The sequence below is a fragment of the Carassius auratus genome, unplaced genomic scaffold, assembly GCF_003368295.1.
Source record: "Carassius auratus strain Wakin unplaced genomic scaffold, ASM336829v1 scaf_tig00214400, whole genome shotgun sequence".
Lineage (NCBI taxonomy): Eukaryota > Metazoa > Chordata > Actinopteri > Cypriniformes > Cyprinidae > Carassius > Carassius auratus.
In genome coordinates this window covers 839,706-911,794 of record NW_020527643.1, presented here as the reverse complement: position 1 = coordinate 911,794, position 72,089 = coordinate 839,706, and the positions used below count along the sequence as shown (strand labels likewise).

Here is a 72,089-nt window from a genome sequence, read left to right as displayed (position 1 = left end):
TTACTGTACTTAAGTACATTTTTCAACGTACTGAGTCTTTTCAAAATAAACTTTTAAATCGGATCGCAAATCACACCAAACGATTTGTTTACGAAATAGAATTATCCGATTGCAGCTGTTCTGGAGTCGACCACTCACTGACGTTTAGTGCGAGTATACAGAAGTGAGAACCGGGAGATCTTGTGAGTGCGCGTGCGTCTGATTTTGCTAAAAGTTGTTAATGTCGAAATTTAGGATTAATTATTGTAACTGAAAATCATATTTAGGTCATATTGTCAGTTGTTTGAGAACTAAATCCGCTCTAGAACTAAGCTCACTGAAATGCTCGAGTGCGGACGATGCAGACACATCAATCAGCGTATCTGTGTTTTAGGTAAAAAAAAAAAAAAAATTAACCATTAAACTAACACAGATTAAATAAAATAACTCATGCATGTTCAAATTCCCCACTGCTGTAATATTAACAGTTTTATTAAAATGCTACCATGTCCTAGGTGACGTCTGTTTTTATATTGTTTATCAACAGTAACGTTATATTCTTTGGATTAACTAGACGAGTAGAAAGACATGAATGTTTATTCATAACCGTACTGAAAATAAGTAAATATTGTTAGTTGATGCTGTCTAGCTAACAAGCTTGCTATATATATATATATATATATATATATATATATATATATATATACAGTTTTGTTCAAAATAATAGCAGTACAATGTGACTAACCAGAATAATCAAGGTTTTTAGTATATTCTTTATTGCTACGTGGCAGACAAGTTACCAGTAGGTTCAGTAGATTGTCAGAAAACAAACAAGACCCAGCATTCATGATATGCACGCTCTTAAGGCTGTGCAATTGGGCAATTAGTTGAAAGGGGTGTGTTCAAAAAAATAGCAGTGTCTACCTTTGACTGTACAAACTCAAAACTATTTTGTACAAACATTTTTTTTTCTGGAATTTAGCAATCCTGTGAATCACTAAACTAATATTTAGTTGTATGACCACAGTTTTTTAAAACTGCTTGACATCTGTGTGGCATGGAGTCAACCAACTTGTGGCACCTCTCAGCTGTTATTCCACTCCATGATTCTTTAACAACATTCCACAATTCATTCACATTTCTTGGTTTTGCTTCAGAAACAGCATTTTTGATATCACCCCACAAGTTCTCAATTGGATTAAGGTCTGGAGATTGGGCTGGCCACTCCATAACATTAATTTTGTTTGTTTGGAACCAAGACTTTGCCCGTTTACTAGTGTGTTTTGGGTCATTGTCTTGTTGAAACAACCATTTCAAGGGCATGTCCTCTTCAGCATAGGGCAACATGACCTCTTCAAGTATTTTAACATATGCAAACTGATCCATGATCCCTGGTATGCGATAAATAGGCCCAACACCATAGTAGGAGAAACATGCCCATATCATGATGCTTGCACCTCCATGCTTCACTGTCTTCACTGTGTACTGTGGCTTGAATTCAGAGTTTGGGGGTCGTCTCACAAACTGCCTGTGGCCCTTGGACCCAAAAAGAACAATTTTACTCTCATCAGTCCACAAAATGTTCCTCCATTTCTCTTTAGGCCAGTTGATGTGTTCTTTGGCAAATTGTAACCTCTTCTGCACATGCCTTTTTTTTAACAGAGGGACTTTGAAAATAGATTAGCTTCACACAGACGTCTTCTAACTGTCACAGTACTTACAGGTAACTCCAGACTGTCTTTGATCATCCTGGAGGTGATCATTGGCTGAGCCTTTGCCATTCTGGTTATTCTTCTATCCATTTTGATGGTTGTCTTCCGTTTTCTTCCACGTCTCTCTGGTTTTGCTCTCCATTTTAAGGCATTGGAGATCATTTTAGCTGAACAGCCTATCATTTTTTGCACCTCTTTATAGGTTTTCCCCTCTCTAATCAACTTTTTAATCAAAGTACGCTGTTCTTCTGAACAATGTCTTGAACGACCCATTTTCCTCAGCTTTCAAATGCATGTTCAACAAGTGTTGGCTTCATCCTTAAATAGGGGCCACCTGATTCACACCTGTTTCTTCACAAAATTGATGACCTCAGTGATTGAATGCCACACTGCTATTTTTTTGGACACACCCCTTTCAACTAATTCAACTAATTGCCCAATTGCACAGCCTTAAGAGCGTGCATATCATGAATGCTGGGTCTCATTTGTTTTCTGAGAATCTACTGAACCTACTGGTAACTTGTTTGCCATGTAGCAATAAAAAAATATACGAAAAACCTTGATTATTCTGGTTAGTCACATTGTACTGCTATTATTTTGAACAATACTGTATATATATATTACATCTGGGGATAAAAGAAAGGATGTGTTCAGAACATGGTAACTACAGTAATTATCAAAGTGGGAAGAGATGCACCCCGTTTGGCCAGGGGTGTTTTTCCACCACAGACAAAGTTTGAGAAGGAAAAAATCATTAGGAAAATATATATAATTATAATTTCCTTAAAATGATCTTCAGGCCTTATTATCATGTCATATATAACTGTGAAGTTCTGTAAAACTTTTTTATTACTGGTGACAATAAATTGGTCAACTTTGCTTTCTCTCAGGTACATCATAGTGTAAACTTCACAGTGAACATTACTCTCATCAATGTAGGCCGTATCAACAACAAAAATATACCTTTCTCCATATAGTGGTTATTTTGGAAAAGATCCCAGGTATTTTGAGCAGTAGGATTATAAAAAAATATGTGCTAATAAATAAAATAATATTATTATTGCTATAAAATTTCATTAAGAAGCCTATATAAAATTGCAAACATCTTTCAGTACATAAAAAATTGAGTACTTTTGTACTTTCACTTGAGTAAAATTGAAAAAGAAGTACTTTTACTTTTACTGGAGTAATATTTTATTATACGTATCTGTACTTTTACTCAAGTACTTGATTTGTGTACTTCGTCCACCACTGGTTTCTAGCTGCGTGTTCAATATTTGGCGGATGCCTATTGGTTCTCTTGTTGACCTACGTTAGCCTTGGCTGGGTAGGATACCAGGGTGAGAGTCAGAAAATTTTGAAATGAAGTGTTCAAGTTTCACAATTTTTTTTATTAAATGCTTCTAAATGTCTCTGCTTTTATGATTCTCACAGGTACAACCCAAAAATGGCAACAGTAGTCAAATCAGAAGAGGACAGCTGAGGGAGAGAAGATAATTTTTGCTCCCAATGTTTAGGAAAGATGACAAGGTGGTGGCGCTGTTGAGTCAATACACCTAGAGGTTGGTTTTACTGCGTTAGCAGGGATAACACTAACTAACCCAAGTATTGAGGAAAATTCAAATTTTCCTTTTGGGGTTTTGCCACTAACAGACTTAAGCCAAATGGGAAAATCTATGAAAATTTTATATAAAAATTGAACAACTTGAGAGAGGGAAAAGAAGGCCTAGCAGGTCAGTGCTTTAAGTGGGCCGGTACGCACCGGTACTCAGTACCGCCACTTCCAGATATAGCTCTTGAGCGTACCGCCACCTCTCCGTGCGCTACACAATTATATATATATAAAAACACTATATATATATATATATATATATATATATATATATATATATATATATATATATTAGGGGTGTAACGATACGCGTATTCGTATTGAACCGTTCGGTACGAGGCTTTCGGTTCGGTACGCGGTACGCATTATGTACCGAACGGTTTGTTGGACTAATTAATTATATTTGCAAAATAAATAAAAAATTGTGAAATATAATGATATGCGTTCAACAAGGTAGCTCAATAACCCAAACGACGTAACAGGCAACGCCCCTGACAACCCCGAAGAAAAAAAAACACCAACTTTATATGTTATATAAGCTACTCAGTCAGGCGCTCGCTCACTCAGTACGCGCTGAAGGCTCGTTGCAAAATGGCCAATGCATTTAACAGACCAGAAATATAAGATCCTCCAATAACCAACAGGTGTGGTGTTTGGGTGCACTTTACCAATCGATCGGGGCATCCGAGCAAGCACGGAAATCAAAATGGACTAGTACTGTACTGTATCGGAATTTCCTGAGCAGTACGATACAATTAACAGGCCTGCACGTTATTAGATAGAAGAACTGTTATAAATAGAACGTATGCACGGGCAGTTTTGAAAACTCCACCTACTTTGCTCTTGGTATAGTGCAGCACAAATCGCGTTGTATCTGAAGGGCAATGCTGAGCCCAGGGTCCAGCGCCGCGCGTACTGAGTGAGCGAGCGCGCTCTGTAGTGGAAAACGCAGGTTTTAAGAATATGCTTAATGTAATTGAGCCCCGTTACAATATTCCTTCACGAGCTCATTTCAGCCAGACCGTAATTCCTGCTTTGAGCCAAAAAACAAAAGCCCTATAGAGAACCAATTGAGTAAAAACACACTCAATATAAAGAGTTATAGAGTTCCATATAAAAAGTTACATCTTTGTATTTGTTCATAACTACTACAACAATAATATAAAATTTTCATTTTTTTTTTATAAGGAGCTGTTTTTGTTTTATACAGTATGTTACTAAGAAAACACCATAGAAGATGGGTAAAGAATAGCTCCATCATTGTTCAATGTAAAAAAACATACTTTGTTAGTTTTAATAAATATATATTTTTTTAAATCAAGGAAATGTATCTGCCAATTTTTTCTTTTTGCTGTATCTAAAACGTACCGAACCGTACCGAACCGAACCGAGACACCAGTGAATCGTATCGAACCGAACCGTGAATTTTGTGAACCGTTACACCCCTAATATATATATATATATACAGTATTGTTCAAAATAATAGCAGTACAATGTGACTAACCAGAATAATCAAGGTTTTTCGTATATTTTTTTATTGCTACGTGGCAAACAAGTTACCAGTAGGTTCAGTAGATTCTCAGAAAACAAATGAGACCCAGCATTCATGATATGCACGCTCTTAAGGCTGTGCAATTGGGCAATTAGTTGAATTAGTTGAAAGGGGTGTGTTCAAAAAAATAGCAGTGTGGCATTCAATCACTGAGGTCATCAATTTTGTGAAGAAACAGGTGTGAATCAGGTGGCCCCTATTTAAGGATGAAGCCAACACTTGTTGAACATGCATTTGAAAGCTGAGGAAAATGGGTCGTTCAAGACATTGTTCAGAAGAACAGCATACTTTGATTAAAAAGTTGATTAGAGAGGGGAAAACCTATAAAGAGGTGCAAAAAATGATAGGCTGTTCAGCTAAAATGATCTCCAATGCCTTAAAATGGAGAGCAAAACCAGAGAGACGTGGAAGAAAACGGAAGACAACCATCAAAATGGATAGAAGAATAACCAGAATGGCAAAGTCTCAGCCAATGATCACCTCCAGGATGATCAAAGACAGTCTGGAGTTACCTGTAAGTACTGTGACAGTTAGAAGACGTCTGTGTGAAGCTAATCTATTTTCAAGAATCCCCCGCAAAGTCCCTCTGTTAAAAAAAAGGCATGTGCAGAAGAGGTTACAATTTGCCAAAGAACACATCAACTGGCCTAAAGAGAAATGGAGGAACATTTTGTGGACTGATGAGAGTAAAATTGTTCTTTTTGGGTCCAAGGGCCACAGGCAGTTTGTGAGACGACCCCCAAACTCTGAATTCAAGCCACAGTACACAGTGAAGATGGAGGTGCAAGCATCATGATATGGGCATGTTTCTCCTACTATGGAGTTGGGCCTATTTATCGCATACCAGGGATCATGGATCAGTTTGCATATGTTAAAATACTTGAAGAGGTCATGTTGCCCTATGCTGAAGAGGACATGCCCTAGAAATGGTTGTTTCAACAAGACAATGACCCAAAACACACTAGTAAACGGGCAAAGTCTTGGTTCCAAACCAACAAAATTAATGTTATGGAGTGGCCAGCCCAATCTCCAGACCTTAATCCAATTGAGAACTTGTGGGGTGATATCAAAAATGCTGTTTCTGAAGCAAAACCAAGAAATGTGAATGAATTGTGGAATGTTGTTAAAGAATCATGGAGTGGAATAACAGCTGAGAGGTGCCACAAGTTGGTTGACTCCATGCCACACAGATGTCAAGCAGTTTTAAAAAACTGTGGTCGTACAACTAAATATTAGTTTAGTGATTCACAGGATTGCTAAATCCCAGAAAAAAAAAATGTTTGTACAAAATAGTTTTGAGTTTGTACAGTCAAAGGTAGACACTGCTATTTTTTTGAACACACCCCTTTCAACTAATTGCCCAATTGCACAGCCTTAAGAGCGTGCATATCATGAATGCTGGGTCTCATTTGTTTTCTGAGAATCTACTGAACCTACTGGTAACTTGTTTGCCACGTAGCAATAAAAAATATACTAAAAACCTTGATTATTCTGGTTAGTCACATTGTACTGCTATTATTTTGAACAAAACTATATATATATATATATATATATATATATATGTATATGTATGTATATATATATATATATATATATATATATATATATATATATTTATATGTATATATATATATATATATATATATATATATATATATATATATATGTATATGTATATATATATATATATATATATATATATATATGTATATATATATATATGTATATATGTATGTATATATATATGTACATATATATACATATACATATATATATATACATATACATATATATATATACATATATATATATATATATATATATATATATATATATATATATGCTATAATAGAGTACCGGCACCTCTTTTGGGCCACTTAAAGCACTGTAGCAGGTAGACCCAAAACTTAATTGCAAATTAAATTCAAATTTCAAATTAGAAAAGGTATTTCCTGATTAACAATTAATTAATAAAATTTTAAAAACTGCTAAGAGCAATTCAAATTAAATTAATAAATAAGTATCTTGAAACAGGGTAGCCCAAACCTTATTAAATAAAAAAAAAAAAATCCAGATCTGTAATTAAATATGAAATAAAATCAAAATTTCAAAACCATAATTGCTTCATTTAATAATATCTGTTGATGTCATTAAAATAATAAATGTTATAGCTGAATTAATCACAATGCATCATTAAAATAATGAGGATGAGAACCATCATTAATTATTAATAAACAACAGCGTTTCAATTGATAAGAGTAAACAAACTAGCATTTATTAATTTTGTATCTGTCAAAGTTCTTAACAATGGGAGGAGAGGAGAAAACAAGGGAGATTAATGAAGGTAAAAGAGAAAGAATGAGGTGAAAATGAGTTAAGGTTCAGATGTAAAGTCACTTCAAACACTGCGAAACACTGCATTTAAACCCACAAAAATGCTATGTGCTAACTGCTAGCCTTCAAGGCTATTTACGATTGCATATGCTTCAATGCAGAGGCTTTAGCTTCAGATAGCTTAGCTCATGCTAGGCTATTTGTTTACAAATAGCGCAAACTGCCCCGGTAAAGGTTTCTTAGAACTTCCGGGTTACGGCTGTTACTATGGCAATGTATACCGAACCATCTCAGCTCGTTAGAGTGAGGTAAACTAATCTACAGATTTACTGTAATTAATAAAATACATTATTGAGATCTCGGCGGGTCTCAGCACTTGTTAAGTCTACAGACAAAAACACCATGGATTTAACCACAATTTTTACTTGATCAAGATTTCATAATTCTCCCATAACATAACGTTTGGACACTCTCTCGGAGCACCGCGTTCCAAAGTTCACTAGTTTTAGTGAATTAACTGGCAAGAGAACATTAATTAGCTAGGTTAATGTCTCAAACAGGGGAGATGCAGCATAGACTAATTTGATGTGGAACACGCACAAACAAATCGAACTATGGAGGCCTTTTTAAAAGAAAGGAAAATGAGGAACACTCTCGCTTCTTTCTTATGCGCTTTAGGGTGACTTATTTTGTCTCTGAGGACAATTAAATGCTTTACTGCAGTTCAGCTTTAAACAACAACTCATGTCATTCATTCACACACTGGCATGCCATAATAAAGTACCTATAATAGCACAACAACCTGTTTCTCTGTCTTTGATCTTTTCTTGCGAATAAAATAGAAAAAATACAATGTAACATGTTCTGGTATTATGTATTTTTTGTATTTTTTTAGTATGTATTATGTCAAATTTGCCCACTTCTCCACCATATGTAAGGAAATATTAGCTCATTTATTTTGAGAAGAATCAAATCTAAAGATTCAAATTGCTTTAATTGAACTTGAGTCCCAATTGATTTAGTTTATACTTCATCAACGGTTCATCCACCGAACCTAAAATTAAGTATATCCTCAAAATTCTGCTTAGATTACTTCATGAACAAGATAATAGAAACAGAATGATAATTTATACGCTACAGGCTAGGTAGCACAGGATCTGGGCAAAGTTTAATCTTAAAATACACTACACAAGACAATACTTCTTTATAAATGAAACAAGCAATTTATTGAGCTATTCTATAGATTATATGGATCTAAAACTAATGAACACACACACACACACACACACAAACATGCATACATACACATACACACACAGTTGCAACGGATTTATGAGGTGAGTTAATGAGAACATCTCTACTAAATTCACAGGTGTATCAAGAATCAATAAAAGCAGAGGCCTAGTTTATCTTTACAACTTAATAACGCCCTTGCACCGTTTCAGCAATAGAAAAAGGTTTTGTTTGCCTTTACTTGTGGTTGTGCTGCCGGCCGCCGTGTCGTTTCGTCTCCTTGGCTCGTGTTGAGCTGAAAGGGGAATCCCGGCTGCGATTCGCAGTTGCGTAGATGACGTTTGGGGGATGCCCTTTGCCTTGATTGGTTGGGTTGACTGCCGGCGATTTTGAGAGATTCAACAGCTTTTGCCTTGACGGTGGACAAAGATTCTTCTGAGTCCTCTCGTTTGCGTGGCTTGAGCTTTGAAGATTCTGTCACGGAAAGTTGAAGTTCTTTATAACTTGCAAGCACGCTGATGGCTAGAAGCTTGGGTTGAAAGGGTAAGCAAGCGAGCAAGCATGGTTTTGCTGTCACAAAGTTTCAACGGAGTGGTTTTGACTTCTGGATGGCAAGAACGCTAGCAGCGTGTAGGTAGTTCAAGCCATGGCCAAGACGGAAGAGCAGTGTAGCGCAGCACACCGCATTTAAGCGACACGATACACGACACAACCCTCGACAAGAGACGATGCACTTGGAGACTAGAGACTAGTTCAAGCATTGGGGTTTTATCGAAGCAGATTTGGTCCATCCCACGATGCGATCTCCCAATGGGATGCTGTTAGACACGCCCCATACTGTTTCTTGATTAAACATCATGTGGCATTGTCATGTGGGATGGATCTTTGGGTTAATACCTTATAAAGTGTCATAATATGCACACAATACAGAATCTGGAAATTTCATTTGCTCCAAGTTTAGGTAAATAACGTGAGCTTTCATTCAATACTAAACTTTCCATATCTTACACACATTTAATAGCACTTTCTGTTAAAGTTATAAAAACCATACATAAAACATTGGTTAAAGTTGCACCGATTACCTTGAGCAGATTAAAAATATATAAAGACATAAAACATTATTTGTGAATATAGTTAAACCTTCAGATTTCTTAATGGTTGTCCTTTTTAGATAGTTTGTTGAAAAGTTCAGTTCGTAGAAAGATTTTCAAGCAAGCAGGAAGCAGAGTCATGGGATGATCCTCTATTGGTTCTTTTGTTAATTATTAACGATTCCTGTGACGCTTCCATACATTGGGATCATGTGATGCTGTGAAACACAGGGTCCTTTTATCTTGTAAAAAGAGTTAATTAAATCAGCTCCTTTTTAGGGACTCAGGATGTCGATGTGCCATTGTTTTTCCTCAGCTAATCATTACCTGTGTTCCGATCACAGATGGGAGGAAGTAGGCTTTTATAATTCCTTTGGCAGAAGTAGCCGATTCTGCAGTTATTGGCATGGCTGTTCACAGAGGTCCTACACACACACATTTTAAACACCCCTACCCACCCCCACAAAAGCCGGATGGTATGAGTGGAGCAACGTCTGTTTCCCAAAAATCCTCAATATCCACAGCATCCTCAGCTCGTCTTAAGGAAGAAGCTAACAGAGCAGCTTTGTTGGCTAAAGCAGCCACTTTGAAGGAAAGGCGGGAATTGGAAATGAAAGAAGCACAGTTAAAGGCTGAAATGGAAAAGTTGGAAATAGAAATGGCTCTTGCTAAAGTGTATCAAGATTGCGAAGAACAACAACAGTGTGCAAGTCAAAATGGGGCTATCCAAGCAGCTGATGTATGCATTCCAAACCAAGAACATTATGAATATGATGAATATAGTGTAACATCAAATCACAGCAAAGAGTCATCGCATTCTGAAGTAATTTACTCAAGTGTTCCTGTAAGTGTCAGACCTAAGAAAACAAATACTGCTAAGGAATGGTCAGCACCAGTCAATGAAGTATATGCCGGCTCCAACTGATAAAAAAGGAGATTTGCGTATGATGATGACATTGGAGTGCTATGACTTTGACCTAATATACACCCCAGGTAAATACATAGTGCTTGCTGACACACTTTCTAGAGCACCAGAACTCAACAGTGGCACAGCTGAGAACACCACAGCAGAAGATATTGAAACACACATAAACATGGTCACTGCCTCACTGCCTGCATTAGACACCATACTGCAGCAGATTGTTAAAGAGACAGCAAAAGACTCCAAGTTACACAAACTGACATGGACATGGACATGCTTCACCGTCTTCATGAAGGACACCTGGGATTGGAAAAATGTAAAAGAAGAGCATGTGAAGCCATCTACTGGCCAGGTATCAACAAAGGCATAGAGGAAATGATTGAGAAATGTGACATCTGCCTCAGACACCACTACAGACAAGTCAAGGAGCCAATGCTGGTGGCCGACTTTCCCACTGCTCCGTGGCAAAAAGTGGGCACAGATTTATTTCATCTGTATGGCAAGGACTATTTTCTTGTTATAGACTATTACTCGAACTTCCCTGAGATTGCGCAACTCCCCAGCACCACCTGTTATAGTGCACATGAAAGGGTTCTCTGCCAGACACGGAATCCCACAATGTGTTGTGAGTGACAACGGTCCGCAGTATGACTGTGGAGAGTTTAAAGAGTTTGCGAAGCACTACGGATTCAAGCATGTTACCTTTAGCCCATTGTACCCACAAGCCAATGGTCAGGCTGAAAAGGGAGTACAAATTCTTTAGAGACTACTGAAGAAAGCCAAGGATGGTAAGACTGGTCCTCACCTTGCTTTACTTAGCTACAGAGCTGCACCTCTGGAGTGTGGAGCGTCCCCTGCTGAGCTGCTTATGTGTCGCAAGCTCCGCACCACACTACTGCAATTGCAACCAGGACGAGACAAGAACAACTGGATTAACAACAAAAAGAGACTCAAAATCAGACAAAAAATGGCCTATGACAGAGCTACAAAACGTCTGGAACCTCTTTGTGAAAAGGACACTGTGAGAATCGAGGGACCTACTTGCTGGGACAGAAAAGTGACCGTGCTCAGTGAAGTCGGACCTAGATCTTACGTTGTGGAAACAGAGGATGGACATAAAGTGAGGAGAAACAGGAGGAGTCTTCTGAAGTAATTTACTCAAGTAATTTACTACAGGGTCCAGACATGACAAATACACTCATTGGAGTGCTCACTCGCTTCAGACAAAAGTCAGTTGCCATGATTGCAGATATTGAAGCTATGTACTACCAGGTGAGAGTTCCTGAAAAAGACAGTGACATGCTTCATTTCCTATGGTGGCCAGATGGAGATGTAAATCAGAACTTGGATGAGTACAAGATGGTTGTCCATCTCTTTGGGGCTAAGTCATCTCCAAGTGTAGCTAATTTTGCCCTTAGGAAAACAGCAGAAGAAAATCGTAGCAAGTCATCAGTTGAAGCAGTCAATACAGTTCTCAAGAACTTTTATGTAGACGACTGTTTAAAGTCTGTTTCAAGCTCTGCTCAAGCAGTTGCCTTGCACAATGATTTCACAAAACTTTGTGCGAGTGGAGGATTTCGTCTTAAAAAATGGGCAAGCAACAGTTGTGAATTGTTGGCCTCTGTGCCAGAAAGTGATAGAATTGCACGTGTCAAAGACTTGGATTTAAGCAAAGATGCACTACCTGTAGATAGAGAATTAGGGGCGTTATGGTGCGTCAATTCAGATGTTCAAATTCAAAATCAATGTGAAAGAAAAACCTGTAAACAGAAGAGGAATATTGTCAGTCACAAGCTCCATCTATGACCCCTTGGGCTTTCTTGCACCTGTAATATTGCCATCAAAGATTTTAATGCAACAGTTATGCAGAGAAAAACTTGCCTGGGATGATGACATTCCAGAACAGAGTGCAGAAAAGTGGATTTCCTGGTTAAGTGGTCTAAATCAGTTGACTGACTTCAGTGTACCATGGTGTATAAAACCAGTTGACTTTGGAGTCAACCACTTCAGCGCAGCTACACCACTTCTCAGACGCTAGTGAGGTATGAAAAGGTTACTTGTGAAAGGTTCATGAAAAATGTGAACTGGATCAATGGTCCTTCTTTTCTCAAAGAATGACACAGATGTTGGGAACAAATTGATCAATTATTACTCAGATTGGTACAAATTAAAGAGAGCCATGGCATGGAGCCTTCGTTTCAAAGACTTGGTTATACAGCGCAGCAATCAAGTAACAGTCAAAAACAGAAAAGTTCTGAGTTGTAAAACAAATTCCACAACAGAAAAATGCAAAACTCTAACAATGCAGGACTTAACAAGGGCTGAAAATGAAATCATCAAGTTCACAAAGTCAAAGATTCAAAGAAGAAATGTCCATGTTGCAAAAAGGTAATCCATCTGTGAAAAAGAACAGTTGCCTTTCTAAAATGGATCCAGTACTTCAGGATGGATTGCTAAGAGCTGGAGGTAGTCTCGGTAGATCTGCAATGTCTGAGCATGCAAAGCATCCCATAATTATACCCAAAGACTCACATGTCACAACTTTAATCTTAAGAGACATTCATGAAAAAATTGGACATTGCGGAAGGAACTATGTGCGGTCAAAGTTGCGACAAATATTCTGGCTTCCTTCTGCAAATTCCATCGTTAGGAAGTTTGTCTCCAGATGCGTGACATGTAGAAAGATCAGAGCAAAGGCTGCAGAGCAGAAAATGTCAGAGCTGCCACTAGACAGAATAATGCCAGATCAACCACCCTTCACCAATGTCAGGGTTGATTACTTTGGACCATTTGAGGTCAAACAAGGCAGAAGTAATGTTGAAAGATATGGGGTATTGTTTACTTGCCTTACAACAAGAGCTGTGCATATTGAAGTTGCACATACACTGGACACCGACTCTTGTTTAAATGCCATCCGTCGCTTTGTGTGCAGGAGGGGACAAGTGTCAATTATGAGAAGTGACAACGGTACTAATTTCATAGGTGCTGAGGTTGAACTTCGCAAAGCCATTCAACAGTGGAACCAATCAAAAATTGAAAGTACTCTCTTGCAAAAAAGAATTAATTACTTGATGATGTAACAGAAACTATGGACTCTCTTCTAGCACTTTAAATACAGTTGCTCCTTTACGCTTAAGGAAAGTTAAGGAAAACAGTTTGACACCATGGTATAATGAGCATACTCTCACCCTAAAGAGAGCAGCCGAAAAATGGAGCACAGCTGGAGGAAACCAAAACTAGAGGTATTTCGTATTGCTTGGTGGGAAAGTAACCTATCCTACAGAAAAGCATTAAAAACTGCTAGATACGATTACTTTTCTTCTCTTTTAGAAGAAAACAAACATAACCCCAGGTATTTATTCAATACAGTGGCTAAAAATAAAGCCTCAACAAGTGTTGACATTTCCCAACACCACAGCAGTAATGACTTTATGAACTACTTTACTTCTAAAATCGATACTATTAGAGATAAAATTGCAACCATTCAGCTGTCAGCTACAGTATCGCATCAGACAGTGCACTATAGACCCCCTGACGAACAGTTCCACTCATTCTCTTCTATAGGAGAGGAGGAATTGTATAAACTTGTTAAATCATCTAAGCCAACAACATGTATGTTAGACCCTATACAACCTAAGCTCCTAAAAGAGGTGCTTCCAGAAGTCATAGATCCTCTTCTGAGTATTAATAATTCCTCATTGTCATTAGGATATGTCCCCAAAACCTTCAAACTGGCTTATATTAAGCCTCTCATCAAAAAAACACAACTTGACCCCAAATAACTAGTTAATTATAGACCAATCTCGAATCTCCCTTTTCTGTCCAAGATACTAGAAAAGGTGGTATCCTCACAATTATATTCCTTCTTAGAGAAAAATGGTATATGTGAGGATTTCCAGTCAGGATTTAGACCATATCATAGTACTGAGACTGCTCTACTTAGAGTTACAAATGATCTGCACTTATCATCTGATCGTGGGTGTATTTCTCTTTGTTTTATTGGATCTTAGTGCCGCGTTTGACAACTGACCACAACATTCTTTTGCATAGACTTGAACACTTTGTTGGCATCAATGGAAGTGCATTAGCATGGTTTAAATCATACTTATATGACGGCCATCAGTTCGTAGAAGTGAATGAAGATGTATCACATCGATCACAAGTGCAGTATGGAGTACCTCAAGCCTCAGTACTAGGGCTGCTACTCTTCACGCTTTATATGTTACCCTTGGGAGATATCATCAGGAAACATGATGTTAGCTTTCACTGTTATGCTGATGATACTCAGTTCTATATTTCTTCGCGGCCCGGTGAAACACACCAATTTGAAAAACGAATAGAATGTAATTCCATTGGAAAAGTAATTTCTTACTGCTAAATTCTGAAAAAACAGAGGTGTTAATTATAGGACCTAAAACTCTGCTTGTAATAACCTAGAACAATGTCTAAGACTTGATGGTTGCTCTGTCAATTCTTCGTCATCAGTTAGGAACCTAGGTGTGCTATTTGATCGCATTCTTTCCTTAGAAAGCCACGTTTCTAGCATTTGTAAAACTGCATTTTTCTATCTCAAAAATATATCTAAATTACAGCCTATGCTCTCAATGTCAAATGCAGAAATGTTAATCCATGCATTTATGACCTCAAGGTTAGATTATTGTAATGCTTTATTGGGTGGTTGTTCTGCACACTTAGTAAGCAAACTACAGGTAGTCCAAAATGCAGCAGCAAGAGTTCTTACTAGAACCAGGAAGTATGACCATATTAGCCTGGTCCTGTCAACACTGCACTGGCTCCCTATCAAACATCATATATATTTTTAAATATTGCTTATTACTTATAAAGCCCTGAATGGTTTAGCACCTCAGTATTTGAATGAGCTCCTTTTACATTATAATCCTCTGCGTCCGCTACTTTATCAAAACTCAGGTAATTTGATAATACCTAGAATATCAAAATCAACTGCGGGTGGCAGATCCTTTTCCTATTTGGCGCCTAAACTCTGGAATAACCTACCTAACATTGTTCGGGAGGCAGACACACTCTTGCAGTTTAAATCTAGATGAAAGACCCATCTCTTTAACCTGTCTTACACATAACATACTAATATGCTTTTAATATCCAAATCCGGTAAAGGATTTTTAGGCTGCATTAATTAGGTAAACCAGAACCGGGAACACTTCCCATAACACTATGTATTTGCTAGATCATTAGAAGAATGACATCTATGCTAATATTTGTCTGTTTCTCTCTTATTCTGAAGTCACCGTAGCGACCAGATCCAGTCTGTATCCAGATCAGAGGGTCACTGCAGTCACCCGGATCCAGTACATATCCAGACCAGATGGTGGATCAGCACCTAGAAAGGACCTCTAATGCCCTGAAAGACAGTGGAGACCAGGACAACTACAGCCCCAGATACAGATCCCCTGTAAAGACCTTGTCTCAGAGGACCACCGGGACAAGACCATAGGAAACAGATGATTCTTCTGCACGATCTGACTTTGCTGCAGCCTGGAATTGAACTACTGGTTTCGTCTGGTCAGAGGAGAACTGGCCCCCCAACTGAGCACCGATGGAGTTTCGGTTCCTTGCCTCTGTCCAAAATGCAGCAGCAAGAGTTCTTACTAGAACCAGGAAGTATGACCATATTAGCCTGGTCCTGTCAACACTGCACTGGTTCCCTATCACAGTGTTTTCCTAATGAATGTTGTTTAGTTGACTTGAATTGACTAGTAAATAGTGGCTTTAGTGGCTCATTGATCTGTGTTTAGTAATTTTTTGCTTGGGTCTAACCCATTAATTGTTGGCTTCCTGAAAGGATCTACATTTGTGATTGATTTGTGTCCTCCATATGGTCAGACGTGGAATGTGAATATTGTTATACTGAGCCAATATTAGAGTCTGACATTTTTCTTGGCCATTACAACAGTGGACCATGAGTGAACTCCATACCATTTCAGTGAGTGTGCTTGTGTTGTATGGAATTATATTCCGGACTTTATTCAAAAGGAACTGCAAATTGTATTTGCAATTGCGTTTTCAATTTGTGGACGCATAAAATGTGACATAATCCAAACGCAAATCGTGCATTACTGTATGCAGTTTCGTTTAAGCGAATGCACAATGTCTGCCAAATTTAAAATGGAAATGCAAAGTCTGTTTGCAATTGTGTTTCCCATATTTTAAGAGCTATGAGCCTGTTATATTTAAATTGCAATATTAATTACCACATTTGCCTTTTCACTCTCTCTTCACTGTGCATGAAAACTGCAAAAACTCAAATGGAATCGCAATTCCTTTTGCATTTGAATTTCCAACGTCTACACGGAAACCTGTCAATCAAGTGACAGGGGTGGGGCCATTTTATTGGGCGTGTTTGCATTGGGAAGTGACGTCACTCACAGTCGACTGTAATAAAAGAGGCAATTGATATAATATTTTGTTTCATCTGTAATGACTGTATATATACACATTTCCCTGAACTAAGTACATTTCTGCTGCTATTATTATGTTTAAATGAAAAATGAAAGAAGGCAGTGGTATTTCATGTCCTTTTTTGTTTTATTGTAAATAAACAGTGAGGAAAATTGCAGTTTCTGAAAAGCACAAACTGATTCTGAAAGCACAAACTGATGCGATATTAAGTGTTTCATAAATGGAGACTTGCTCATTGCATGATTCAGATATTCTTGTAAGGATTACAAGTTATTAGTATGATCACCCGTTTCGCGGCTGAAGTAGGATAAACAAAAAAATAAATTATGTCTGTGTTGGCGCGAGTTCCGAACACACGCTAAAAGAAGGCGTGCCGCGCCGCAAGAGTCACTAACCACCAAGCTATCTACACCAAATCAGCTCCAGATCTCTGGATTCAAGACAGGACTCTCAGCCGAACATCGTGCAGCTGCTGAATCAAAGAAATGTGACCGTGTTAACTTGTGACCTGTGTTTACCTATTATGAAAATAAACCATAGCAGACCACTGACTACATTTTATGGTTCATGATGTTAAGGAACATTTCATAACGTCTCAGACAACTGTACGTTTGTGGCTACTGTGGTTTAATTATAATAATATATGATACAAAAATTCTTCCAGAACAGACTTGTATATGTGCATTCCCAGAAGAGATGAGAAATGGATTCGTGTTCAGCACCACAAAAAGAACAAAGTGTTAATATCAGGAAACATCTTTTTTAAGTAAAGCTTCACAGGATAGAAAAGATGAAGTAATTTTTAAGACACATCCTTAACCTTATTGGTTATTAAGTATTTAGATGACAAAGTCCACACTAATTAATTAATAATTTTTTATTACCGTCGACTGTGAGTGATGTCACTTCCCAATGCAAACACGCCCAATTAAATGGCCCCACCGCTGTCACTTGATTGACAGGTTTCCGTGTAGACGTTGGAAATTCAAATGCAAAAGGAATTGCGATTCCATTTGAGTTTTGGCAGTTTACATGCACAGTGCAGAGAGAGTGAAATGGCAAATGTGGTAATTAATATTGCTATTTAAATATGACAGGCTCATATCTCGTAAGAAATGGGAAATACAATTGCAAACAGACTTTGCATTTCCACTTTAAATTTGGCAGACACTGTGCGTTTGCTTGAAACTGCAAACAGTAATGCGCGATTTTCATTTGCATTTGGATTATGTCACATTTTATGCGTCCACAAATTGAAAACGCAATTGCAAATACAATGTGCAATTCCTTTTGAATAATGTCTGGAATATCATTCCATAGTGTTGGAGTAATGGATTCAGTAGTTGCATTTTATCCAAGCCCTTTCTACCCAATATTTTGTCCCCACACATTAAAAACCAGCCTTGTAGCAACTCATAACTGCACATAATGTAAAGACTGTGCTTAATGTAATATAAAAATGTTATTATATGTTCATAATATAATAATTTTCTCAAAACTTAAAATATTGAGCTGATAATGTTATATTTTTCAATGTAATAATTTTCACATAATGTAATGGGTTACTGTGGGAGAAATGTATTACATTATAAATTGCCACAGTGTGTTCATAGTGTAATCACAGTTCATAAGGTAATACAAGCACATAATTATAACAAATATTATTATGCTTACAATATAAAATTTCTTTCAATATAATACATTTGAGCTCAAAACAAAATCATAATTTTAGGAAAAAAATAAGCTAATACATTAAAAGAAAATTTGGTTTATTAGGCTACATTGTGAACTTTTTTTATTTTATTTTATTTTTTATAAAAAGCTTACAAATTTATTTTGTGATCAAGTCATGCTTAATTTTTGAGATTTAAAGTCTTTTTTTATTTGAGTCATTTAAAAGGTTCTTATAAAAACGTTTTAATATTGTATACAAATGTATGATGTATTTATAAGTTTGGCAATATATGATTAAATGTTTTTATCTTATTGAGGCAAATTTCATTAAGCGGACACATTCTTCACAGGCGGTTATACTTATTATGCTTATAAGAACAGAAATGATAATGATTGTAAGTTTTACAATATTTTTCAACATTTTCTAATTGAATGTGACTCCCTTGCCAGTGATGTGTGCACTGATCTTTGTATGTATTGATGCTTTGCAAGGGGGTTCCTTGTAGTGTATTTGTCTTCCACTAATGATTTCAGCACTGCCTCTGGCCTTCGAATTGGTCATAGAGCCAAAGTTCTGTATGTAAAGATTGGTTGACTGTATAACTACTACAAAACATGAGAATTTTACCCCTTTTCCGCTTAAAACACCTTTACACTCTCTATATAACATAACTCTATAAGAGGATAAAGTTGGCTGTGTGTTCTTTATATATATATACACACATATATCAAACATATATGAAACTTTGTTGCAGTAAAAATACTTTGCACAGCCTCACAGAGTTTGGTGACTTCAGAATCATATTACATAGTATGTAGTTAAACAGTACCAAATATCAAATAATTTAACTTCTGCCAAATAGATGACCTTCTAATTATGCTATGATAAATGCAATAATTTATCAGTAATACAGAAAGTCAGGCAGCAAGACTTTTTTTGTTTGTTATGGATGGTTCTGATTGTGATGTTAACGATAGCCCAAACTAACTTTTGACTATAGGTCACAAGCTTTTTGATGTCAAACATGTCTGATGATGCAGATGTATAACCACAAAACAAATCCACGTGGGGGGGATTATATATATATATATATCTCAACCTTTTTCTTCAATGCAGAATTAAGCTTATGGGTGAGACTTCCTGTTCGTTAGCGGATATACAATATAGGTAAATAACGAGGAGTACAACAATATGCAGTTAATGATAAAAAGTAAGGGTGCTCCGATCACGATCGGCCGATCGTTATGCGCATCTCGTCAGTAAAGCTGGTTATCTAATAAGCCGTTAATTCCATCAGGTGCGTGATTTCACATAAAGCAGCTGTTACTAGACAGAGCCGTTGTTAATAGAGAAGATGCGCAAATCCACTTAATTTTCAGCGTTTTTTGGCGCATCTTCTCAGTTAACAATGGCTCTGTGTAGTAACAGCTGCACTATGTGAAATCACACCTGATGGAATTAACCGCTGATTAGAGAACCGGCTTTACTAATAATTTGGTTTGCACTACAAAGTGTAATACATTAAAATAATATGATAAGACATCAAATTTCAATATCAAACAGCAAAACGAACTGTTTTGTTCAGCTAAAAATAGTTGGATGGAAAGGACGCAGATGAGACCAGAACCAGACCCATAGGATTTACAAATGGCTGGGCCCATTTTTATGACAAGAAAAAGGTGGATATATAAATTCAAGAAAAGGACAAAATATGTATGAAACTATATCTGTACTTAAATTAAATGAAAGAATAGAAAGTTTTTTTTTTCTAAAGGTGCTTGACACTATTTTAGGGTAAAGATCAGAGATGTTTTTATTTAATGTATATATTTAGCAAAAGCATTATTGTCACCTTATTAAACATTGTAAAAAAAAAAAAAAGTCTGATTAAATATAAATACTTGACACTATTTTAACTACTTTAAAGTGCATGGTCCTTTTTCCAAATGGTAGTTCCAACATGGCATGCCCAGCACTTTCTAACAATAAATTTCCAGGCTTTTCCAGGTTTTCAATGATTGTGGGAAGCCTGCTGTAATCTGTTATTTTGTCAACAAGTGCTTCATACTATTTATGGGTTAAAGTTTTGGGTTCTAAACTTATACTGAAGGCATATGTGCTATTGCCTCATTTTCATTTTAAATTCCTATACTCCCTGTTACGATCCTAGGTATTTGTTTTGTGTGGGTGTTGTTTTGTATATATGTGCAGGGATTGGCTGTCACTGGTGGAGTCTGATTGGTGGATCTACTGATTGGCCAATCTACTGATTGGCCAAGAAATCACAACAGCATCTCCACTTCCTCCGCAAACCGAGGAGAGCCAGTGCCCCACCCCCCCTCATATACACCTTCTACAAAGGCACCATCGAGAGCATCCTGTCAAGCTGCATCACTGTGTGGGGTATGGCGCCTGCAACACGTCCTGCCGAAAGACTCTGTGATTTTGTGATTTCACCCACCCATCACACAGCTTCTTCAGTCTGCTGCCATCAGGAAAGAGACTGCAGAGTCTCCAGGCCAGGACCAAAATTGTCTAAACTCTTGAAGCCATCAGTGCGATCTGATGATCGTGAGTGTTTTTAGTCATGGCGTGGGTTATTTGATTGCAGTATGTCCTGTGTTGAAAAGAAAAAATAAGACTGAGCCACCTAAAGGAGCCTGGTTTGTACGAACTATTGCTAAACAGTCGAAGCCAGAAATTAATGCAGTTTTTAAACCTTTATTAGTCAGGGAATGATTTCCTTAAGTATTCTGGAAAATGATCAAATACCTGTTACTATGTTGAGTGACACTAGGACGGCACAGTCTTTTATTTTTGGAAAGCCCCTTGCCATTTTCAGAGAAAACATATTGTGGTTCTGATGTGTTAGTGCAGGGAATTGCAATGCAAGTAGAAAAGATTCCTTTGCATAATATATATATTCGATATATATAGTTAGTGGGTTACTGTAGTTTCGTAAAAGTGGCCGTTCGCGCTCAGTTACCAATTAATGGTGTAATTCTGATAGTTGGAAATGACTTGGCTGGTGGAAAAGCTTTTCCTCTTCCTGAAGTCATTCAGAATCCGCTAGATGAAACATCTGTTGTGTGAAAGCAAGATGTGGTAGATTTGTCCGTGTTTCCTGCGTGTGTGATTACTTGAGCTCAATCACAAAACTTTCCCACCGTAATTGAGCTATCTGACACTTTTTTTGTTGATGAGCAATGTGACTGATTCTGGTAAATTACTGTCTGAAATGTCCGCGTGGTGCAGAATTTGGTTCCGCTAATTTGTTACTTTCTGTAGATCGGAGGCAGTTGGCTGCAGAGCAAAAACAAGATCAGTCACTCGAATTTTGCCGAGATTCTGCTGTAAATGCAACCGAAATTGTGAATAAGTCAACTGGTTATTACTTTAAGGATGAGGTATTAATGCAGAAATGGACACCTTCAGTGTCGGATAATTCAGGTTGGGACACATTGTACCAGATAGTCGTTCCCAAATGTTTTTGAGAACAGGTGTTAAGTGTGGTGCATGATAATGTGGCTGGCAATTTAGGTGTGGCTAAAACGTTTTATCAAGTTTTGCGTAATTTCTTTTAGCCTAGAATTAAGTCCGATGTTATAAAATATTGCAGGTAATGTCATACTTGTCAGATGGTTGAAAAGCCTAACCAAGTTATTGCCCCAGCACCTCTAAAGCTGATTCCTGCTACTGGAGAACCATTTGAGCATATAATATTAGATTGTGTCGGGCCTTTACCGAAAACAAAAGCAGGTCATACGTACTTGCTTACGCTCAAGTGCACAGCAACTCGTTATCCTGAGGCGATACCACTTCACGCTTTGCGAACTAAAGCCATTGTGAAAGCTCTAACGGTGTTCTTTTCTACTGTTGGGCTTCAGAGAATTGTTCAGACTGACCAGGGAACAAATTTCATGTCCCGTTTGTTTAACCAAATTTTGTCTCAGTGGCACGTTAAACGTATCACACGGAGTCTCAAGTGGCATTGGAACGATTCCATCAAACATTGAAAACCATGTTAAGCACCTATTGTGTTGATTCAGAAAAAGAATGGGATGAAGGATTACTGCTGTTGTTTTCTGTACCTGAGACTTAAAGAGAATTGGTTGTCTGAGACAAAGCCATTGTGCAATCTGTAAGATTATGTTAGCTTGTTTTGAGAATGTCTGCATAAAGCTTGAGATCTGGCTAGGTCAGCTTTATCAAAATGCTCAAATAAAGATGGTTTGTTTTGATAAAAAGGCAGTCAGCCATTCTTTTGTGAAGGGAGACAAATTTCTTGTTTTGTTACCACTGCCTGGCTCCTCATTGCAAGCAAAGTTTTCTGGACCTTATTTTGTGGAGTGAAAGCTCAGTGATACTGACTATATTATCTGTACCCAGAATCGACAGAGAAAAGACGACGTGCGTTACGTTGTTCGTGATGAACAAATGGAGTTAACCAGCTCTATTGTTCCAGTTGCTTCTCTTTCTGTGGTATCTTCTTGCGGGGATGAAGATGGGTTAAATTTATGCAGTATGCCAGTGTCTGATGTCAGATTGAATAATTTTGAAACTGTCAGATCTTAATTCTCACGAGGTGACATTGTGAGTTTGATTCAGTCTTTTTAAGGACTGTTTTTGGATGTGCCTACTCAGACAAATGCCATCCAGCATGATATTGATGTGAACGAACATCCACCCATTAAAGGGGGGGGGGGGGTGAAATGCTCGTTTTCACTCAATATCCTGTTAATATTGAGTACCTATAGAGTAGTACTGCATCCTTCATAACTCCAAAAAGTTTTTAGTTTTATTATATTCATAAGAGAAAGATAGTCTGTACCGATTTTTCCCGGAAAAACATGACCGGCTGGAGGCGTGACGTGTGGGCGGAGCTAAAGAATCAAGAGCGCCAGTAGGCTTTTGCGTTGAGAGCATGTGGAAGCTGTGACATTACCTTGAGGAAAAAACCATCATCCCAAACAAACCATGGCTAACAGTCAGATTCAGCATATATTTATGATCATGAATCAAATCCAGAGGCTGAAATTTAACAAGAGAAGCATCAGCAACAACGTCTCTATGTGGTATGTACTGAAACTATATATATTTGCTTAGCGGTTTTGGAAAATGACTAAGTTCCACCTTGTCGTCTTTTTTTTTTTTTTTTTAAGCTGTACATGTGGAAAGTGCAGTTTGATGACAATATCGCATGTTGTTTACTTGATGTGCTTACGCGCTGATAGCTAAGTTAACAACACGGAGATATCTGAAGCAGTTTTACTCACTTTAACACACGATCGTGACCCTTTTTCATTGGGAATGCATTATCCTTAAGAAATAAATGATGTGCAAATCCGGCGTCAAACTGCATCTTCGAAATGCAGGGGAACAAACACAAACACTTGCACAACTCCGTTGATGCTCTGTAAAAATAAACTCCATCCACTGCTCCCTTAATGCTGTTTCTCTTTTGGTAATCTGTGCAGGGTTGTCTTGCCCTGGCAACCAAAAACACACTCTATTGTGACATTTCGCGACGCTCTCGCTCTGATCAGTGAACGTCTGGTGTGCTCTCAGTGCTCTGCTATATGGGAGCGCGCGCTCTTCCTGCAGACGTGCCCTTAGGACCCATATAAGGAAATTCCGCTCCATCTAACGTCACACAGAGCCATACTCGAAGAAAAACTTTCCGAAACTTGTGACAAACCGGAAGAGGTATTTTTGGAACAGAAATACTCCTTTAAACGTACAACTTAATTTTTGAAACTTTGAAACGTGCAGCCGAAATATCTGCTTTTGTTACTCCAGAAAATTTCCTGAAATGTACTGTGATGGCTTTCGGGCTTCGGAACGCACTGGCGACTTTCCAGCTTTTAATGAACACCATCTTGGCTGACGTTAAGAACTGTAAAGCCTATTTGGATGACATTGTCATGTATTCGTCTAGCTGGAAAGAACATATGGACACCCTTTTTGTTGTTTTCACACGATTGCTTAAAGCTTCCCTCACGTTGAATTTGGCTAAGTGTTATTTTGCCAAGGCAACTGTTTTGTATTTGGGTAAGCGGGTTGGACAAGGACAAGTATGTGCTGCAGTTCAGAAAGTGCAGGCAATTGTGGGTTTTCCTGTGCCTCAAACCAAGTGATCTTCGCCATTTTTTTAGGAATGGCACGTTATTATAGAGCATTTTGCCGAAATTTCTCAAATGTGGCTTTACTATTAACTAATCTGCCTCGCAAAAATTCCTGTGGTCTAATGAGTGTCGACACGCTTTTGAAGCTGTAAAGAGTCTGTTGTGTAGTGATCCGGTGTTATCAACGCTGGATTATTCACGTTCTTTTAAACTTTAAGTTGATGCTATTGCTACCGGAGCCGGAGCAGTCCTCTTGCAGAATGATGTTCATGGAGTTGAGCATCCTGTAGTCTACTTTTCGAAAAAGTTACATTATAGCACTATTGAAAAAGCCCTTGCTTTATTACTGGCATTACAACATTTCAAAGTGTATGTGGGATCTAGTTCTATTCCTCTGCTTGTTTTTACTGATCACCATCCTCTGGTATTTTTGTCTCGAATGCGCTATGTTAATCAACGAATTATGCGTTGGTCATTGATTATTCAAAATTGTAATCTTGAGATTCATTTTAAAAATGGCAAGGACAATGTACTAGCAGATGCCTTATCCCGTTCTTTTAGTTTTGTTAAAAAAAGAAAAAAAAAAATATATATATATATATATATATATATTTTTTTTTTTTTAATGTGCGGGGATGTTATGATCCTAGGTATTTGTTTTGTTGGGTGTTGTTTTGTATATATGTGCAGGGATTGGCTGTCGCCGGTGTAGTCTGATTGGTGGATCTACTGATTGGCCGCTTTTAAAAAGGCGGCACTTACCAAAGAGAGGGAGCTTATGCTGGCGTTGACTTGTTGGTGTGAAGAGCTCCAGATTCCACCTTCCGTCGGCAGATCCCATAACCTTCAGTTTATTTTGTTTGTTTGTTTATGATGATTTAATTTGGTTCTGTTTTAGGCGCGTAGAGGTGTCCTGCCATTTATTTTGTTTATGATTTATGTATAGGGAGTTAGGGATGTTACTGTGTTAATTTAGTTTATTCCATGATTAGGTCATTTATATACGTTTGGTTATAAGTTTATTTTGTTTATTATTTTGGGCTTGGGGCACCCTGAAGTCGTTGCTCCTTAATTTAATTATCCTTTCCACTTTAAATAAATTATACTTTAGTGGAACTTAGTTTTGGTGTTGTTGGTGATCTGTCGGCTGGGGCTGGTTTCCTGTTACTATCAACAAATGCTTGCCAAGCCAGTCCTGAAAATATGGGACTAACACTACCAAATCATTCAAATTCATTTATCATCAGAATATTTATTAGATAATGGGCTTTAAATGACATTCACATTATAAATTATGAGTAAGTGAAACAAACTGTATGTCAACAAATCTTTTTAATGTGGGAGGCTACACTAACCTATATACTGTATCTAAAGTGACCCAGAAGCTTCTATGGAATAAATCACTGTCAAAAATAATCGTATGCAATTCAAAACATTTGTGTGTAATTTTAATATACTCGTGCGTAATTTAAAACTATTGTACGTAATTCTGTTTTTTGTCAGAGTTGGATTCCAAAATCTACGGCCACGACAGTTTACAGATACGCGATTTTGTGTCTTTTTTAGAGTACAACTCTAAAATGTACAACTGTGACAGTTTACAGACACAGCGCTTGTTTTCACAATCGCTCTGTTACACACGACATGCGAATTACGACCACGAAGTGTGGTGTGTGGAAACGACTGTCAAAAATACGTCATCAAGGTCACAGGCATTACTATCCGAGGAAGGATGAATCGATTCAATGGCGTGGCAAAAGGTGGGCGTGTCGAAAGGTTTCTCATTGGCGGAAAGAAGGGTAGGGGGCGTGGCAAAAGGTTTAGCGAAAACTGACTGTTCCGCCTTAAGGAGAGTCATACTCTTAATCGCTATTAGCCTATAGATTAATAGAAAGCGATAAATTAAACAATCCTATAGAACCAATTGAAATTTATCCAATGTAAAAACAGCGTTAATGATGTAAATAATATTATTTTAAAATACTTTCGAAAGTACCTTCGAAACGGCTTACTGACGTAATCACCGCATGTTTAGGTCTTAGTTTATCAATAATCAAAAACAGATTACAATTATTTTTGAGAATACAAACGTCTCTTAACACGGTTAGTCGCACTTGATGTTCTTACGTTAAAGTCGTTTAAAGTCAGCTGTATTTGTTAACATTAATGAATTAACAAGAACAAACAACGTACAGCTGTATTTTTTATAAACTAACAAAGTTTAATAAATACCGTATCAAATGTATTGCTCATAGTTAATGTTACTTAATACATCAGTCAACAAATGAAACTTTATTGTAAAGTGTTAGACTAGAAAACTGTTTTGACTGATAGAGAAAAATTTGTAAAAACAAAAACAAAATAAATGTAAAAATTAGTCAGAAGAGTTTAGTAACCTTGTTTTAAGTGACATTAACCAATAAAGCAAACAGAAACAGCTTTATCCACTAAAACATTTATTTAGCTTTCAGTTTCAGTCACCAATTCAAGTAAAAAGATATATATAGATAGATAAACCACTCATTCATTAATTCATTCTGTAGTAGCAGTCCATAGAACAGAATCCAGCAAACTGTTTGTCTGAATAGAAAGCTGTGAAGGTGCCCTTCTTTCCAAGACCACAGAATTTACAGCCATCACAGATCTGCTGAGCTCCAGTTCCACTCTGTATGTCTTCCTCACATCTGGACTGACAGACTTCCAGTCAACCATACCTACACAAGAGAAAAACAAATGTTGAGAGATTCAAACAAGTAACCAATAAGTAGAATAAAATATCCAATAAAAAAAAGAAGCGCGAGTGTCTGAGAGTGCAAAGTCTGCAGCCAGACCCTTCTCCATTATATTATAATACAACTGTACTACTGACTCTTCACTGAGTACCAAAAGTACATATGCTTCCTGTGCATGGTTTCTAAAAGAATGGAATCACCAAAAAGTTGACTGGCACTCATCTATACTACAGGTTATTCTAATATTTACATCTACAGTATTGTTCAAAATAATAGCAGTACAATGTGACTAACCAGAATAATCAAGGTTTTTAGTATATTTTTTATTGCTACGTGGCAAACAAGTTACCAGTAGGTTCAGTAGATTGTCAGAAAACAAACAAGACCCAGCATTCATGATATGCACGCTCTTAAGGCTGTGCAATTGGGCAATTAGTTGAAAGGGGTGTGTTCAAAAAAATAGCAGTGTCTACCTTTGACTGTACAAACTCAAAACTATTTTGTACAAACATTTTTTTTTTCTGGGATTTAGCAATCCTGTGAATCACTAAACTAATATTTAGTTGTATGACCACAGTTTTTTAAAACTGCTTGACATCTGGGTGGCATGGAGTCAACCAACTTGTGGCACCTCTCAGCTGTTATTCCACTCCATGATTCTTTAACAGCATTCCACAATTCATTCACATTTCTTGGTTTTGCTTCAGAAACAGCATTTTTGATATCACCCCACAAGTTCTCAATTGGATTAAGGTCTGGAGATTGGGCTGGCCACTCCATAACATTAATTTTGTTGGTTTGGAACCAAGACTTTGCCCGTTTACTAGTGTGTTTTGGGTCATTGTCTTGTTGAAACAACCATTTCAAGGGCATGTCCTCTTCAGCATAGGGCAACATGACCTCTTCAAGTATTTTAACATATGCAAACTGATCCATGATCCCTGGTATGCGATAAATAGGCCCAACACCATAGTAGGAGAAACATGCCCATATCATGATGCTTGCACCTCCATGCTTCACTGTCTTCACTGTGTACTGTGGCTTGAATTCAGAGTTTGGGGGTCGTCTCACAAACTGCCTGTGGCCCTTGGACCCAAAAAGAACAATTTTACTCTCATCAGTCCACAAAATGTTCCTCCATTTCTCTTTAGGCCAGTTGATGTGTTCTTTGGCAAATTGTAACCTCTTCTGCACATGCCTTTTTTTTTAACAGAGGGACTTTGCGGGGGATTCTTGAAAATAGATTAGCTTCACACAGACGTCTTCTAACTGTCACAGTACTTACAGGTAACTCCAGACTGTCTTTGATCATCCTGGAGGTGATCATTGGCTGAACCTTTGCCATTCTGGTTATTCTTCTATCCATTTTGATGGTTGTCTTCCGTTTTCTTCCACGTCTCTCTGGTTTTGCTCTCCATTTTAAGGCATTGGAGATCATTTTTTGCACCTCTTTATAGGTTTTCCCCTCTCTAATCAACTTTTTAATCAAAGTACGCTGTTCTTCTGAACAATGTCTTGAACGACCCATTTTCCTCATCTTTCAAATGCATGTTCAACAAGTGTTGGCTTCATCCTTAAATAGGGGCCACCTGATTCACACCTGTTTCTTCACAAAATTGATGACCTCAGTGATTGAATGCCACACTGCTATTTTTTTGAACACACCCCTTTCAACTAATTCAACTAATTGCCCAATTGCACAGCCTTGAGAGCGTGCATATCATGAATGCTGGGTCTCATTTGTTTTCTGAGAATCTACTGAACCTACTGGTAACTTGTTTGCCACGTAGCAATAAAAAAATATACGAAAAACCTTGATTATTCTGGTTAGTCACATTGTACTGCTATTATTTTGAACAATACTGTACATTTATTCATTTAGCAGACGCTTTTATTCAAATCGACTTACAAATGAGGAAAGACTTGAAGCAATCAAAAACAACAAAAAGAGCAATGATATATAAGAGCCATAAAAGTCTCAGTTAGGTTAACACCGTACACGTAGCAAGGGCTTTTTAAATAATATTATAAATAAAAAGAAAACAGATAAATTAGAAAAAGAATAGAGCAAGATATTTGGTTAATGTGCATGTACCACTCCAACATGTTGGATTAACTTCAAAAGAGTGAATGTCCTTCGAGTGCACTTTGGGCAATGGTACAGTCAAGGCATGAGGATCTAATACAAGAGGCAAATCATTCAGAGTAAAGTTACTGACAGTGCTTGTCTCCATCTCCTAATGTTGACAATGTGCCTTTGAAGGAAACTCAGGTGTCTTTCTCGGGTGTGTTCCATCTTCTGTCACCACACTGAGCTCTCGAACTATGATTGACATTTTACAGTCAGTATCCATCAGGTGTTTGGTAGGAAAGGTATAACTGGGTCCCCTTTCATAAAATAAATAAATAAAAAGAATAACAATAATAACAATAAAAATAAAGAGAAAAAATAAAACACTTTTCAGATTCATCAGATTCTGTTGCATGCTCTTTGGCTCAGACGGTGTACATACACTGCAGAACTGCAGAAACAATCAGAAGCTAATGTATAATGGGGCGGTCACACTGCACTTTTCGTTCCATTGACTTCCATTCATTCGCATGCAAATGCGTCAGACCGGAAACGCAAGCTCATGCGAAAAATTTTGCATTTCGCTGCGTTCGAAAGTTCAAGTTTGCTGAACTCTGACCTGCGAATTCGCATCACGTGAATATGTGGGACCAGTAGAAGACCGATACGTCACTGTGTGACCTCTCTGTTCAGAAATTCAAAAATGAAGGAAGCGCTATATAACTTTAGCCGCAGCTAAATATGTAATATGTAATTTTATATAATACATATTTAAATACTATAAAAAATAAAATAAAAAAGAAGCTGCATGGTTCGCAGTGTCAGTGGAAACAGAAACAGATGGTACATTTGAATGAGGACATGTTTTATAATTTTTTATTGCTTAGGGAGAGAGATACATGGAGTACAATATAATAAGACTCTTTCGACGCCGTCGCAAAAGACACAGTACAAGCACATATTAATCCATGTTGTGATAACTGAGGGGAAACCGTTATATCTTGCTCCCGCCCATATTCACAGCGTGGTCCGGAATAATTTCGCATGTTCAAAGTCTAGTGTGACCGCCCCTTAAGGTTCACAATATACCATGCATTTCACGTTCTTGTATACACTGATAAATCTTACATTGTTTTCTAAAACTATTGCTTTAATTTTTTAACAGATGGGCTAAAAAGGTACAGAAGAATATTACCTGAAAAGATTTAAAACAAGATATTTTACAGTTGAGTTTTTTTTTCTTTACCACACTCACTCCAGCAGGTGTCCTTAAGTATGTGTATTTTTTTAGCACATCCTCCTCAGGCATTCCTTCTGTGCTTTCTCAGTGTCTCCAGGGGCATGTTCCTGTTGTGTCGTCTTTGACAGTCCATGTGTCTGGATGTGTTTCTGATACTCACTTTATAACACATTGACATGTGTCTCAACAGACACTGAATCCTCCCCAACACAAGCTTCCTTCATCAGAAGAACAGAAACAGATCATGTTTAGACCGTGACAGATATGAAAAACATCTAAATACTTACTGAACAAGGTGTTTTAGATATAAAAAATTATAAAACATTGAACTTCATAAACATTAAGATGATGGTCAGGCAGTGAAAAAGTGGAGTACATGCAAAAAGGATTTAAATATCTGTAGTACAGTATCTTCCTTACATTAACCTGCACTAAATGAAAATGTAAAATTGATTAACAGTGCAAAAATAAATTATGCATATGGCAGTGTGCTTACATATTCTACAATAACCTGCAAGTGGAGCACGTTCTGCTTTACATTTCAGGCTTAGGAATGTGTCAGATGTGCTTAACCCTCAGATGGTTTCTGGGGTCTTTTCTGACCCCAAATGACTTTTGCTCAAATTAAAAAAAAATGTTTTCCCTTTGTCCAAATGGTATGAAACCTTCTACGGCTCTCAACACTTTTTAGATCTACAAAAAAAAAAAATTGGATTGGATTGGATTAAATTGGAATGATATCTGTTTTTATGTTAGCGTGACAAAAATTGTGACACTCGGGGTCTTTGGAGACTAAGACTAAATTCATCATCAAACTCAGAAACAACGCAGAACAAATCGACAGAAACGGCAAAAATAAAGTGGCCCACTTCCACCAATGCAAAAAACATCCACAATGCTAAATTATATTGCTCACAACACGCATACACACACACACACACAGTAAATACATTTTTGAGACTATAAAAACGGTTCTCTTATCATTTGTCAAATACAAATCATCCAAAATGCAGAACGAACACAAATATAAAGTGGTGACACTGACACCGACAATGTGTACACACACACGCACGCCCACACACTTGTGAGGTTATAAAACAACTGCTCTCTTATAATTATATAAAAAAAAAAATCATGCAAAATGCAGAACCACCAAAGAGGGAGTGAGAGAGAGATGACAGGAGGAGATAAAAACAATTTAGCACGCACACACACACACAAACCTGCTCCAACCCCGTCAGAAGTCATGCGGTTTACCATGTTTACTGCCTGCAATGCATTGTAATGTAACATTATTGAAAAACAGGAAAAAAATGCTAAACTTTTAAAAAAAATATTTTCTTTTTGTTATAATTGTGATTTTATAATATTTAGATATGAATCCAACTGAATCCAACTTGGGAAAAGATATCTTTCAGGTAGTCAAATAGCAAATAGTGGAGCTCTATAGCCATCTAGTGGTTAAAGTGATTTTTCTTATTTTTTTTTTTTTTTACTGCATTTTCCAAAAAATGGGTATAAATGTTAAATTAAATCATTTAAAATGATCCATGTTATCCCCATGGATGAAAGTTAGAAATCTGGGTCTTTTATAAAGTGAATTTTACATAAAATGCTATTTTTTTGTAAAAAGCCTATTTAAATATTTATTTATTTATTTATAGAAATTTAAAAGATATCATAAACCCTCCAAAAACTGCACAAATGTTGAGTAAAAACATTAACAAACAGTAAAATTACATTTGTAAAAAAAAAAAAACAACAACAAAAAACAACTCTGGTTACACAATTAAATGTTATTGTCTGGGGTCTCTGGAGACCCCAAAGAACACGAGCGTATACAGGAAACAATAACCATCAGAGGGTTAAAACACAAACTTGGCTGATTGTCATTTTCCAGCAAATAAAAATTACAACATCTTGTTACTACAATATTGTGTGTGATTATGTTGATAGAGATAAATCAATGGTTTAAAAACAATTTAACTTACACAGTAATTTCTTTCTGTATTTATGTGCTAATTTGCATAAATACCGCAACAGATCTAAACATTGGGTATAGCCAGGTGAAAATTTCTTGTTCAATCTTGTTGATAACAGTAAAATACTTTTTACCCATTTAGGCTACCCATGAGCATTAATACAGAGAGGCAGGAAGAAGTACTTTAGAAACCAGCCTTTATTAATTACTAATGCAGAGTTTGGGGTTGGGTCCATGGGACTGTTTCTGGGGATTTACTTTTTATTATTATTATTTCTATCTATCTATCTATCTATCTATCTATCTATCTATCTATCTATCCTAATAATATGCTTATCATGCTAAAATCATGCTAGCAACATGGTAAACGCATGTTGGTCATGATATAAACATGCTAACATCATGCTAATCATATTAAAATCATGCTAGCAAAATGCTAGTCGCATGGTAGTCATGCTAGAAATGATAACATGTTAATCATGCTAGCAACATGCTAATCATACTAAAATAACGCTAGCAACATGCTAGTCGCATGCTAATCATGCTAGAAACATGATAACAACATGCTAGTTGCATGCTAGTCATGCTAGAAACATGCCAGCAACATGCTAATCATGCTAGAAAAATGCTAGTCGCATGCTAATCATGCTAGAGACATAATAGCAACATGCTAATCATGCTAGAAACAATGCTAATCAATGCTTAATTCATGCTAGCAACATGCTAATCACGCTAGAAACATGTTAACAACATGCTAATCATACTAAAATCATGCTAACAACATGCTAGTCATGCTAGAAACATGCTAGTTGCATGCTTATCATGCTAGTTGCATGCTTATCATGCTAGAAACATGCTAGCGACATCCTAACAACATGCTAATCAAGCTAGGATCATGTTAGAAACCATGCAAATAATGCTAGAAACATGCTAGCAACATGCTATTTGCATGTTAATAATGCTAGAAACATGCTAGCATTATGCTAATCATGCTAGAAACATACAAGCAACATGCTAGTCGCATGCTAATCGTGCTAGATACATGCTAGTGACATGCTAGAACATGCCAATCATGCTAGAAACATGCTAGCAACATGTTAGTCAAATGCTAATCAGGCTAGAAACATGCTAGCAACATGCTATACATTCTAACAAAATGCTAGTAACTTGCTAATCATGATAGAAACATGCTACCAACATGCTAGCAGCATGTTAATCATGCTAGGAACATGCTAGAAACATGGTAACGAATGCTAGTCATGTTACCAACATGCTATTCACATGCTAATAATGCTAGAAACATGCTAGCAACATGATAGTCATGCTAGAAACATGGTAGCGACATAGCATAGTAATGCTAACAACATGCTAGTAACTTGCTAATCATGCTAGAAACATGTTAGTCGCATGCATTCTTTCTGTCAAACTAATCTATCATTTTTTCTTTTGAACTAATCTATTTCATTCTTTCTAACTATTCTATCTGTCAATCTAACTAATATATCTTTCTTTCAACTAATCTATCAAACTTTAAACTATAAACTTCTAACTTCTTTAAACTTCTTCAAACCTTCTGGTCGGCTTTCTCAAGCCAACTTAAAGTTAGTCTCAACAAACTTTTTTTTCTAGTTCTTTTATGTAACCCTATCTCATCGCACTACAGGCTGCAGTGATGACCTCCTAAACCAGTGGTTCCCAACCTTTTTCCTTGGGGCCCACCCTATGTACGTATTTAACAATCCGTGACCCCCCCCCCCCGGGTTTAACGGTTCACAAAATTCACGGTTCGGTTCGGTACACTTGTGTCACTGTACGGTTTTGATACAGCAAAAAGAAAGTAATGCCAGAGAAATTTCCTTGATTTCTTTTTTTTTTTATATTAAAACTAACATAATAAAGTGTGATATTTTTTACTTTTGAGTAATTCTGGAGCTATAATTGATTCTTCTTATGAGCATATAAAACAAAACAGCTTCTTGGAAAAAAATGAAATTGTAGTAGTTATAAACCAAGGTTTATTTTATTTCAGATTATCATTTAAGAGCAGCAATTGTATTCAAGTCAAAATAAAACAGACGTAATGTTACTTGAAGGCATTATAGCCTACTATTCCTGCCAAACTTTCATGGTTCGGTTAGTGTTACTACAGTAAATCCATGGTGAATGTTGCAGATCTGGACACTGGATAGTTCATTCACGGCACAATGTTTCTTCCTGGTTTCCTCGCGCTGTTTGATCCGTTAATAACGGAGAAATGTGAATGTTTCTCTCTAGAACTCGCAGCGATGTTATTACTTCTGTGGCAAATTCAAATGCTTTCTGTACTGGATCTCTTATTAGTGCTGTGTAGTAACAGCGTCGCATGATCACGATCGGCTCGATCGCTGCACTGGTCCAAACTGGTAAACGGTCCGTCAACCACACAACGAGCAGTTTCGTTCCGCTTGAATTATGTTTGCCATTTGATGTTGGCCACTGTTGTGGTCGCGTCGGCGTCTCTTTTACATTATGAGCGCGCTTGCCACGCGCAACGGGCCTACATTTGAAATAACGAAATTGTAATTGAAATTGGCATTGTTAGCATATGACTTTTTTTAAACTTTAAACAATATTTTTACATAAAATTATTAGTAGAACATTTTATGCATCTTTATTCCCCTCAAAGCATATCCGCTCCCGCTCCCGCGCCACCCCTGTGAACTCTGGCACCCCCTGAGAGGGGCGCGGACCCCAGGTTGGGAACCAATGTCCTAAACAACTGTCTTCTTTAAGCACCTAACGTTACATGTACTCCGAGATCTTATCTAACCCACTACACTATCTCTGTAATATTGCTACTCTCTGTTATTAGTTATAACTAATGTTAACCCTTAAACACAGGGCTTGTCAAGTTCGGTCCTGGAGGGCCTGTGTCCTTCAGAGTTTAGCTCCGACCTCATGACCTCCTGGAACAAGTTTGATGACCCCTGCTTAAACATGTCTGATTAAAAATAATAATAATAATTAACTTACCTGAGACTAGGTGTGAGCGCTTGGCTGCTGATCTGCCATTTCAGCGCCAGTGGTTTAAACCTTTGGTGGGGCGCATGCACACTTCGTTGAATCGATTCATCTTCCCTCGGATAGTAATGCCTGTGACCTTGATGACGTATTTTTGGCAGTCGTTTCGCACACCGCACTTTGTGCTCGTAATTCGCATGTCGTGTGTGTAACAGAGCTATTGTGAAAACAAGCGCCGTGTCTGTAAACTGTCACAGTCATACATTTTAGAGTTGTACTCTAAAAAAAAAAACACACAAAATCTGTAAACTGTCGTGGCCGTAGATTTTGGAATCCAACTCTGACAAAAAAACAGAATTACTTACAATAGTTTTAAATTACGCACGAGTACAGGTCCTTCTCAAAAAATTAGCATATTGTGATAAAAGTTCATAATTTTCAATAATGTAATGATACAAAGTAACTTTCATATATTTTAGATTCATTGCACACCAACTGAAATATTTCAGGTCTTTTATTGTTTTAATACTGATGATTTTGGCATACAGCTCATGAAAACCCAAAATTCCAATCTCAAAAAATTAGCATATCATGAAAAAGTTCTCTAAACGAGTTATTAACCTAATCATCTGAATCAACTAATTAACTATAAAACACCTTCAAAAGATTCCTGAGGCTTTTAAAAACTCCCAGCCTGGTTCATTACTCAAAACCGCAATCATGGGTAAGACTGCCGACCTGACTGCTGTCCATAAGGCCATCATTGACACCCTCAAGCGAGAGGGTAAGACACAAAGAAATTTCTGAACGAATAGGCTGTTCCCAGAGTGCTGTATCAAGGCACCTCAGTGGGAAGGAAAAAGTGTGGCAAAAAATGCTGCACAACGAGAAGAGGTGACCGGACCCTGAGGAAGATTGTGGAGAAGGACTGATTCCAGACCTTGGGGGACCTGTGGAAGCAGTGGACTGAGTCTGGAGTAGAAACATCCAGAGCCAACGTGCACAGGCGTGTGCAGGACATGGGCTACAGAGAAGCAGCACTGGACAGTTGCTCAGTGGCCGAAAGTACTTTTTTTCGAATAAAAGCAAATTTTGCATGTCATTCGGAAATGACTCCAGAGTCTGGAGGAAGACTGGGGAGAAGGAAATGTCAAAATGCCTGAAGTCCAGTGTCAAGTACCCACAGTCAGTGATGGTCTGGGGTGCCATGTCAGCTGCTGGTGTTGGTCCACTGTGTTTTATCAAGGGCAGGGTCAATGCAGCTAGCTATCAGGAGATTTTTGAGCACTTCATGCTTCCATCTGCTGAAAAGCTTTATGGAGATGAAGATTTCATTTTTCAGCACGACCTGGCACCTGCTCACAGTGCCAAAACCACTGGTAAATGGTTTACTGACCATGGTATTACTGTGCACGATTGGCCTGCCAACTCTCCTGACCTGAACCCCATAGAGAATCTGTGGGATATTGTGAAGAGAAAGTTGAGAGACGCAAGACCTAACACTCTGGATGAGCTTAAGGCCGCTGATTGCCTCCATGCCACGCCGCATTGAAACAGTCATTTCTGCAAAAGGATTCCCAACCAAGTATTGAGTAACTGAACATAATTATTTGAAGGTTGACTTTTTTTTGTATTTAAAACACTTTTCTTTTATTGGTCGGATGAAATATGCTAATTTTTTGAGATAGGAATTTTGGGTTTTCATGAGCTGTATGCCAAAATCATCAGTATTAAAACAATAACAGACCTGAAATATTTCAGCTGGTGTGCAATGAATCTAAAATATATGAAAGTTGAATTTTTATCGTTACATTATGGAAAATAATGAACTTATCACAATATGCAAATTGTTTGAGAAGGACCTGTATATTAAAATTACACACAAATGTTTTGAATTACGTACGATTATTTTTGAAAGTGATTTTATTCCATAGCTTCCAGTAGAGTCTATCCTATTGAAGCTCTGGCAATGTTTATGGTTTTCCAAAGCTCTAAAAAACTCCAGTAGCACTTAAAGCAGCTTTATTTTATTTTTTTGGTAAAAACGTATTCCAATTAAATTAAATAATACATATATAATTGTAATAAAAGCAACTGGATTTAAAGAATAAGACGGCATGAACAAGATGAGGTAATTTGTATATTTAAAAAAAAAAAACAACAACAACTGAAAAAACTAAGAGATTTCATGAAAAATGTCTCAGATTTATTATTTGGACCAAATTATTACTCTTGATTATGTTCTAGAAAAACATGAAAAATGTTTTGTGTGGGGATTCGTCATAGGTTTGGAATAACATAAGGTTGAAAAGACAATTTTATTTTATTTTTGACTGAATAATATTTAATACCCCTGCAGCCAGGAATTTTGGTAACTATCTGTGAAATATTTAGCAACAGTGCAAATACTTACAATAAAAAGCCCATATGTCACAGGCTTTTTAGATCTTGGCATCAAATCAAATAAAAATATTACTGATGTAAAATCCAATGGATAACTAACAAAAATCGCCTGCATTACAAAGAAAATCAGCACAAAGTAATAAAATACCCCAAGTATTCTCAAGAACATCATGATGAAATACAGACACTGTAAACAATTGATTTTAACAATATTCAGAAACACACAAATTACTGTATATTATATATATATATATATATATATATATATATATATATATACACACACACACACACACATACATACCCCTTGCAGAATCTGTGAAAATATGAGTAATTTTCAAAAAATAAGAGAGATCATACTAAATGCATGTTATTTTTTATTTAGTACCGTCCTGAGTAAGATATTGTACATAAAAGATATTAACATTTAGTCCACAAGACAAAAGAATTGCTGAAATTAAAATAACCCCACTCAAAAGTTTGGGAACCCTTGGTTCTTAATACTGTGTTCTGTTGCCTGAGGATCCTCGACTGTCTTTCTGTTTTGTGATGGTTGTGCATGAGTCCCTTGTTTGTTCTGAACAGTTAAACTGAGCAGCGTTCTTCAGAAAAATCTTTAAGGGGGGGGGGGGGGGTGAAATGCTATTTCATGCATACTGAGTTTTTTACACTGTTAAAGAGTTGGATTCCCATGCTAAACATGGACAAAGTTTCAAAAATTAAGTTGTACGTTTGAAGGAGTATTTTTGTTCCAAAAAAACCTCTTCCGGTTTGTCACAAGTTTCGGAAAGTTTTTTTTCGAGTATGGCTCTGTGTGACGTTAGTTGGAGCGGAATTTCCTTATATGGGTCCTAAGAGCTCCAGTATAGCAGAGCACTGAGAGGCTGAGCACAGCCTGATCAGAGCGAGAGCGTCCCAATAGTACGTCGCGAAAAGTCACAAAAGAAGTGTGTTTTTGGTTGCCAGGGCAAGACAACCCTGCACAGATTACCAAAAGAGAAACAGCATTAAGGGACCAGTGGATGGAGTTTATTTTTACAGAGCATCAACGGAGTTGTGCAAGTGTTTTTGTTTGTTCCCTGCATTTCGGATTGCACATCGTTTATTTCTTAAGGATAATGCAGTCCCAACGGAAAAGGGTCACAATTGTGTGTTGGAACCACATGCGGTGAGTAAAACTGCTTCAAATATCTCGGTGTTGTTAACTTAGCTATCAGCGCGTAAGCACATCAAGTAAACAACATGCGATGTTGTCATCAAACTGCACTTTCCACATGTACAGCTTAAAAAAAAAAAAAAAAAAAAAGGACGACATAAAGTGGAACTTAGTCATTTTCCAAAACCGCTAAGCAAATATATACAGTTTCAGTACATACCACATAGCATACCGCCTTTGCTGATGCTGCTCTTGTTAAATTTCAGCCTCTGGATCTGTGTCACAGCTTCCACATGCTCTCAACTCAAAAGCCTACTGGCGCTCGTGATTCTTTAGCTCCGCCCACATGTCACACCTCTAGGCGCTCGTGGTTTTCCGGGAAAAATCGGTACAGACTATCTTTCTCTTATAAATATAATAAAAATAAAGACTTTTTGGAGTTATGAAGGATGCAGTACTACTCTATAGGTACTCAAGATTAACAGGATATTGAGTGAAAACGAGCATTTCACCCCCCCTTTAAGGTCCTGCAGATTCTTCAGTTTTCCAGCATCTTTGCATATTTTAACCCTTTCCAGCAGTGACTATGATTTTGAGATACATCTTTTCAGACTGAGGACAATTGAGGGACTCAAACACAACTATTTAAAAAGATTAAAACATTCACTGATGCTCCAGAAGGAAACAAGATGCATTAAGAGCTGGGGGGTGAAAACTTTTGAATACGATGAAGATGTCCAAATTTTTCTTATTTTGTTGAAATATAATTGTTTTCCATTTAGTTCTGCCCTTCGTAAGCAACAGAAGATACTTGTATGTTTCCCGGTACACAAATTAAGTACAATTTACATTGATCTTCAAATCCCAAAAGTTTTCACCCCCCAGCTCTTAATGAATCTTGTTTCCTTCTGGAGCATCAGTGAATGTTTGAATCTTTTTAAATAGTTGTGTTTGAGTCCCTCAAATGTCCTCAGTCTGAAAAGATGTATCTCAAAATCATACAGTCACTGCTGGAAAGGGTTCAAATATGCAAAGATGCTGGAAAACTGAAGAATCTGCAGGACCTTAAAGATTTTTCTGAAGAACGCTGCTCAGTTTAACTGTTCAGAACAAACAAGGGACTCATGCACAACCATCACAAAACAGAAAGACAGTCGTGGATTATCAGGTGACCACACACAGTACTAAGAACCAAGGGTTCCCAAACTTTTGAGTGGGGTTATTTTAATAATTTCAGCAATTTTTGTCTTGTGGACTAAATGTTAATATCTTTTATGTACAATGTCTTACTCAGGACAGTACTAAATAAAAAATAACATGCATTTAGTATGATCTCTCATATATTTTCACAGATTCTGCAAGGGGTGCCCAAACTTTCGATCCCCACTGTATGCGTGTATATATATATATATATATATATATATATATATATATATATATATATATATATATATATATATATATATATATATATATATATATATATATTATATATATAATAATTCCATACATTTATATAAGGCTTTTCTAGACTCTCAAAGCGCTTACATAGTCAGGGGGTATCTCATCCACCAACAGTGTGCAGCATCCACCTGGATGATGCGACTGCAGCCATAGTGCGCCAGAATGCCCACCACACACCAGCTTACTGATGAGATATATATATATATATATATATATATATATATATATATATATATATATATATATATATAGCATGTCGTTCCACAAGGCCAATTATATAGTTAAATTACTTTTTTCCAAGACCGCTATAGTTATACTCAAAATTAATACAAATCATTGTATCTGTGTTACACATTGTTTACCATTTGTGCATTTCAAATTAGAGTTGGACTCTAAACTGAGTAAATGTGAAAAAATCCTCACACTGGGTCTACACCTCAAGTGAATGATGACATCAAAAAACTGAAACATTATAATTATAAATAAAAATATGAATATCAGTCTACATTGCTGCAAGCATATTATGCTAACAAATGGAACGTTTTCATTTTTTGCATCTCATACTCATTTGCAGTGATGACACAGTGTTACGGTTTTCCTTCTGACAGTTGGGAGTATGAAATGGACCAAATCAAAAACAAAAAGCCTCTTGGTTAGTAGTATAATATGAGCCAAAACTAAACTATGGTGGGTAATGAAGATTGTTAATTGTCATCTGAGTGGTCAGAATGGATTTTTTTTTTCAGTATGTTAAGTTTATGGACTTACACTTACCCACACCCATCCAATCAGAGTCCCATAAAGCCAGGTATTGAGATAGAGTTTTCTACCTGACTCTGTTAACAACATTGGCAAAGTGAGGCCACCCAAAATCAACAGAGAAGGCAATGTCTTTGTAAGACTAAGAGGCGACTTTTGGCTTTCTCCAGGGAACCTCCACTTTTTCTTAGGGTCTTCAGAATCATAGAAAGTAGTTAGAAGCCTAAACAGAAAGAATACTACATTTTTAAAACACATTTCGATGTGCAACTAAAATCACCATTTTAAAATAATTCAGCATTTTCCGGTTAACAAAATACTTTAATCAACAGCAACACTATTTTTATCGCACATTGTAATTTGCACAAAAATAATTTTCAGTCCAGCAAACTGGAAATTACAAAAACACATTCTCCTTAAATGTTTATATAGCTTGACTTTAGTTTAACCACTTTAAAGTATATATAGCTTTTAGACATAACTGTTGCACAAAGTATCAAAACATTTTTTCTGACCAATTAACTTCTAGGACCTTTCCAAGTCTTCCATGATCATGGGATCCCTGCTGTGATCAGTGATTTTGCAAAAATACAACCAAAATAAGTTTATGTAGTGTAACACTTTTTGGTTACTTTTATTTTAGGATGTCCTTGTTACATTGTTACAAGTGTAATTATACATTTAAATATTGAGTAATATTAATTCACTACATGTACTTACTATATGGTTAGGGTTAGGATTTGGCTTAGGGTCAAATGCAATTATTCATAATTTATTATTATAATAGTACGTACATGCAACAAGGACAACAAAAAGTGTTACCGACTTTTTATACATTGCCCCGTTACACTTTACATGTCCATAATATAGTAATAACAATATATTATGCATAATTACATGCAATTAAAGGGGTCATATGATGCTTTTTTATGATTGGCTTAACACTGCAAATACTCAACAGAAATGTAACATCCCTTTCCATAATCGTGAGCTTCATCTTTCAAAACAAATGTAAAGACAGTTCACCTTTTCTAGTCAATTAACGCGTATGCGTGTTATGACTCATTTTCTTCTTATAACCCCAAAAAGAACTTACATTACACTTTTCGTACAGATAAGAGCAATACATCAATCAAATCTGTAAAGGGTCTACTTTTTTTGTATACAGACGACATAAAACTTTGTGCATTTATAAAATAAAGATAACAAACAAGGTGTGCTGTCTGCAGCCTTTGTCTGCGGTGATCTTCATTTAGACACGCGTCATTAAAATGAACTGTAACTCAGTGAATACTCAACGAAGAGATATGGGAGATATATCTATAGAAAACTTGGCATGTCTACTTTTAAACTAAACAAGTGCTGCCGAAAACAAATATTCTGTGATGAAGTAATCCATACGATGTCCGTTTTTCACCTCTCCCTTCATTATATCTAATGCGACCACACCCCGCGCTGAACGCGCTTTTGAGATATTTCACTGAAGTGTGCGGCTTGAATATGCCCATACAGCTGAAGACAACGCAGCGAGACTGTTCAAGTTTTTTTTATTTTACAGTTTGCTTCGCAATGAGAGGAATAAGACATAATTCACCACAAAATTATGTGATGTGGATTACCTCAGGATTTAAAATTTGGATTTCCTTAAAAAAAACAGAATGAAGTGCTTTATTCAGCAGATATCATAAACATGAGTATGTTTCTTTTTATTTATATACTTGCACTAGTTTTCACATGTGTAAACATTTTAATAGTCAGACTTTTTCCAAACTATAATTCCTGACTAAATGTATAATCAAGTGAAACATTATGAAGTTTCAATAATATACACTACCATTCAAAATCTTGATGTAAATAATATAAATGTAAGAAATGTAACAAACAATGCTGTTCTTTAAATGTATTCACAAAAAACCTGAAAAAAAAAAAATATTCAGCTCTTTTCAATATTAATAATAATAATAATAATAATAATAATAATAATAATAATGATGATAAGGGAATAAACAAGATGATTTTCACATAATTTAGAAAGAAAAATTCTAGACCACAAGCTCCAGTTCTCAAAATTCCTGGGAACCAATGTTCTGTATGTGTTTTATGGCCTTATTCTAGTGATTTAACATTTTTAGTTTTTCACTAACCATGTATAACTTTTTTTTCTCAAAAACACCATCATGTACATACATGCTGCTCACATACTATTATAGCACATTTTGTGCTGATTACAGTGATATTAGACTTTAGTCATTAGATGTTTATTAGTAAATGAAAAAAGCAAAAATTTCAGGGTATGACAAAACTTCTCCAGGCCCAAAATATATCCCTTAGAACTCAGATTTAATAATGTCCTTAGTTTTACCATCATTTCAAGGCTGAAAGAGTGGGAAGAGTGGCGTGACAGACACAGTGACTAAGCTTGTACGTGTTTGCAGTACACATGCAAGGGCGTGGCAGAGTTTTAACTTTGATAAAGAATATATCTTTGGATTTGAGACTTTAGTCTTTGAAACTTTACAGAACTTAATGCACTAAGATCCTGTAACACTCCAAAGAGAAAGGAAAAATTGGAATTGCACTAATTTATCCCGTTAAGCCTTATATGCAACAACCCTAAACTGAACCCCCATCCTAACCATACAAGTACAGGTAGTTAATTGATATTTATAAGTACTTAAATGTATAATTTCACTGTATCAAGGACATCATAATAGTGTAATCATGTATACATAGTTAAGCATATGTAGGTAAGCATAAATAAGAATGATTGACTAGGGGCTAATTCGGAAACTCACTTGTCCTTGATTTCAAATCTTTCATGTAGCCATCTTCTGAAGAACACTGGCTCCACCGGAATTTCCCTCACGTCCAAGCGGTTGAAGTGGATGTGCACCCTGGGGCATTCCTTGCACAAAAACTCTATCACACAGATAATTTAAATGAGATAAAAGTCATTTTTGACAACCATCAGACAATCAACCATCAATCCTCAATGTATATTCTCAATGCTCTGATGGGGCAGAGTAGATTTAGCTCTTGCAGAAATGCGAAATTTAGAATTTAGCTTCTTTAGCAGAAAGAGCTATCACTCAGGGCTCTTCAGCACCTCCTATACAGCCATGTCCTCAACACCATGGACAGGTCCCATGAAGGGATGGTGACAGGGTGAGGCAGGTTGAGCCTCCTTGACTCTTTCAAAAAAAGTGTAAGGCTGCTATGGCTGCTACATAGACCTTGAGCGTGGAAGGGGAACAACCCTAATCCACTTTTTCTCAGGATCTTCAGAATCATAGAAAGTGGTCAGAAGCCTTAACAGAAAGAATACAAAATTTTTAAAACGCATTTTGAAAGAACAACTAAATTACCATTTTAAAATAATCCAGCATATTAACCATAACCAGTGCATTGATCTTCCTAGGAGGATTTAAGCCGCTCTGTGTAATGAGGGGTGCTGATCCTCATGTGTAACATACACTGGTAGATCAAGAATGCATGATGTGTGCCAGCATGAAATTGCTCAAGCCTGATTGCTCAACCTCTGAGCTCGCCGTAGCCTTCTCCGAGGTAACTGGGAGGAGAGAAACATGAGAGGGGGGAGGCAGGTCCACCTTCTGCGAATGAACGGGGCAGTCTGCTTTCATGGTAAAAGCAGCCCGTTCTGTGTGATTTGACCCATAGCGACACACACACACACACACAAATTTGAAACTGATGGTGATAGCATTCTACTTCAATCCCCCGAGGAAGATAAAGCCACTCAATGTAAAGAGGGGCTCTGTTTCATGTGTAATTCATGGATCGAAGAGGAGTGGGGAGAGCGAGCACGTAGGCTCTCTGTCAGCGTGAGATCACTAAGACCCAGTTGGTTAGCTCCCATTCTTCAATGTTTCTCTCTCAGAGGCTCTCTGAGAGGGGAGTAACAGAAAAGCAAGGCTGTCTTCAATGAGGGCGGTCCGCGAGTGGAAAAGAGCGAGATTCGTGCTCTGAGGGAGCATTCTGTCTCTCCCTTCTGCAGCGGATAAGAGTGCAGCAGGAAGAGCAAGCACGCAGGTACAGTGCAGGCATGCGATCACTCCGAATCGTTTGCTTAATTCCCTCACTCTGCCGTTTCTCTCTCCAAGGTATGCTGAGAGAGGAGAAACGAGAGTGGGCTGCCTTCAATTGAAGGCAGTCCGCGATGGGAAATGAGCGAGACTTGTGCTCTCAGCAAAAGCATTCTGTCTCGATGAAGAGCAGTATCTGCATGGGGGCTGCCCAGACAGGTGAAGTACTCACTGCCCTTCTGCATCATTTAAGATTCCATGTACAAACCACAATCGCATCGCAACATTTGCAACAACAATGCTAGAAATTTCCCCCCTTTAGAACTTACCTCTTATAAATAAACTCTTTTAGGCTCGCCGGACCGCAGCAGTGGATCAGCTGGGCTTCGAGTCTTGTAGATCAGCGAAGAACTTAGTTGTCGCTGAAGGAGAAGAAATCTGAGGATCCTATGGCAAAGTGGAAGCTTTTATAGCCAGATGCACCACCCATATTGGTGGGCTCTGGCTGGCTGTGTCGCCATAGGCATTGGTTCGTTTTTAATACACTGCATGTATCAATGGTCGTGCAGTTCCACTGCGTGACTGAAAAAGTTTTCAGTATTTGGAGAAAAACGAGTTTCTCAAAGCGTCTTAGCAGACGCAGTACGAGTGAAGTATCAATAGGTAACTCCCCGTGTTTTTTGTTTTTTATAATAAAAAGAAAACGAGTAGATGGAATAGAAAAAGAATACAGATTATTTGTGTTAGATGGTCTCTTTTTTTAAAAGAAAGAAAAGTTAGTGTTAGAGGATAATATTTTTTAGAAAAAAGAAAGCAAGTATCAAAGAGTGCAAGCGTTAAAGGATCATTACTTTTTTTTTTTGCCTACATTTGTGAATTGAGTCACTAAGAAGGTGAAACACCTAATCATTAGCAGCTCTAATGTAAATGAACACGGACCATAATTATTTAATTGAATCACAGCCTTTTGTGATTTGAGAAGCGCAGTTATTATTTAAAATTAAAGATGATTAGGCAAAGCAAAAATACAGTGATGGATATTTAATTTTAATGAGAATTTAAAAATTATTTTCAGATCATTATGAAAAAATGTGGTAGAACAAATTACACTGTGGTGGGCCACTATGTAATAATTAAAAAACAAGGAAAACAAATGTTTTTTTTGTTTTTTTTTCACTAAGTTGATCATAGTCTTGTAGTCTATTCTGTAAACTGTAAAAAGTTATTTTCTATATTTAAAAAGGTTCTGGTTTTACAATATACATTGTTAAATGTAACGTGTTAATTAATAAATTATTTACATTATTATATTATATCCTTTAAAAGGATTACGAAACATAAGTTTGTATTAAAATCTGCTTGCTAAGTAATGATGTAATTAATACCCTTTCTGGGTTCAAGATTCTACTAGGTTTCAAAAGCCATTTATGATCACCATCCATTTATAGCATACCTTTAAGCAAAGCTTTAAAAAAATTTTTGGTGAACACTACAGTCTCAAAGCTCACTGTCTCACAGACACCAATATTTTAATTAATCAAAAGATGAATCTCTCTGGCCAACTCAGATTTCGGTATGGAGATGAGGGTCAGGATCATGATTATTATTATTATTATTTTTTGTAGTATTTCAGCACATCGTTGAGTGTACTGTATAAGCTCAGTTTGTTGCTTGCTCTGGGATGTGAGAGAGCACTTGGACCCAGAAATAATGACGCATGAGAGATATTGTGACAGCCTGTTGCTCAATAGTTTTTTTTAATTATTATTATTTATTTTTTTTAATAAAGGAAGTGACAATATCCTAACAGCTACCGAAATGTTGAGACTGTTTATTCCTTTGAAAAACAGGATGTTTTCTGCATGAAACCTATTATTGCTTTTGTGTTTTTGGGAACCAATGGAAAATAACACATTGTAACACTCACTGTTTACAGGAAATAACAGGAAATTCACATATCTATTTTTTCCCAGCCCTCAATCAATGATTTAACACTGTGCGTCCGCCTTCTTTCCTGTACTAGTTTCAGCTGATTAAAGTAAACATGCTGTTTTAACTGAAAACTAAATGTATGATAACAACAACATACCTGGCATTGTAGGAGCTGGATGTCTCTGGCCAGCTGCTGTAAGTTTTCCCTCATATGCAATGGTTATGTCATATACAGCATCCAGGTGTTCCTTCATAGTCTCAATGGCAACGTGTGATGCTTTCATTCTTGGAGTTAAAACGTGCTTCAGCACAGCAAGTCCTGCAATAGGCAAGACAACATGATTATTGCAAGTAAATTAGTTTGAGAAACTTTTATTTAGTTAATTGCAAAAACATTCTGAAATTTTAGCTATCTATAATTGACAGAAAAATATATTATAAAATTAAATACAGATTTACAATGCCTTTGGGAAATATGGTGTACTTAAGCACACATAAGCCACGTTTCCACTGTCAGGCTTAAACCGGGCTTGCTAGTGCATATCAGGGCCAGTCGCGTTTCCAGTGTCATTTCTGGGGCTTGATCGTGCCTCGTCGGGGCTTCCTCAGGGGCCAACGGCCAGGGTTTTTTGGCCCGATGAAAACCTTGGGCCAAAGCAGGCCAGGAGGGGCTAGAGGAGTGATTCTGAACAAAAGGCGGAGTTTCTCCATGTGTGGAGAGCGTCAGCACCGCAGATCATTTCAGAAAGATAACAGCTATAACACCAGCATTAAAGACTTTTTTTAAAATAAGTTGAGCTCAAAACTCACTCTTAGTTAGCAGCGAGTGTTTGAAATAACTTGAGCCGATATGGATTATAATCACTAAACAAGGCAGAAATATTTATAAACGTTGTAAAAGACTATGAACAATAAACATTAACGTTACCATAGTAAACATGTTAAATGCAACCACTTGGAGAAATCAGACTTCAGCTTCTTATTCTCTATCACAATCGTGTATTTAGTAACTTATCTGTCATCTTGTCAGAGAGTTTAGCTCCACATAGCATAGCCTATCATCAAAATATAATAGCCTAATGATTCTTGTTCGGGAGCGTTTATAAAAATAGAGAGTCTGCTCTGCAGATTTTAAAATATTGCTTATTACTTATAAAGCCCTGAATGGTTTAGCACCTCAGTATTTGAATGAGCTCCTTTTACATTATACTCCTCTACATCCGCTACGTTCTCAAAACTCAGGCAATTTGATAATATCTAGAATATCAAAATCAACTGCGGGCGGCAGATCCTTTTCCTATTTGGCGCCTAAACTCTGGAATAACCTACCTAACATTGTTCGGGAGGCAGACACACTCTTGCAGTTTAAATCTAGATTAAAGACCCATCTCTTTAACCTGGCATACACATAACATACTAATATGCTTTTAATATCCAAATCCAAATCCGCAAAGGATTTTTAGGCTGAATTAATTAGGTAAACCGGAACCAGAAACACTTCACATAACACCCTATGAACTTTCTACATCATTAGAAGAATGGCATCTACGCTAATATTTGTCTGTTTCTCTCTTGTTCCGAGGTCACCGTGGCCACCAGATCCAGTCTGTATCCAGATCAGAGGGTCACTGCAGTCACCCGGATCCAGTACGTATCCAGACCAGATGGTGGATCAGCACCTAGAAAGGACCTCTACTGCCCTGAAAGACAACGGAGACCAGGACTACTAGAGCCCCAGATACAGATCCCCTGTAAAGACCTTGTCTCAGAGGACCACCAGGACAAGACCACAGGAAACAGATGATTCTTCTGCACAATCTGCAGCCTGGAATTGAAATAACGGTTTTGTCTGGTCAGAGGAGAACTCGCCCCCCAACTGAGCCTGGTTTCTCTCAAGGTTTTTTTCTCCATTCTGTCACCGATGGAGTTTCGGTTCCTTGCCGCTGTCGCCTCTGGCTTGCTTAGTTGGGGTCACTTCATCTACAGCGATATCATTGACTTGATTGCAAATAAATGCACAGACACTATTTAAACTGAACAGAGATGACATAACTGAATTCAATGATGAACTGCCTTTAAACTATCATTTTGCATTATTGAGACACTGTTTTCCAAATGAATGTTGTTCAGTGCTTTGACGCAATGTATTTTGTTTAAAGCGCTATATAAATAAAGGTGATTGATTGATTGCAGATCATTTCAGAAAGCTAACAGCTATAATACCAGCAATAAACTTTTTTTTTTAATGAGTTGAGCTCAAAACTCACTTTCAGTCAGCAGGAGTCTTTGCAATAACTTGATCTGATGAAGATTAATCACCATACAAGGCAGAAATATTTATAAACAATGCAAAAGACACACTAAACATTAACATTACCATAGTAAACATGGTAAATATGACCGCTTGAAGATGTCAGCTTATTCTCGATCACAAATCGTGTAATTATTTAGTAACTTATATTATCGGTCATAAGTCATTAGCTCCACGTAGCCTATCATAGAAATATAATAATGTTTTATGTTCGGGAGCTTTTATAAAAATAGAGATATTATCATTCATTCTTAATGTGATGTATAGGCTACTGTGACTACAAATAAACAGACTCGACTGAATAAACAGGCTATTTTCATAAGCATTAAAAATAAATAAAATAGAAATACATTTATTTCTGTGTGATTAATTTTGAGTCCTGATAAATTCATTATGATCAATGTATCATGTTTTCTATAGTAAAACATCAATGCTTTTGAATTAAAATATTTAACAAAGCATGCAAACAAACGGACACTTATCACGTTCGTGTGTGATCGTGCATGTTACAGTGATTTATTTCTTAGTTTTCTGATAACTTCTCTTTGTTGGTGAAATGATGGGGTTTCGTGTCGTTGTTCTGAGAGGTGTGTACAGGGCGTGTTTTAGTGACGCACAGCGTACTTCAGGCACTGACTGTGGAAATGCTGTGCTATTCTGGCCTCGGTGCTACTGGCCCGAGGCTATGAGCCCCGCCCGGCCCGTTTTAAGCCCTGGCTCGCACTGGCCCGACAGTGGAAATGCGGATATAGTTACTGATGCTCAGCTTTCCATAAAGGGATACACCCAAAAGAGAAAACTGTCATTTATTTACAGTGACTTGAACATTTGTTTGAATAACATTAGAAATTTGTCACTCCTCAAACTTGAACAAAACTTTTCTTCAAATTGTGGATTACATACAGATAGCAAACAAAGAATGGTCCCTTTACAGCAGGGCTGAAAAAAGTAATACTCCAAGTAACACTGTATAATGACTTCTTGAATAAAAACAAACAACAAATAAACACATAATGTTAAATAACTAATGACTGATTACATTTTTTTTGGTGACCTGTTCCTTAAAAGTCTACATGAAATGAAAATTCACTCGATTTTCTAAATTCATAATACTTGCATTTAAATTATGATTATTTTTTTATTTTTTATTTTTTTTTGCCAAAAAACATACATTTAAAATGTCACAACCGGATGTTCTTGTGAAATTACTTCTATCTGGTGACATATACAGGACTTCGCCAATAGTCTGCGAAGTTCAGTGCCTACATCTCAAAATCCAAATCAACAACATAGAACGTGATGAGTAAAATCATCCAATAAAAAAACCCTAGCCCTTTTTCTCCAAAAACCTGTTGCACAATACGGACAGATCTGTATAACAATAATAATAACAACAACAACAACAACAAGTACAGATCTTAAGGGTGTCTGTATAGAAGGGGGACAATACCTTCTTTAGCAGCAAAAGCCTGGCTGTCATTGATCACTTTCTGGAGCTCAGGGTTGTAGCGGGTTCCCTCTGGAAAGATGACAAGATACATCTGTACAGAAAACAAACAGTTGAAGAATCATAAAACTGCATCACTTACTAATTTTAGAAAATTAAAGTCTACCACAGTCCTGTAAAGTGACAGATTCTAAGGAAGGCATTTCTCAGTTCTGTTATGGAATGACAATACAAAACTTGGCACTGTGGTTATGCAACTATTGGTAATGGTAATGCAACTATTTCTCATCACTACTTTCGGAGCTTGGGGCACTAACAATCTTAAGGAAAACAATAGTCATCCACTACAAGGTTCCTTTAAATTTTCCATTTCAATATCACGTACTTTTCCTCATTTTCCGTACATTATAGGTTCAAATTTACAAAAACAGACCTGCCAACCTTTGGATTTTTTTTTGTTTTTTTTTTTTGATTACCATCAGCATGGGCCCGCTCATGCAGAAAATCTACATATGAATCACTGAAGTAATGGAACTCAAGATGATGCTCCAGGAAATCCCTAATATGGACAAAGCATCATACTATCACTGTAACTGAATAAAAGATGATAGAATTGCTCTAAATTATGACATTCGAAAAGAACATTAAAACATTAAATACTCTGCTGGAACAATGTATCAGTGTTCTAAAACCATCTCTTGGTATTTTTGTAATCAAGTATATTTATAATCCACTGCATTACAGCAGATAATATATATTTAGTTAGGAACTTAGGTGTGTTATTTGACAGCAGTCTTCTCTTTGAAAGCCACATTTCTAGCATTTGTAAAACTGCATTTTTCCATCTTAAAAAAAGTATATATATATATATATATATATATATATATATATATATATATATATATATATGCTCTCAATGTCAATAACATTCCAGCTAGTCAAAAATACAACAGCTAGAGCTCTTACTAGAGCCAGGAAGTACGACCATATTAGCCTGGTTTTGTCAACACTGCACTGGCTCCCTATCAAACATAGTATATATTTTAAAATCTTGCTTATTACTTTAAAGTCCTCAATGGTTTAGCACCTCAGTATTTGAACAAGCTATTATTTCACTATAGTCCTCCATGTCCACTGCATTCTCAAATCTCTGCCAATTTGATAGTACCTTCTTAGCTCCCAAACTCTGGAATAACCTACCTAACATTGTTCAGGAGGCAGACACAATGTCAGTTTAAATCTAGATTGAAGACCCACCTTTTTAACCTGGTTTAAACATAACACACTAACACATTTCTGATATTCAAATCCATTAAAGGATTTTTAGGCTACATCCTTAAAAATATTTTGGTTTGCAGTAACAGTAAAAAAATAAATAAAAGAAAAGGGTCGGTAGGGAGGTCTCCATTTTTTTTTTTCAAGTTTCAATGTAAAAAATAAAAAATAAAATAAATTTTGGTGATGGTGATTACGTAGGTATGAATTTAAACAAATTTGCATATCGTGACATCACTGACTGGGTCTTCCATAATTGCAAACCTCATTTTGATGCAGGCTAAACAGACCACAAACAAATTTAAATATATGTCAAAAACATGTTTATTGAATGAATTTCAGGTGAGAAGAAAAAAAAAATAGGTACTGTTATACTTGCTACAAATGAGAGACCATTTACTTTGCTTTCTTGGGACGTCACTTCTGTGAAAAAAAATCCTGTTTGATTTGAGTGACAAGTGTTCATTGAATCGACTGTAAAATCGATTTTGCATGTCTGAATATGTTTTATATGGCAAATATAGGTAAATCCATGGACAGCAGGCAGGACGAATGTGAAGATTCAATATATTGGTATAGATCAATATTTCTGATGATTTATTGGCGTGACGTTTTGTCCACATTGACAAACAGGAGTGCAACATTCTCAAAAAACAATAAGCAGAGTGGACTGCCATAATGCAAAACATTTACTGCAGGCCTCAACACGGCTGTGCTTACGATTAGAAATTTCAACCACAAAAAAATAAATAAAATAAAAAATAAAATAAAAAGCATACTTGTGTTGGTTGGTTCAATCGATTCGTGCAATAGATTTTCAAACATAAAGTGACAGTCGACACCGTCAAGGTTTTAGACTAGACGGGAGAAGGGATGGCAAAAGATCTGGGCACAGTTTTTCCAGAACATCTCCTAGACGGCCACCGGGGACAAGACTATAGGAAACGGTTGACTCTCCTGCACAATATGACTTTGCTGCAGCCTGGAATTGAACTGCTATTTTCATCTGGTCAGCATGAACTGGCCCCCTAACTGAGCCTTGTTTCTCCCAAGGTTTCTCCATTTTGTCACTGATGGAGTCTGGTTCATGTTATAATGTTTTCTTTAGTTTGACAACAGGTTTAGAAATTTAAAACCTAAAAATTAAATCTCACTTCATTAAAAATCTAGAAGAGTCACCTGAAAAGTGAAGAGCCCTAGAGGAGTTCAAGACATCATAGTCCATAAAAATATGCTTCAGAGATGATATATTCTGGATCTTTACCAACAGAAGCCATTATAGAAAACATTTAATTTACTGGATACAGACATATGACGGCACATCACATTAATTCTACATGTGTCAAGCAGTGACAGAGTAACCAGTGCAAACTCTGCTCTGTATTATGCCTAATAACATCCCTTTATAACATCTTAAATGGTTCCTAATCTTAATTTATTTGGAACATCTGCTTTTTCATTAGTCCAGCAAAACACAGGTTCTGGATTTTCCTTCAGTGAGTGTTATGGATATATACTCACAGGTGTACCCAGTTTTGTCTGAGAAGATAATTTCTTTTTCATGGCTTTCTCATCAAAGTTGGCACTTCTCTTCACATACACACCTCCATGCTGTGAATGACCACAATCATAGTCATGAACCACAAACATATAATTAGTCATATTCATTAGGGGTGCTCCAATCACGATTGGCCGATCGTTAATGTGCATCTAGTCAGTAAAGCCGGTTCTCTTATCAGCGGTAAATTCCATCAGGTGTGTGATTTCACATAGAGCAGCTGTTACTACACAGAGCCGTTGTTAAGTAAGATGATGGGCAAATAAACACTGAAAATGAAAGTGGATTTGCACAGCTTCTCAGTTAACAATGGCTCTGTGTACTAACAGCTGCTCTATGTGAAATCATAACGATTATCCGATCGTGATCGGAGCACCCCTAATATTCATGGAACACAAGCAGAATAAACTTGTGTAAATTGTATAAAAAACCATTCAAAAACCAGGAACATAAAAGATCTAAAGTTTTGAATTAGATGAATATACCACCTGTGAGAAATACCATCCATACAAAGGAAGCCACTTCAGACCATCTTTCAGGACATATCTAACGTGTCCAAGTGCATTTTGTCGAATCGCTAACATGTCGGCAATGATCCAATCAGCTACAATAGAGAACACAACCCTTACAAATGGTACAGTGATGGTGTCAGATACCATGATACTGAAATATACTGTGTGGTACCATATTATTTATTAAAACATAAAAATACAAATTAAAAAAAAAAAGTTTTCCAATAGAATGCATAAACTATTTTCTAACATTTATATATAAGAGCATTGAGACTTACCTGTGGATTGATGGTTTGACAGGTAAACCACATTCTCCTTCTTCTCTGGTATGTCCCCATAAATGACAGTCTGGAAAGATTTTTTTTTTTAATGAACACACTATGCAAAACACATCTTACACACACAAATTCAAAAAACGTTCTGAAACTTATCTACCTACCTAAAAATTATTTTATTATTGTTTAATATTTTTTTGTATTTATTTGTGATTGTAGTGAGATTTTTTGTTCTTATTTTTATTTGAGTGTATAGTTTTTTTTTTTCCCCTAAATATATCACATACTGAACCGTACCAAAAACCATGACTGAAACTGTGACACAAACCAAACCATGAGTAAGCTGAACTGTTACACCCTTAATAGGTAAGCATTATGAGTGATGGCTGCATCAGCACTATTGATAAAATAAGACTGTTACAAACATGCCTGCTTTGATATACTGATGGTCATGATGCTAGTGAGGGGCTAGCAGGTGCTCCAGCACCTCCAAGAAAGACCAAAGCACCCCATAGATAAAAACTAGGCCTGCCCCTGACTAAGGGGGCAACAACGAAGTAATACAGTATAAACCTGCTGTCAATTCTCCTCAGCTTTTGGGTAAATGAGTGTGTATGGGCCATCTTTGTTTATAACTCAGGCAAAACAGTCTTCTGTTGTATGGATTCTTCTGATCACCCGCCTCAGCTTAGGATGGCTTTGATCATCACCAGATTGGTAGTAAATGAGACATTATTATTTTATTTTTTTTCACTTGTCACATTAATTTTCTCTTTCTGATAGAAACTTGGCTCCCTAATGGGGATTTCAGCTCCTTTTCTGAACTGTTTCTGTCAAACTTTTTTGTTTAACTCTCCACGTACAATAGGATAAGGTGGAGGTTAGTCTTCCAAATATAAATACATGTTTTTCTGTCATCCTGTAGCTTCAAATTAATATAATAGTTTTGAACTGCAGTTGTTTGCCCTGGAACTTGTACAAGCCTCTTTTGGTTGCAATGATTTATTGACCCCCAAAACACTAAAGACTTTTTAATGGACTTTGCAGACTTTTTTAAAATGTTCATGTTTGTTGTGCAGCTTATGTTTTTAAGCGAAGGAATTTATCATCCTTTTTAATTCTTTTGATTTAACTCTTCAGTCAAGTCACCTTTATTTATATAGCGCTTTAAACAAAATACATTGCATCAAAGCAACTGACCAACTTTCCATGCAAGTTGCCCCAGTGACTTTAGATGACTATCCGTGACATTATCCCTTGAGGCAAAATGCCTAGGCTACATACTTAAAACTTACTTGTTAGGGCCTAGGCCCAGGGTAGAGCTCAGGGCTTGGAATCAAGAAAGATTACTTTAAAGGGATAATACCCTAGCATTTATACTAAGTCTTGCCTGTCACACGGGCTACAGCTTGCTCTTGCACAAGTTTGCTGAAGGAACAGTCTCAACAGATCCCTAGTAGCAACACACTGTTTAAATAGGTATCCTGAAAAAACATAAGTGGAGTGGTGCCCAAGATGAACGGGGCTTTTACCAGCTTAAGAAAGGGCATGAAGCAATCGCGTGAAGCCCTCACCACATAGGATTTTAGAAAGAATTCAGAGAACTAGTGTGCAAACTTACCACAGTGTGAATTCTAGAAAGTGCACAAAGACTTCATGTGCACACCTACCATAAAATGGTTTACTGTTTTAAGGGGCTCTTGTGGCACTCTGAAAGAGCAGCTCATAGATGGAATGTTGCATCCCAAAACAAACAAAAGCTTGATGTAAATAATATAAATGTAACTGTAACAAATGTAACAATGCTATTCTTTCTATTTATCCCCCTAAAAACCTGAAAAAAATATTCTCAGTTTTTTTCAACATTAATAACAACAATAAATGTTTGTTTTGTAGAAAAAAAGATAAAAGGATTTCTGAAGGATTGTGTGAGTGGAGTAATGATGTAAAAAAATCAGTTTCAAATTCTTCAAATTACTTTTTCCAACAAAAAGTGCCTTAGAAAATTTAAATCAATATATTGTTTTCTGTAAGTGAGTAAACAAGATGATTTTCACATCATTTAGAAAGAAAAATTCTAGGCTACAAGCTCCAGTTCTCAAAAGTCCCGGGAACCATTGTTCTGTATGTGTTTTATTGCCTTATTCAAGTGATTTAACATTTTTAGTTTTTCACTAACAACGCATAACTTTTTTTTTCTCAAAAACACAATCATCTGCATACATTCTGCTCACATATTATTATAGCCCAGTTTGTTCTGATTACAGTGAGACTAGACTTCAGCCATTTTAGAAGTGCATAAGAAACTGAAAAAAAGCACAAATGTCAGGGCATGACAAAACTTCTCCAGGCCCCAAAAATACCCTTAGTCTCACAATAGTCCTTCCTGTTGAGTAGGGCTGAAACGATTAGTCAACATTGACAATGTCGACAACAAAAAATTGTCTACAAATATTTTTTTTCTCAAATTTTTTTTGGCACGATGTGTCGTTTAAGCATAATTATCGTGATGTACGAATCCACGATAGTCACATTGCCGGATGTCCGATGTAGGCTGTCGTCGTTGATCCGTTATTCATTAACCGTACGGGCCAGCTGCTCCCTGGCCCTTGACAAATGTGAGTAGTGGATTAATTGCACAGCTTAACCATTATAGAGTAAAAGTTTATCACTTGCATGTGTTTTTAGTCCTGTGAGTTTAACAGGGCGCATATATGAATGAGCAGAGAGAGAGAAAAGATTAATAAATATAGTAACAAAAGTATTGCTCATGGTAGGTTCATGTTAGTTAATATGTTGTATGTCTAATATGTCTAATTTAAATACTCTGATGTTTAAATCATTTAAAATGAGAATTTAAGTGTGCTCACCCCATTTGTGTTTGTAAGAAAAAAATTGATAAGATTTCATATCGCAATATACATCGCAGAAAATAAAATAAAATATTTTTTTTCCCAATATTGTGCAGCGGTATTGTAGAGTAGTAGTTTGATTTAATTTGACCTAATTTAGAGCCTGCAATAATGTGGTTTGATCAGTGTGGTTATGTAGCGCAAGACTGTAATTCAGCCATCCTCGATGCAATTCAAGAAAAGAGATACAGTGTTTCAGTGCTGCTTCAGAGACCGAATGGCATTTGGATATGAAAATATGACTCATACTTTCCTCTCAATAACAAAATTAACAACAAATCAAAACAGTGTGAAAGCAGCAGTTAAAAATGCATCTTATTACAGCGATGTGGGTGATTGCACGAGCTTAGTAAAGCATTCACGTCACATCTAAAGTATTTTATATCCTATACTATATTAAATCAACCAGCTTTACGGTATTAAACAATTATAAAATATTTGATTAAAGTGATAGTTTGGTTTGCAGAGATCAAAGCTTAATCTAGCTCAGGACTGTTTTGATTATCTTAACCCAGTAAGGTATTTTAAGAAAGATTACCAGTCAAAAGTCTCTTCTGCTCACCAAGCCTGCATTTATTTGATCCAAAATACAGCAAAAGCAGTAATTTTGTGAAATATTTTTACTATTTATAATAACTGCTTTCTATTTGAATATATTTTAAAATGTAATTTATTCTTGAGATCAAAGCTAAATTTTCTCCAGTCTTCAGTGTCACATGATCCTTCAGAAATCATTCGAATATGCTGATTTGCTGCTCAAGAAACATGTATTATTATTATTATTATCATCAATATTTAAAACAGTTTAGTACATTTGTTCCAGGATTCTTTGAATATAAAGATCCAGAGATCAGAATTTATCTGAAATAAAAAGCTTTTGTAACATTTATGTGCAATACCATTCAAAAGCTTGGAGTCAATTTGTTATTTTTAAATTGTAATTACATAATATTATTTCCCAAAGCTGAAGTGATTAGACTCTTATTTATTTGTTATGTATAACAGTATTTGAAGTAGTGGTGGGGCGTTATCGGCGTTAACGTGCTGCCTTAACACGAGACTCTTATCAGGCGATTAAAAAAATATCGCCGTTAATCTATTCTGAAAGTTGGGTTGGGAGCTGGGTCTATAAGCAAGCTATGATGACTTTCACCTTGATATTTTATTTAACCGACTGGCTAAGGCCAGCCTAAAAAGATGCTCAGGACAGTTGACGGGCCACTGCTGTGCATCGTCACGAAAGCTTATCTTTTTCACGTGTTTTTAAACATTAAAGCATCCAAAAACAAGACGCGGAAAAGTTGAACAGAGTAGCTGGTTACACGCACTTTGTTCGGTGCGCACGAGAGAGAGAGAGAGAGAGAGAGAGAGAGAGAGAGAGAGAGAGAGAGCGCCACGTATCACGGACAGCAACACTGAACCGAGCTCTCTTCTGCAAAGTTCTCCTCCTGAACGAACATATACAAATCGCAGTGTGAACAAAAAGATGTGAAAGAGCCCAATTCAGTACTTTTAACAGTCAAACCACAAATTATTCAGACCCCAGATATAATTTTTGATATATATAGCAAAACTGTAATAATGTGATAAATGTTGAAGGTGTCTGAATAAATGTGGTTTCATTGTATATTTCATTTTTACACTGAAGACTATCCAGTGCTATTTTACATTTAATTATTTGGTTTCTGTACCTTGACACCTACAAACTTGAAAAAAACATTGGTGGGAAATAGGCTTAATTCCTTGTGCAATGTGGAATTAGTTTACAGCTTTTTCAAGCAGTTTGTGATGCATTTTGGAAACAGGAGATGAGCCCCTTTTCTAATGCACCACCTAGGTTGATAAATCCCTTCTTAGAGACTTACTGTTTGTCAATTTTATTTGGGTAACACACATTTCTGAACGCCTTCGGCAGAATTCGAATGAGCCATTTTAATCTAGATTAATTTCAAGATAACAGTGAGATTAATCTAGAATAAAAAAATTAATCTATGCCCACCTCTAATTTTAACTAATTGCAAGAGCTGAATAATCAAATTCTATTGATTAATCAGTGAAATAAATCGACAATTAGTCGATTAATCATTTTAATAATATTACGATTAATTGATTCTCAAAATAATAGTTGGTTGCAGCTCTACTGTTGAGAGAAGCAATGCTTGAAGCGTATTAATAAAGACACTGGTTGAGTGGAGCCCAAGGAACCAAGGTCTAACAAACTCAAAGAAAGGGAACAAAGCTGAGCGCATAACCTTTACCATACAGGATTTAAGAAAGTGTGCAAAGTGTTCAACGTGCAAACTTTACCACCATATGGATTTCAGAAAGTACACAAAGCTTAACGTGTGTACTTAGAGCTTCTTAAACTTAATAAATTTTTTCTTAAAGAAGCCTAATGATTTTTCCCTTCAAAAAAATCTGTGTATTTACATTGTTATTGTTATCAAATCAAGGCATGAAATTTAAGAAAATTAAGGAAACTTTTTTTTGTAGGGCTGGGACAATGCGTCGAGGTCATCGATGACGTCGACGCAAAAAATACGTTGACGCAAAACATGCGCATCGATTCGTCACCCTGTTTTCATTTATCTAAAAAACGTTCGCAAACGTTTACCTTATGTGCGCTTAATATACGCGATGGCCGGATCAACATTCTGTCCAACATTATATAACCAATCCAGGGGTTTTTCTGCATTGATCTTTTTTTTGGCGGCTGTCAAAGCCTCATTTGATCGGTGAGAGTTATGTAGAATAGAATGACTGCTGCGCCTGATAGAGCGCGTACGAGAAGGAGAGCCGGCAACGCGCGCGCAATCACAGTCTTCAAACACCACGAGCGCTTCTTGCTCTCTCTCTGTCCCTTGTGCATATTAATCAAAATCATTAAACACGATAGAAAAAGGGCGAAACACCAAAGTTTCACGCGCGCTCGCGCACTCACAGTCTTCAAACTACACGAGCGCTGTCTTGCTCTCTACCTCTCTCTCGCTCTCTCTCCTTCGTGCATATTAACCAAAATCATTAGTGATGATAGAAAAAGGGCGGAACGCCAAAGTTTCACGTGGAGCATTCAGAGATTTTTTTTCTTCTCCATGACAGGCTGCTGGCTCCCACTGTTAATTTTTATATTTATTTATTTTTTGGAAAAGCACTCTCTGTATTAGCTTAAAGCCCTCAAGTTTTCAATGGTTATTCTTTCAATTGCTCTAAACAAGTATTTTGGGTGACCTTTTTTATTGAATACTAGACATCAAGTTGTTGTTATTTTCATCTGAAAGAAGAACTTTTTTTCAGTAAGCTAGGCCCTATTTGTTCAGTAAGCTATGTGTTGTCAAGGCTTCAAGATTTTATTGAATGCTATCTCTATACAAGTGCAAAGTAATGCATTCTTAGTCTTTTATTTTGTAATTTATAGAGCAATAAACATATATTGCAATGTTAAGGAATTCATGTTTTTTTTCTCATTCAGATATGTACATCAACATGTATAAGTTGTTAGTAGTCAATTAATGGGGAGATAATCGAAATCGAATCTGTCTGGTAAAATTAATCGTTAGATTAATCGATGCATCGGAAAAATAAATCGCTAGAATAATCGTTTAAAAAATAATCGTTTATCCCAGCCCTATTTTTTGGGGAAACAAAGGGGATTAAAAATTAAAATTAAACATGGAAATGTTTTGTGATTATTCCTGTGTACATCCTACTGAACAATATACTTCAAAACCGGACTTTTATTTTGACAGGTTGCAAAATAAACAAATACCTTTACAATTCTGTGAATTTGATATGATACTTTTGCTCAAATTAAACGGTCAGATGCTAATGAAGTGAGTTCTGGAGATGTTCATGTGTTTTCGTCCTCATTTAGTGAGACGGCAGACGCTGAAATCACTGCAAGCATCACGCGTGCTAAACTGTGAATTCCGTTTTTATGAATGGATTCAGTCCACGTTTTCCGCATCACGGAAATCATAGAGCCCTACAATTATCACAGTATGATGTAAACTCTCATACTTGAACTGCTGTTACTGAAGATTCAAGTGATTATCCAATCAGAATAAAAGACCGGCGCTGAATCTAGGAGAATTCACGCTGTGAACACACCATAACTAGGCCGGCTCTCTAACCATTAGGCCACAACAAAGCTGTGGCCTAATGGTTAGAGAGCCGGCCTAGTTATGGTGTGTTCACAGCGTGAATTCTCCTAGATTCAGCGCCGGTTTAGTGATTCAGGACCGGCTAAAAACACGGTTTGGAAAATGGATTCATGGTGTACTCGCTTATTATATAAATTTTTCTACATTTTGAACACAAACAAAGTTAGGGTCCGCAGCTCTGATTGGTTGGGGATTTTCTGCAAATGGCAATAGGAACACAGATTATCTGTCTCATATTCTACTGTCAGGACATAATGACAGGTTTAACAAATATGTAAAAAATATATTTTTACAAAAGTTACCTACTGCAGTTTTAAGGCTGGAATTGCCCAATAATGAAACAACAGATTATTAGGCCTACATGATGTAGGGATGTCCCGATACCACTTTTTCACTTCTGATACCGATGCCGCAGCTTTGGCAATTTGCCGATTCCAATATGAATCCAATATTTTTTATTTTATTCATGAACTAATACTAATAATAAAATAAAAATGGAAGCACTTTGCTCAATTAGCCACCTAAAAACATCACTCAAACAGAGAACAAATACTTCTCCAGTATATAGTCCACAACAACAACAGTTGATTAACCCTTGTGGATTGTTCAAATTCACTACCCTTTCGAGTTGTTCGGGATGAAAACATCCACTCAATTAAACTGTTGTAAAAATATATCGGAGTAAACAAAAGTGTATTTATGCACCTGCTGCCTTTTAATGGTGGTGAAAGTATTCAATTATTAAGTGATGACGTAAGAAGCGCTGTTTCTGGGTCCAGGCCTCAACTCGCTTCACTTGAGAATATGACCTCAGCAGCCGTTTATGAGCACTGTTTATTCATATTGATAATTTAAGTTAAACGCTTTCAAACTTACGATATACACTACAGTCTCCATGCTCAAAGCATCCCAAACACAACTAATTTGTATATATATTTTTTTTATATTAATATTTTCATTGTCTGGCTATTATCTGGTACTTTGGTATGGAGTTAAAGGTTAATATTAAAACTTTTTCCCTAATATTCTATAACATTGTGAGTTTATATTAGCATCTTTTGTTGTTTTCTCGTGGTAACTGATAGAGCGTTTGGACACGGAAGCGCTGCTACGTGACGTCAGACTTAACAAGCGAATAGACTAAACAAAAGCAAAGTACGTGGATTTAAACACTTGCATGCCATCGTGCTGGATATTTAATGGTGAGAAGAGCAGCAAGCAACACGAGAAAGGGCTTGACTTGTACCAAAGTTTTAGAAATGATTATGTAGCCTGACCCCTCCAGCAAGCTGCAGCTTATTTGAAGTTGGTATTGCATTTTGGTTCATAATACATTGTTCATAAATTTGACACTAATTTTTTTTTTTACAGGATTTTTGGTTTTAAACTGGATTTACCATCAAGAAAAGAGGAGCATTTCACATATAGGCCATCTGCACTTTTCACCATCAAAAGGCAGCAGGTGCATAAACACACTTTTTTTTATTGTTTACTCCATGTAGTTCTGAGAGCATGAGGTGCATATTTTTATTTTTTCAGATACTGTACATCAAAGTAAGTGCACAAAGGTCTCTCTCACACCCTCTCTCTCTCTCTCTCTCTCTCTCTATCACACACACAAACACACACAATAATTTGCTATTATACTCCATATAACTCCATACAAGCCAGAAACTAAGCCTTTTTTTTGCACAGGCCTATCTAAAGGTTTAATGGTCCCACCTAGTGATCAACTGTAAAAATATTTTTTTTTACCTCTTCCCAAAAGGGAAAACCACAAACAATCAAGAAGGCATGATTATATGGTGTCATGGCTTTGCAAATCAAAAAATGTCGTTATAATGGAAGTCAATGGGGCAAAAACAGCCACCAACAACAAATTAGGGAGAAAAAAAAATTCAAATCTAATGCTGCACAAAAACTAACAATGCATCAAAGCCAATCTTGTAACTAATCTTTGACATGCCCAAGACTGTGATAAAAGGTAAAAAAATATCCAGTCCACAATCACTTTTTATATTGAAAATGTAATTGTGTGTGTTTTTTTCCCCAGATCAAGTTAAAATCTTTGAATTTTTTTTAAACAATTTGGTAGTTTTGATCAGGACTGAGGTTGATTAATAGATTTATGATTTAAAAAGGATTTTTTTTTAATCTTATACATTTTTACAGCAGTTTAATTTAGTGGATGTTTTCATCCACGAACATGCCGAAAGGGTAGTGAATTTGCCCACAGTGTACCGTTGAGTTTTTGAAAAATTTGCATTTTCACAAAATATGGTTCAAAATAAGATTTGTCACCAAAAATCATTCCATTAGCTCAAACACAGAGAAAGTCGCTGCCAAAATAATACTCAACTTTACCCCCTAGTTGACGAAAAAGTCCCCAACAACGCACAAGGGTTAAGAAAGACTACCATCCTTTATTCAAACACTACAAAAATAAATAAATAAAAATACAGGTACTTCAGTACTTAAAGCTACCAACAGGTTTAAAGTTAAAACAATTTAAAGGGGGGGTGAAATGCTATTTCATACATACTGAGTTTTTTTACACTGTTAAAGAGTTGGATTCCCATGCTAAACATGGACCAAGTTTCAAAAATTAAGTTGTACATTTGAAGTAGTATTTCTGTTCCAAAAATACTCCTTCCGGTTTGTCACAAGTTTCGGAAAGTTTTTTTCGAGTATGGCTCTGTGTGATGTTAGATGGAGCGGAATTTCCTTATATGGGTCCTAAGGGCACGTCTGCCGGAAGAGCGCGCACTCCCGTATAGCAGAGCACTGAGAGGCTGAGCACAGAGATTCACTGACCAGAGCGAGAGCGTCGCGAAATGTCACAAAAGGAGTGTGTTTTTGGTTGCCAGGGGAAGACAACCCTGCACAGATTACCAAAGAAAAAACAGCATTAAGGGACCAGTGGATGGGAGTTTATTTTTACAGAGCATCAACGGAGTTGTGCAAGTGTTTGTGTTTGTTCCCTGCATTTCGAAGATGCTTGTTTTACAAACAAGGCCCAGTTTGATGACGGATTTGCGTATAGTTTATTTCTTAAGGATGATGCAATCCCAACGAAAAAGGGTCACGATCGTGTGTTGGAACCGCAGGATGGATGGATGGATTTATTTTATAGGTTGGAACAAACATGGAATTCCTGAACTGAACAGAGTCCACAAAACCCCATCCAATTGTCGTGCCGATTTAAAAATGCCAGCAGATCTCTCAGGCATTGATCATAATCAATGGACATGGAAGGATATTCTGAACAATTTTCAAAAGGAATTGCAAATTGTATATTTAATTGCATTTTTACACATGTGGGCGCATACTTTGTGACATAGTCCAAACGATGCCTTACACAGAAAGCTGTCAATTTGTGTCAAGGGTGGGACTATACTTTGGGTCGTGTTTGTATTGGGAGATATTTTTTAGTTTTTACCCCAAATCTCTCACTGTTTGCACTCTGATGCACGTCAGCAAAACAACATTGCAGTTCTACTCTGATTTACCTATTTGCATCTTACCCTATATTTTATTAATCAGGTGAAAAGCATTTTGCACAATTGTCTTTGAGTGACGTCACCTCCCAATACAAACACAGTATCATAGTAATGAGACTGCTCTCCTTAGAGTTACAAATGAACTGCTCTTATCATCTGATCATGGTTGTATCTCTCTATTAGTTCTATTGGATCTTAGTGCTGCATTTGACACAATTGACCACAACATTCTTTTGCATAGACAAACACTTTTTTGGCATTAATGGAAGTGCATTAGCATGGTTTAAATCGTACTTATATGACCGCCATCAGTTCGTAGCAGTGAATGAAGATGTATCACATCGATCACAAGTGCAGTATGGAGTACCTCAAGGCTCAGTTCTAGGGCTGCTACTCTTCACGCTTTATATATAGTTACCCTTGGGAGATATCATCAGGAAACATGGTGTTAGCTTTCACTGTTTTGCTGATGATACTCAGCTCTATATTTCTTCGCGGCCCGGTGAAACACAATAATTTGTTTTGATGGCTGCTCTGTAAATTGTTCGTCATCAGTTAGGAACCTAGGTGTGATATTTGATCGCAATCTTTCCTCAGAAAGCCACATTTCTAATATTTGTAAAACTGCATCTCAACAAATTCTAACTGACTGTCTGATGTCACATGGACTACTTTTATGATGTTTTTCTTACCTTTCTGGACATGGACAGTAGAGGTCGACTAATATATCGGGCTGATATTTGTCATTTTTTAATATATCGGCATCGGCCGATATCCGTGTTTAGTAGCACCGATTTAAAGTCAGGCACGTCAGCGGGCAGCCCCGTGTTATTGGTGCGGTGGAAAGTGCTGCTGCTGCATGTGAAGCATCCCAAGCCATAACTTTTGGAAGATTCAACAACAGTCCTGGGAGATAAAGGTCCGAGAATTTCACTCTGTAAATGGGGTGGAGAAGTTGGCAGCTCTCACAAACACTGCAGCGTGATTGAGGGCTCCGTTACTCCGCCTCGCTCACAGACAGCAGCGTGCTCGGAGAGACAGCGGTCCTAGCTGCCCAGAACGGTGAATCACATTTGTTCGGAAGCATGGTTAGATGCAGACAATAACCAGGTTTCCATCCAACTCATTTGTATTTAGGGATGTCAATATTCGTCAATATAACAATCAGTTAATAACCTTAATGCTGCTATTTTCTTTTCATTTATTATGCAATTGTATATGTATGTGTGTGTGTATCTGTAAAGACCTCTAACTAGCTTGCTCTATTCTTTTATTTTTTATTCTATCTGTTTTCTTTTTATTTATTATATTATTTAAAATCCCATGCTAAATTTACTGTGTTAACCTAACTGAGACTTGTTATAGCACTTATATATCATTACTCTTTTTGTTGTTTTTGATTACTTCCACGGTCTTCATCTGTAAGTCGCTTTGGATAAAAGCGTCTGCTAAATGAATAAATGTAAATGCGTCTGCAGCGGTATTATTATTATGTGCAAAAGCCACTTGGAAAAAAAGCTTTCTCATCCGAATAAAAGGGGGTTTAGTCTGAATAAAATGCTAGTAGCAGGACTGTAAAATGAATAGATGTGATTATGATCATTTGATAAAATGAAGAGGGCGCACCATACGTTTGAGACTTTGTTGACTGTTTCCCGTCGAGTAGACCGCTGAATGCACCTCTTTAAATGGTTTTGTGGTGCTCGTTGTTGTATTTTAAAACGCAACTGCAATGTTTTCAAATGACACTATAGTAGTGGTACAACGGATCATCATTGATCCGTGATCCGTTCAGATCAATATCTTCGATTCGCCAAACACGTGACCCACGAAATGGTTTATAAAAAAAATAAAAAAAGTTGCTCATGTTCAGTCCACACTCAGTGGTCATGGCGAGCGGAGGAAGCAAAAAGATTGTGCCAGATCTTTATGAACAGGAGAAGAAAAAAGTTGTGGAAGAACTATCCCGAGCATCCTCTGTTGCGCTCACGACAGACGGGTGGATGTCCTGGGGGACGGAGAGCTATGTGATGAGAACTGCTCACTTCATCACAGCAGACTGGGAGAAGTCTTTTTTTATTATGTTAAAAACAAGATATTATGACATGTGCACTTTAAGTTGATTTCATATATTTAAATAATTTAATGTTAATTAAAAAAAATGTTTGTCTTGGCCTTTTTTGTTTTTTTTTGCTGATCCGAAAAATGATCCGATCCATACGACGAGCGAGCGCGGGTTTGACTAGATATATTTGGAGGTTATTGCTCATGTCTTGTTCTGCACATATCCAAATGTTTCCATATTCGCAATGTATCTGAATGTTAAACTATAATATATATATATTTTTTTATGTAAACTAGGCGGAAAAGACCATCCTCTTCACATGAGCAAAAACGTCCTTGGCATGAAAGCAGAGAGGACTGGTATACTATGGTCTATTTAAAATGACCAGTGTAACCTTTTAAATGTTTGGTTGACTGTACTTTATTTTAATAATGAACAGACTGTGATGTAAGTTTGAAATTAGAAAGCACTTTAGATGTTCGGTGTCATTTATACCAAACACAAATGTTGCTGGTTGCTAGTGTGTTTGCAACACTACTGTTATTTATTTTTTATATTTTTCAGTTTAATTAATTTTTATTTCTAAAATTGTATTTATTTAAAAGTTAACATTTATGTTCCAACAAACTTGATAAATGCTCTAAAACATTTATGTAAATTATTGACACACATTTTTTTTTTTTTACCTGTTTTATATATTTAATAATTGGTCAGTTTATTGATTTGCTTGGTTAACTTTGGATAAATTGTTTATTTTAATACCGTGGCGTGCAGTGCACAAAATTAAGATTTGAGAGATGGTTCAAGTCAGTGCTCAAATTATGATAAGTTTACAAGTGACATTGCAGCATGCAAATGAAGGGGAAAACTTCAAGATATCGGCCTTTAAAATCGGCAGCACATATCGGCCATCGGCTGACCCTGACCTCTAAACAGCAGCATCGGCTAGGGCTGCACGATGTGTCGTTTAAGCATCGTTATCGCGATGTACGAATCCACGATAGTCACATCGCGTCGTAGTTGAGCTGTTATTCATTAACTGTACGGGCCATTTGCTCCCCGGCCCTTGACGAATGTGATTCGCGGATTAATTGCACATCTTAACCATCATAGAGTGAAAGTTTATCATTGACAGGACTGAAAAACACATGCAAGTTTAACAGGGCAGAGAGAGAGAGAGAGTGTGAGAGAGACAGAGAGAGCGCACGAGAGAGACAGACAGAGAGAGAGCGCGTGCGCGAGAGAGAGACATGTTTGAGGTTTAAATCATTTAAAATGAGAATGTGAAAATGTGAAGTGTGCTCACACCATTTTTGTTTGTAAGAAAAAAAAAAAATTTGCAATATATATAGCAATGTAATTTTTTCCCAATATCGTGCAGCCCTAGCATCGGCTATAGAAAAACCCATATCGGTCAATCTCTAATGGACAGTATACCGTACACAGAGTTTCAATGAAGGGACTGAGAGCTCTTGGACTAAATCTAAAGCATCTTAAACTGTGTTCTGAAGATAAACGGAGGTCTCACTGGTTTGGAACGACATGAGGGTTATTAATTACACTATTTTGATTATTGGGTGAACTAACCCTTTAACGCTTCATTTGCATCTGGTGTGAACACACCATTAGTCGGAGTCCACTGCGATTTATCACTTTGAAATGTCTGAAATGAATATTCCTTTCATTCATAACAAAAGACAACAGCAATTCTACAACAAGTTACATTTGAGAGATAACATTAGTTAGAAAATAGAGTAAATTAAGTTAGCCTATAAGGTGATTACTTCGATAAACACACACACACACACTGACATATGAATACTCAAATTGAAGAAACCTGTTGTTTCAGGCTTCTAGACTATAGGTTTATGTTTACCATTGTCATATACATTTTGCATTCTGCTCTTTAACATAATGTGTAATGGTAGTAGCATTTGGACCAATCAGACACACAACTATTTGTTGTTTTCAGACCACCCCCAGACCACCCAATGCAGTAAAACTACACATTTTAGAGTGGCCTTTTATTGTGGCCAGCCTAAGGCACACCTGTGCAATAATCATTTGCAAAAACAAGTGTTGCATTTATAATTTTGTTTATGTTTATACACACACAATGCATAAATATTTCACTTATGTTGTTTTTAGTTGGAAAAAACATTTTGAGTTTACATGTGGTTAATGAAAAACAAAGCAGAAAAAGGTAAATGCACTAAAGACAAAAAAAAGTCATACTAACCTCCACTCCTGTGTAATTCTCGAAGAAGAACAAGACCATACTCTGATACGCTGAATATACACAGTCATCCACAGTGTGATAGAGATTGGACGGTAGTACAGTGGACAGTAGCCGCCAGGCGCTCCAGGACAGCAGATAAGCAGGAGCAGTGCCTATCATCACCGCCGCTGGAAGCCAGTACCGCAACGAGTACGTGTGCACGACCAGAGACAGCAGCATTTTGACTGGAAAACCCAAATGACTCGAGCGAATCTGATCCCTATTCAGCTGCAACTCAAATTAAGTTAGTGTCCTCAGTTACCCTGCCTGAAATGCATCGATCTTTTCGCCCAATCGAGTCGATTTAAATTATAAAATCACACAATAACTGTGTGAATAATTTCGGTCAAGGAGGAAAAAAAAGTTAATGTAAAATTTCACGCTGCTTGTCTTCCGGAAATTTTCTCGAGGTTTAAAGCATGACATCCCTGTTTATGTAGCGCATTTAATTAACTGTAACTCGTCTAATAAGGCAAACTGCACGAAACTTCAAGATAAAACCGACGTAAACTTGCTGCTACACCTTACGCAAACTATACTCTGACTTAAAAAAAAAATGACTAGAAGTAACGTTAGCGGTAATTCACTTACTAAACCCCTTCATAGGACACCCAAGTTGATCTTAGCATGGAAACCAACCGGCCACATTTCTCGCTACTCGATATACAAAGCCTCCATGTTTCAGTATTGTCATCAGTCACATGCTTGTATTGTGCACGCTGATTGGCTGAAGCACGGGTTCCGGTGTTACGAAATTTAAGGCTAAAGGTTTTGCCTACATGCAGAAAAAAAAAAAAAAAAAAGACCTGTAGGCCTGCCTCATAAGAACTCCGGTTATTACTACTTTTATTATTACTGAGGCTTTGATTAATTTTATAATATATATATATATTTGAATCATGTTCTCTGCATTATCAAATATTTATGTTGATTTTTTTCAAGTAAACAATTTTCCTACCCAAATGTGGATTGTGAATAATAAACAACATTTATTTCCCCATCAATCTGCTGAATTTCAATAATGCTTTTCTCACTTGCAGAGTTTTTTCCACTTACTGATCTTTCATACATATGAAAGATTTATATATGAATTTGACTGGTTAACAGGATTCACTTGGTTACTTTATCCAGTCTTTCCAACCGCAAAAATATATGGTCTAGCCCTAGGCCTTTAGTATAATTCAAGCTTTATCCAATTTGTGTGTAAAATGTAAAACTGAAAGAACATGCCTTGACATTAAATGTGCGACAGCTAATAGGGTAATAATAATAAAAAAAATTACAAACCATGAAAAATATCTTAATATAACTAACCTGCTGCCTGGGTCATGGCCACTTCCCAGGTATCAAGACCAGTCTTGGTGGTGAACTTCCAGACATCTTCATCAGCTGCTAGACCATCAAGGGACATTGCTGGGATGCCACAAGCCTTCAGAATAAATATTAAATGATCTGCATAACGTTTTTTGGACAGCCCAAAGTATGCAGTACTGTACTTGCAGGAGCTCACCATACAAAAGCTGCAGAGGTATCTGGTCAGAGGACAATCTAATTAAAGTCCCTTTAATTAAAGACCATTGTTATGCTCTGAAAGTGTAAATACATTGAGCACAGTGCAATCAAGCTTAAATGTCCCACTTTACCTAAAGCATTAAGCATTTACGCATTAATACTTAATTTTCTATATACTTTTCCCTATATACTGCACAGCAATTAAGTGTACTATCAGAAAAAAGTAAATTACATGAAGTGAAGAATTCAGACACTGGTGTGACTGATGTTATATACTACTAAAAATTAAAATCAGTATTAATATCAACTGATGTTAATTAGGTTTTTCATGAGCTGGCATCCTAAAAGTTTATTTTCTGGTGTTGTTTATAGTCAGAGGTAAGGTCCCATTACTGTATGAAGTTATTGTAACTGTGACCTTAATTGCCTACCTGCAATTATGCTTGACATATACAAATAATTTTCAAAATGAACTCAATGGCTTCCAATTTGTTTTAGCAGCTGAATTCTATCAGGCTCTGACAGTTTTCACTATTATCAGATCGTTTTCAAATACATTATGAGTTATATAATATTAAGAAAACAGCATCTCTCTTTAACAATACCAGTGTTATTTCTTACAGTTGGGCTAATGTATCAATGGTTTACAAATTGTTTCAAACAAATAATTAAAGGGACAAGTTCAAAACAATTCATTCAGAAATCGGACATCATAACTGTCTGTTTAAAGAAATACTGCAGATTATCATTTTTTCAATAAGGTTGTTCTGTGATATGTTGCTAAAAAAATTCAACCACCCGTCAGAAATGATTTCAAATGAATAAAAGAT

General features: G+C 36.7%; 1 protein-coding gene across 7 annotated transcripts; it reads right to left on the bottom strand.

Moving 5' to 3' along the window:
• Positions 1-27,112: 27,112 nt before the first annotated feature.
• agpat5 (1-acylglycerol-3-phosphate O-acyltransferase 5 (lysophosphatidic acid acyltransferase, epsilon)) lies at positions 27,113-70,452 on the bottom strand. Of its 7 annotated transcripts, XR_003287480.1 has the most exons (11): positions 69,709-70,452; positions 54,836-54,905; positions 54,534-54,649; positions 54,009-54,098; positions 51,216-51,306; positions 47,612-47,773; positions 44,275-44,398; positions 41,495-41,702; positions 30,732-30,934; positions 29,625-29,728; positions 27,113-27,387 (listed from the first exon to the last, which is right to left on the bottom strand). XR_003287480.1 is itself a non-coding variant. In XM_026257636.1 (9 exons), exons 1-8 carry the CDS (start codon positions 69,925-69,927, stop codon positions 30,778-30,780), a joined length of 1,029 nt encoding a protein of 342 aa, XP_026113421.1. In that variant the 5' UTR covers positions 69,928-70,452; the 3' UTR covers positions 27,113-27,387; positions 30,732-30,777. The 7 variants fall into 7 exon arrangements, 4 of the variants coding, with proteins under 4 accessions (XP_026113421.1, XP_026113422.1, XP_026113419.1 ...); XR_003287481.1 differs by lacking the exon at positions 41,495-41,702 and having other exon boundaries at positions 29,625-29,793; XR_003287482.1 differs by lacking the exon at positions 41,495-41,702.
• Between the last annotated feature and the right edge of the window lie 1,637 nt (positions 70,453-72,089).

Excerpts from the sequence above, each read along its gene's own strand:
- agpat5 (XM_026257634.1), bottom strand. The coding sequence starts at position 69,927 with ATGCTGCTGTCTCTGGTCGTGCACACGTACTCGTTGCGGTACTGGCTT. Across the intron at positions 54,650-54,835 it reads GTCAAACCATCAATCCACAG|CTGATTGGATCATTGCCGAC; the intron begins GTAAGTCTCAAT and ends TCTCTATTGTAG. Across the intron at positions 47,774-51,215 it reads GGCTTTTGCTGCTAAAGAAG|GACTTGCTGTGCTGAAGCAC; the intron begins GTATTGTCCCCC and ends TGCCTATTGCAG.